Below are 54,703 nucleotides of genomic sequence, written 5' to 3'. Positions count from 1 at the left end.
TCCTTCTTTGGGGAATACACTCCCATAAACACAAAATGTCAGTCAAGAAATCATAAGCCAAAATCGCCAGGATAATGAAGCCCAGACTAGGGGCAGAAATGACAAAGACTATAGGGATCGGCTATGACCTAGAGGCTACACTGGTATAGCCTGCACTCCTTCCAATCCCCGAGCCTTGACTTTACCTGTGGGAAGACCCGAGATCCTGATCAGAACATAGAGAGCTGTTAGCCCCGTGACGGGCGGGCGATTATCAATGCAAAGCATTGTCAATTTGAGAGCTGGCCACACAGTAGATGGATGCTGCACGGGAGGAGACACCACACCTGGGGAAACCTTCCCAGGGGAGGCCCCACCCAGACCCCTTCAGAGGTGATTCCCACACCTGGAAACCCCCAGGAAGAAGCGACAGCCACCAGGCAGAAGACATAGAGGAAGTAGCTGCCGGTAGCGTGGTGTAACCAACGCAAAATTATCGCGGTGACTCACCCGGATGGAAGCTCTTGTTGGTTGTAGGCGTAACCTCGCTGCCGTGGCGCTATCCGGCTGGTTATATATTATTCTGATGAAGAGGGAACTACAGGGATCCCGGGATCCCCACAATTAGAGGTCAACCCACATATCATGTTGGTAATTTAATATTTTATATCATACATAATGTCTGAGGGGGAAAGCGATTAGAATCAACGTGAATACCACGCCACAGTAGTCGTAAGTCTAGCTGTAGAATCGTGGTGCTGACCAAATGGTGCTTTAAACAACCAACTATCAAGCTAGATTTCAAACCTGCAGGATATGGGTATGCTCATAATGAACATTGGTATGGCGATGGCTTACAAAAGACCTCCTAGTAAAACAAGGGATACTACCTGAAAATGTTATGAAGGCAAATATAGGATAGCTAATGATTGCCATGATGGTCGATTAGGCGTTAATAAATGCCCTAGCATTTTCCTCGGGAGTAATTTCCTTCGAACTACGACTCACAGTCTGGCTACAAACCTGGGAAGAAAGGAAACAACACAACCTCAGCTTTTGAGAAATTACAGGCGGCACCCCTAATATCCAGGTGATCACTAAAAATAGAAAACAGAATAATATAGCTACTCATCTCTTTAAGCAGCGCGAGGTAACACAAACAATATAATACTGGAAGTCAGTCCGTTGGGACCCCAACTGTTGGGGAAGCAACGTTATCAATATATTCGCTTGATCCAGCGAGGTGGATAAGTAGCTGCACACATATGGATAAAACACTTTAGCAGGCTGTTGTACGACCAATCGGGCACACAGAGAAAAGACCCGCTTTCTATGAACGGTGCACTTCATGGCTTCAATAATGAGCTGATTGTGTGAGATCCCACGGGAGGATTGCCAAGGTGTGGGTAGGCGGCTATACTGGTGGCCTTACGCCCAAGGAAGGTGATAATATCCTAAAATTCGGTAAACTACAAGAACCAAAATCTCTGTGCCTTGAGTATCTGCTGCTCACCGACTTTGAAGTTTTCCTTGGTCGAACCTGTTGATGCGCCGGCGAGGTTGTTGGGGGTACTCCACAGGTGAAAGCTAACACAGAACACACATACGCAAGCCTGTAATGTTTGGATCGTGGTCGTCCCGATGGTGGAAACAAAAGCTCCCAGTGATGTACAGGGGTCGGTATGCCGCTGAAAGGTTTCTAAAGTGTTTGCAGGAGGAAGAAAAAAATTATCAGGAATGCGCCAACATACAGTGCAGCTCCTCGTGCTATGAATCAAAGCCGAACCCGGCTAGCTCACTCCCTGTAGCACTAACTGCCGCGTGTGTGACTCCACCACCGTGGTGATTCCATGAGAGATCACTGCCGCGTCGCCGGTAAGTACCGGCGCCCGCTCACAACCGTTAACCTCAAGCTTAGAATCATCCTAAGACAATACAAGCATCCCGTGCGTGTCTTTCAAGCAACTTGAGAGCGTAAATGACTTCTTACTTAATCAGCGCAGGCTGTCGAAATCGATGGCACATATATGTCATCCCCAGCAACATGGAGAGATGCATCTTCCTTCAACAGCGGCCTTAAGTTCATTGACTCGGTTCGGGTTCCTACAATGTCGTCACTCGACAGTCTGGTCAAGGCCAACGATACCTTCCCTCTATTACTGATTGGATACACAGACACCGGTATCAGGACCCTGCTGATGAGGAAGGGTGTGTACCCTCATCGAAAGTATTGATGGCTGGGCCAAGTCTTCACGAGATCAGACTACCCCCATCAGAGAACACCCCTACAGCAATCTGACAGACCGGCAATATCCTGCCACGACACGCCATTAATGTAGGGAATAAACTGGGTTGTAAGAATCTGCACTACCACTACCCGTAAATTTCTGAGGAGATGTACCGCTGTTACTTCATCGTTTGAGACGCTTAGATGGACATGTTTCAAGTTGTGCATAAACTCAACCCTGATGGTACACCAGCCCAGGTCTGTCGTGGATGCCTTGCTTAAAAAGACCGGGTTGTTGGAATTCGTTTCACCACACGACATGCACTTCATTCATTGGCGTTAGCTTCATGCAGGCTGGATCTCCATGGCAACCAAACCATAATGTACAAATAATCAATACATGAAGGGCTACTGCAACTGCCAAGCCAACCAATCACATTCTCTACCGACGCCAACAACAACCTGTACCGGCTGGGCCATGAGCCAGTATCTACCCACAGGGGATTCGAATAAACGCGACGAGTATCGATGTTATGAGCATCGCATCGAGATTCTTCAACAAAGGTTATATCCTCGAGGTTGACTTGGAATGATTCTGGCATTACACACATCACACAACAGCTACCCTGGCCCCCTGAACGCATAGAGGGTTAACCCAGACTGATAATCTGAGTACCCACATAACTTGTTAGGTGGGCGGTTGGCAGACGCTGGAAAACTCGTACCAACTTAATCGAATAAGACCAAGTACATCGCCCACTATCGCAACCTACAGCTGTACATGTCGCTAAAGGCTGACCAGTAATACACAGGGTGCTCGTTCAACCAGAGCCCCTGGATGGAGCCTACATCAGAATGAACACAGACCCAAAGCTGGCCACCAGTGACTTTGAGAAAAATCTCTACAAGCTCATGAACAACTCGGTTCGTAAGACGATGGAGAACCTTAGGAAACGCGGACCGCAGTTGGTTCGGCCGAATATAAGACAAGCTCAGGAGACTGATAGCCAGCCTGGCATCATCCAAACTGAAAGCAAAATATTCACCGATGACCTAGCGTCTGATGAAGAAAGTCACATAAAATTCAACCGCCTGGTTTACTGGGATGAGTATCCTCGATTATCCAACGATCGATTTGATTGACTGACTGATTGATTGATTGACCCAGCGACCACCCCAAGGCCCATGCCATACCAGCACGGTAAATAAAAAGGTCCCAGGTAAGATGAAGTCGGACGCATGCGCTGGTACTTTTTCCATAGCCGGCACATAGGTTTGAGGCCTAAGATACCCATCCCGAAGGTCGGCCAAATGGTGAGATCCATGGCGGTGTTGATAGCACGTGGTGAAACAACACATCAAACACGCTAGATTCAAGGAAGCCCTGTTCAAAACTGCACCTTCAGGCATGTCGAACACGCTTTAGAAGTGATGGGCATAGATATAATGGACTGACGATAAAACAAGACGTCCTCTGTCACGATGGACACTAAACGCTGGATAGCTAGCTGATTGGGATAAACACGCACGCCGCATCGGCATGAGAAAATTGAACCAAGAACATAGATATATATAAACAGGGATAATTCTGTCTAGGTGGACATGTCACCGAACCAGAGAAAGTTTGATATTATTTACCACAGCCCGCGGGTACCTCGAAAGGAGCTAGCTACCGCACATAAGCTGGCTAAAATGACGCTGAAAATCGAGGAGGCCACAAAGCTGCTATTGGAAAACAGGCCCCCTGTGGCAGATCTATTTGATCGCACCAATCATCGCCTAGAAGGAAATCTGCATTAACATACCCAATAGCGCTCCCTCTCAGGCTGACCTCCCATTCCCACCCCAACGGCCAAGAGGTACAAGTATGCCTTTAACTCAGAAAGTGGACGAAGCCAGTCGCTACAGCCAACCCTGACTGGCGTAAAAAGCAGCCCAGGTAGCCAGAGGATTCAACGACATACAGCTGCAAAGAACCGCTGGATGTGGCCAACAGAGCTGCAAGTTGACCCCGGGCGGGTGTTCATGGGTGCTGTATCACACCTGCTGGGACAAACACGATACAGCCGTCAGGCGGGTAACGGCAGGAGTCTACCGCAGCCGCTTGCCAGTTGAGATTCAATAGGGACTTTGGCTGAGCCGCTTATTCAAGTATCACTATGCGAGGGAGATGGCCAACCCGGGAAGCATCGACTGAATGGGTCGCCAGGTTACCTAAGGTGGTGTCGGCAATCAACCATGAAGCCCGCCTCACCGGGTAAGAAACCGGGTAGACGCTATCAAACTAAAAATCACAGTGGCAGAGTCGGCTGCTCCATTATGCAGAAACAGATACCAGATAGGCCCTCAGGAGGTATCTATACCAGCCGGGGAACACGAGGGTGATAGGCCGTATGAAGCCACCGATCCTATATGGTCAGTCAAACTTACAAACATGATAAGTGACCTGGAGTCAATGCAGCCTAACTTGTACCACTTGAGGGATGGGCCAGGTAGAGGCTCAAGTAGACAGGATTATTGATCGTGTCTGCACGGGCACAGTGTTACCTCCAGTCAACAATGCATAGCTGCACGTGGAGCCGAAGGGATGCAATCTCAGGATAGACCCAAGTAAACCGGCCATTAATTTCAGCCATGTCCCCGCATGGTTGTGAGGTGTACATGGAGTTCGTATCCCGGGCTAGCTGCCTCAAACTTTTTATAGTAGGGGGAATGGGGGGTTTTAAAAAAGCCCATTTGGTAAATAAGGTTTGTAGAGGCTTCTTTTGTTGGACCTGATCCAAAACCCCATTGTATATACTACTAAGCCAGGACCAGACAATCCAGTGACTTTAACCGGATCATCCATCAGTGAAATTGATGATGACGCTTGACCAATCTGGATCTGTTTGCTAATAAGTATCAGTTGCTTAAGACCTGATCTTGACAGGTCGGTCTCATCCATGTGTGGATAACAGGCTACAGGGAAGAAACTACAGAACATGTGTATCATCTGAATACTTTATAGTCATAAGCATAATGAAAATATACTTTTAGGCATATTGCAAAAATTGTACCCGCAAAAGGATTGCAGCCAGGTGAAAAATTAATATTACAAAAGTAAACATGTGAATATGAGGAAAACGAATCTGCATGATATAGTGCACAATATTAATACCATAATATATACAGAGAAGATTATAAGTTACAAGGGGATAACACTCACTGTATGGTTAACATTGAATTATACAAAATACATTTTGAATGTATATCTGATTACATCTGCAGTTAGTTCTATTTTGATTTGAAAACTAACATCTAATTGCATACTCATCGCATAAAGAGTTAAATCATCTGTATACCGTACACTTAATATTACAAACTGCCAGCCCTAGCTATGGTTGTTAATCAGCCATGGTTTTTGTTCGCACTTGACAGAGTCAAGGTGGGATGTAAAGGTGACCAGTCTGGTTACCTCTCAGAGCAGGTCTGGGACACCAAGGCATCTGTTGCCAAATGGGTTTTTCTCCTTACAAAGACACTACAAATGTAGGACCATATGTTACATTAGAAATAAGGCCAGGTATCCAAGTATCTAGATCTATCTGCTACTACCTGTGAGATACATTTATAACACAACCCGAGGTTTGTTTCGAACTCATGAGACCAGTACTGTTACAAAATAAATACAGCGCGGTAATATGTGCCAGTGGACCTAGATCGAATGCTATAACCTCCTCCTCATCTACACGGAGCTGTTCTCCTCCCTCCACCCTCACCGCTTAAGCTCCCCATGTCATGATAGTACCTACTTTAGCAATGGTAACCCTTAAGCCCATAAGCTATTTCACCAAAGGCATCATCCCTTAAAGTGGGCACCTACACGCTTTTGAAGCAAATGTTACAAATATCTGAAACACATCTGACCAAATGTCCAGCACAGTGAATATTGTGGTTATCGGTATCCCTGTGGTAATGACCAGGTGCTGACACAACACAAGAAGTTGGCCCACGGGCCCATCAGTCCTGGGCAGCTGACAGACAATCACAGTCATCCACAGGTAACACAAGGTTGGCCTGCAGCACTTATAATGTGGAGCAAGCTGAGCATATCATTCACTTCATCAAAAGGTAAAGCAAATGAATGAACAAATTCAAGCCAAATCGAATGTCATATATATATATGTATATATATATAGGTACATAAAACATAAATGTTTAATAATAATTGTACAAGCATAAATAGTGTAAATCAAAAATATAACAATAAAATACAACAGGAATGGTCAGACATTTGTCCTAACATTTCTCTCTCTCCCTGCCTTAGTCTTGCATAGACAGGCAGAGCTGTGGGGAAACAACTGCACCTCTTTGAGTAGAAACAATACATAGGACTGCATAAACATAGGAGTCTCCTTGACCCTGCATATAAACACATATGGAGCATGATCGGTGAGCAAGTTTCATCACAATGTGCTGATGTACATCGGAATGATGACTCTCCAGCACAATACATCTGAGGGCCTCCGGAGGCTGGGCGTGGCAGCTAGTGAGCAAGCCTGTATCCAGCAGTATTGCCATCTGCTGGACCTATCTCATGTGGCAAATGTGGTGTACTTGTTGGTTGCGGTGATGGCTGTCGGGTGGTGCGGCCTCTACCGTCAGCTCGGGTCTGTTCATGGTGGTCAGCATCAAACTGATGTAGGAGGTGGCGTAGGTCAGTCCATCTTGGTAGCCCTGCAACATCATTACACAGTATTTACTGGCAGACTCATGCAGGAGTGGAGGTGACTTGCCACATGAGTAGTTAGTTCTACATTATGCGTCATTGTAGTAGTACATCACAAGTTTTTCTAGCTAAGTAAAACCAGATGGTGGACGGAGGGAGTAATGCCCACCCTTGTGAGGTGTGGGCAGTCACAGCTGTCGCCAGTCATCAACATCATGTTAGTCACCCACATACTGTTGGGTCCAGGTACAAACCTAGTACAGCTTTTCTGACACCTTCACAACCTGTTACATTCTGCTTTCATAAATTCTGACAATTTGTTCCTGGTGGGGCAAACCTTGTATGTGTACAGCTCTCTTGACACCTTCATAAAACTGTTACATTCTCTGCTTTCATAAATTCTGACAATTTGTTCCGGGTGGTATGCAAACCTTGAATGTGTACAGCTTTCCGACACCTTCACAAACTGTTACATTCTTGCTTCGCATACTCTGACAATTTGCTAGGTTGGTGCAAACCTTGTATGTGTACCGCTTCTTTACACCTCACAACCTGTTACATCTCTTGCTTTCATAAATTCTGCACAATTTGTTAGGTTTGTGCAAACCTTTGTATGTGTACAGCTTTCCCACACCTTACAACCTGATACTTCACAAAATCTGGACAATGTTGGTGCACCTTGTATGTGTACAGCTGCTTGACACCTACAACCTGATACATTCTTGCTGTTTCATATTTGCCAGGGTGGTGCAAACCTTGTATGTGTACAGCTTCTCTTTACACCCTTCAATAAACTGTTATATTCTGCTTCATAAATTCTGACAATTTGTTAGTGGTGCAAACCTTGTATGTGTGTGCAGCTTCTGACACCTTCACAAGCTGATACATTCTTGCTTTCATAAATTCCACAATTTGTTAGGGTGGTGCAAACCCCTTGTATGTGTACAGCCAGCTTTTACATCTTCAGCAAACCGTTACATTCTGCTTTCATAAATTTTGACAATTTGTTAGGGTGGTGCAAACCTTGTATGTGTACAGCTTTTCCCCACACCTTTCACAAACTGATACTACTAATTAATCACACAGGATGCCAACACAGCAGTTACCACAGTCAAAGTCAGCAAAGAATGCCAATGACTCACCAGTGATGTCTCACACAACAGCTTGTTGCCACTTAATCTGTGTCGCTGCCGATGGTCATGTGGAAGTAGAAAATTACCACTGCTCCAGCTGGAGATCTTGTGAAAGGGATGGGTGGCGTAGGATCTCTAAAGGAAAATGACAAACATCCGTAGGTCAGTAATGTCTTGTCTGTTGTGTGGTAATGTCTGCGGGATACCAAGATCTATGGAATGTGGCAATTCCCTAAGTCCAGTGTACACACTCTTGATTATTCATGGTCATCTTCATTAACACCAGGGTACTTGGTAGCATTGACCTGCTACTTAATTGAGATGAAGCCATTTTGAAAGTACGTGGGCTGAAAATTGTTTTTCATTGTGGTGGAAATAGGGATACCAATTTTTTTTCTATCAATAAAATAAGGTGCAATTAAAATGAAATATGTGTTTGCAGACATTGTTAAATGTGGGAGATTTCATTAAATCAACTGTATGAAAGGTAGATTCCTTGAAGTATGAATAATTTTGAGTGGGCTATGGCCTGGACCAGTATACTGTCCTGCATTCATGAATTGTGGTCAGCTTACATCACTCTTCCACTGCTGAAGGAATTATACCAATCTGCTGATGTAAGTCCTCCAGTGTGTTCATGAATAGTGGCACGTGACTCCTTGCTAAGGGGTGGATGAGGTTCACACCACCTTTGCTGATGCATGACAAGCAGGATCCTCAGGGTAATTGGGCTCCTTGTTGTTTGCTGTGCAGGAAATAATCATTGGCCCTTTATCAAGCATCTCACATTTCTAATATGAAACTCTGCCCAAAATACATGGGATTAACTTGGGTCTGTCAAAGTTTGAGTAATTGGTGACCTCAGCATTAGATTTTTAAGGGCTACATGACATGAATATGGCTGCTCTGAGTGGCATTTAGAAGTTGGAAGTCAGATAATATGGATGATAACGTGCCTTTTATCTCTAGAGTTAATACTAGTTGATATTATGGTTCTTGTATTGTTTTCATAATTTGAAAACGATACAAAGAACCTGCATTGAAATGTCATGATCTAGAATAAAAGAAGTTGTCATCCAGATATATATACTTGTTCTATCTATATGAATATGGCTGGGTACTGAGGGGAGAACATTTCAAAGAACATTATTAGTGCCCTTCTTGATGAAAGTCCATATTGTCAACCTGATCATGCAATCAAGAACAACGCTTGATAAATTTAGTTATTCAAGCAGACATGTTAATTAATTTTGTTTGCACCATGAAATATTCACATCAAATTTCTCACTTGGCATGCAGGAACCAATGCTGTGTCTGGTAAATCTCGACACATAAGTGGTAAGTCATTGATAACAGGTATCACAACACATCCATTGCCTAGGCATCTAAAACCTGAATATTCTGGAGCTTCACCTTGACTTCAAAGAATGCTGATCCAAATGTTGGCCACTCTAAAGATGATCTTGAGGGAACTCCACCTTGGCATCTTCCTGCAGCATCTCTGTTTTGCCAGCATCTCTTGTCATTGGTCACAAACAGTGGGCTCTAACTGCAGCCACCATCTTAACTACAGAGATGCAGCAGTCACGCATTGTCATAAGCATGGTCACAAACAGTGGGCTCTAACTACAGAGAATGGTGAATAGGGAACCATGGTCACAAACAGTGGGCTCTCTAACCACAGAGATTGGTGAATAGGGAACCATGGTCACAAACAGTGGGCTCTTGGGTGAACCACAGAGAGATTGGTGAATAGGGAACCATGGTCACAAAACAGTGGCACAGTTGGGCTCTAACTCAGAGATTGGTGAACAGAGATTAGTGAATAGGAGACCATGGTCATAATGAACTCTCTATTTCAAAGCAAAGCCACATGAAACCACAGAAACCACTTCTACCCCTTCCAGTCTCAGGTGACTGAGCTTTAAACCATATCTTGTGGTAGGAATTCACTTAATGCCTCCTGCAAAATAGGGTACATATACCAAATGATTGTCTATGTGAAAACACATCCTGTAAACAACACAACAATCTAAGAGTAACCATGAATACTCACACCAACGCTTCTTTGTTCCTTCTTGTTCTCTCCATACTCTGACCCCAGTGATATGAGAGCAATCCAGGATTGTTAAGCCCCTCCCTTGCTTAATTGGTGGTAGTCACAAGAAAGAAGCCTCAAGCAGCCCTACAACACAGAACAGGGCTAGATGCAGGAAACAGGGCTAGATACAGGGACCTGGGGTAGATGCAGAAAACAGGGTTAGAGTCATGGTGATATACAGAGAGAACCAAAAGCAACAAATGATACAGGAGAGCAGGGTTAGTGGCACACTAAACAAAGGAGAGATCTGCTAGATACAGGGCAAATGTACAGGAGAGAGCCTGAGACATGGCAACATACAGGCCAGAGGGCTCAGAGGCACATGACATATATGAGAGAGGGCTAGAGGCATGGCTGACATACTATGAGAGAGGGCTAGAGACACACATGACACAGGAGAGAGGGCTAGAGGCATGGCTGCATTGACACAGGAGAGAGGGCCAGGAGGCACATGGACATACAGAGAGAGGGCTAGGAGGCATGGCTGATACAGGAGAGAGAGTGGGCCTGAGGCATGCATGGCTATACAGGAGAGAGGGGCTTGAGGCACATGACATACAGGAGGGCATTTGAGGCATGGCGATACACAGGAGAGATAGCTTGAGGCATGGCACATACAGAAGAGAGGGCTAGAGGCATGGTGTGATATACAGGAGAGAGAGAGCTTGAGGCATGGCTGACATACAGGAGAGATAGCTTGAGGCGTAACAATATACAGAGAGAGGGCTAGAGGCAAGGCCAAAAACAGGAGAGAGGGCTTGAGGCACATGCTACATTCAGGAGAGAGGGCTTGAGGCATGGTGATATACAGGAGAGAGGGCTCTGAGGCATGACATACAGGAGAGATAGCTTGAGGCATGGCAATATACAGAAGAGAGGGCTAGAGGCATGGCGATATACAGGAGAGAGAGCTTGAGGCATGGCGATATACAGGAGAGAGGGCTTGAGGCATGGATGAGAGAGAAAAAATACAGGAGAGATAGCTTGAGGCATGGCAATATACAGAAGAGAGGGCTAGGAGGCATGGCTGGCTATATACAGGAGAGAGAGGCTTGAGGCATGAAGGAGATACAGGATGGAGATATGGTAGCTTGAGGCTGGAGGCATAACATATACAGAGGGGGCTATAGGCAAGGCCAAAAAAGGAAACAGGGAGAGAGCTTGGAGGCATGGCGATATATACAGGAGAGGGCTTGAGGCATGGGTAACATACAGGAGAGGGGCTAGGAGGCATGGCTGGGGACATACAGGTGGATATGGAGAGGGCTAGGAAGACATGGTAGATATACAGGAGAGAGGAGCTGGAGGCATGGATGACATACAGGAGAGGAGGGAACTTGAGGCATGGCTGGAGGAACTACAGGAGAGAGGCTGGAGACACTGATGCACGATACACAGGAGACTTGAGGCAATGGCTACAGAGGAATCAGAGACACAGGAGGCATGGCACACAGGAGGAGGAGAGGACTGGAGGCATGGAGACACAGGAGAGAGTGCAGGAGACATACAGGAGAGAGGGCTAGGAGGCATGGACACAGGAGAGAGACACACAGAGAGAGACATGGTGACATGACAGGAGAGATAGCTTGAGGCATGGCAATATACAGGAGAGAGGGCTAGAGACATGGTGGACATACAGGAGAGACGGGCTTGAGACATGGCTATACAGGAGAGAGAGGGCTTGGAGGCATGGCGACATACAGGAGAGAGGGCTGAGAGCATGGCGAGACACACAGGAGAGAGGAGGCTTGAGGAGGACATGACGATACAGCAGGGAGAGAGGCTAGAGACATGGCAGGAGACACAGGAGAGAGGGCTAGAGACATGACATATACAGGAGAGAGGACTAGAGGCATGGCCACAGAGACACACGACAGTTTGAGAGGTGACAGGACAGAGAGACTACAGAGACACACAGGAGAGATACACTGAGACAGACAGATACACAGGAGAGACAGCATGAGGGAGACACACACAGATACACAGGAGAGAGGGGACACAGAGGCATGGTGATATACAGGAGAGAGGGCTTTATGGAGACATGGACAGATATACAGGAGAGGGGCATTATGAGGCACGGCAATATACAGGAGAGAGGCTTGAGGAGACATGGGAGACATGGCACAGGAGAGAGGGCATGGCTAAGGCATGGACACAGAGAGAGGAAAATAGGAGAAGGAATATAGGCAGAGAGAATGGAGGTAGGAAGACATGGCAGGAGAGAGGGTGAGACATGGTGGATATACAGGAGAAAAGAGAGAAAATAGAGACATGAAGGGATAATACAGGAGAGAGGGAGGGGTAGAGACATGGAGGAGGGAGACATGGAGAGGAGGTATGGGAGAGAGGGGATGAGGTACAGAGAGAGGGTATGGTGATAGGAGGGAGACAGGAGGGCAGGAGAGAGATGGTGATATACAGGAGTGAGAAGATATATGGAAGGAGGTGGATAAACAGGCTAGAGACATGTATGGTGACATATACAGGTGGACAGGCAGGGAGAGAGACATGGTGGGTGGCATATGGCAGGGAGTGTGACATGGTGGAGGAGGGGTATGGTGGAGGGAGAGGGGAGATTGAGGCATGGCGAAAATGGAGAGAGGGCTAGAGGCATGGCGATATACAGGAGTGAGGGCTAGAGACATGGTGATATACAGGAGAGAGGGCTTGAGGCATGGCGATATACAGGAGAGAGGGCTAGAGACATGGCGATATACAGGAGAGAGGGCTAGAGACATGGCGATATACAGGAGAGAGGGCTAGAGAGGTGCTAGGAGGAGGGCATGGCATGGTGATAAACAGGAGAGGGGCTAGAGACATGGCTATATATTATGGAGAGAGGGCTAGAGACATGTCGATATACAGGAGAGAGGGCTAGAGACATGGTGATATACAGGAGTGAGGGCTAGAGACATGGTGATATACAGGAGTGAGGGCTAGAGGCATGGTGATATACAGGAGTGAGGGCTAGAGACATGGTGATAAACAGGAGAGAGGGAAACACAGAAAACAGGGCTAGATACATGGCTAAACACAGAAAACAGGGCTAGATACATGGCTAAACACAGAAAACAGGGCTAGATACACGGCTAAACACAGAAAACAGGGCTAGATACATGGCTAAACACAGAAAACAGGGCTAGATACATGGCTAAACACAGAAAACAGGGCTAGATACATAGCTTAACACAGAAAACAGGGCTAGATACATGGCTTAACACAGAAAACAGGGCTAGATAAATGGCTAAACACAGAAAACAGGGCTAGATACAGGGCTAGATACATGGCTAAAGACGGATAACAGGGCTAGATACATGGCTAAACACAGAAAACAGGGCTAGATACATGGCTAAACACAGAAAACAGGACTAGATACATGGCTAAATACTGGAAACTGGGAGAAATACAGAAAGGAGGGCGAGATGCAAAGTTGTCCAAGAAAACAGGGCTCTATATACATGACTACATACAGCATGCAGGGCTAAATACAGGAATCAGTCCCACTGACGAGTAGGGACCACAAATGTCGTAAGGACATCTTTTCATCCTACCTGGTGGTAGTGGAAGATCAAGTCAGCGTTGATGTCTTTGCCGGGCACTGTGTTGGTCCACAGCTTCTTCATAAAGAACACCTGGTATGTAAACTGTGGGACAGCACCTGTAGCAGGCAACAACTGGGCAACTCAGGCTTCTCTCCTTGGGTATATACTCACAGGAGCTCTCACACACTAAACACTAACATCTGTCTAAACAAGCTGGATTACTCTAACATTATGTGTGTAACGCATTACTTCTGTGCAACACAATCAGAAACCACAAAAACATAAGAATAACAACATACTTTACCAAACATTGTAACAGAAAAATAGATGTTCATTTCAGACAGGCAATCTTATTTATTAAACATTCATTTTTTTGGAAGAAAATGTTTATTGCTATTGTTTGGATATTTTTAGCAGTTTTGTTTGAATGAATATTCTAACAAAGTTGGTAATGTACTACTTTTGCCAGTTAGAATGCCCAACCGTAATCACCCTCATCACTTGTGGTGAGGTGAAGTTGACACTCAGGATGGAGTGAGTTTATTGTAATGAGACAAAACAGCAACTTAGTGCTGTCATTACAGGCCTTCCCATGGTGTCTTAAGGCAGGGAGTGCTTGTTTACTTCCAGTCTTATGAGTGAGTGAGTATGGTTCTATGCCACTTTTAGCAATATTCCAGCAACATCAAGGCAGGGGACACCCGAAATGGGCTTCACACATTGTACCCATGTGGCGAATCGGACACAGGTCTTCGGCGTGACAAGCGAACGCTTTAACCAGTAGGCTAAACCACCGCCCCTCAGTCTTATGAGCATAACTTACATCAACTATCAAGTCAGAGAATACATATAAACAACAGGTGATGTTTCCTTTCCCTAAGTTCCTTACCAAACATCAAACTTTAAATAAAGATACTTGACACCTTAGTTCAAGTTGGTTTTAATATTGCCAGAATAAGGAATGCAGGACATATATCAGACACTTAACTGAGTGAGTGAGTTTAGTTTAGTTTTATGCGTCACTGAGCAATCTTCCAGCTATATGGCGGCGGTTTGTAAATTATCAAGTCTGGACCCAACAATTCAGCGATCAATAGCATGAGCATCGATCTACACAACTGGGATACAATGACATGTGTCAACCAAGTCAGCGAGCCTGATCACCTGATCCTGTTAGTCGCCTCTTACGACAAGAATGGGTTACTGAAGATCAATTCTTTCCCGGATCTTCACAAGTCCACAGTTAACTGAAATATCCCCGAATGTTAATGTGTGGTCAATAACAAGCTGGTATATCCTGGAGCCTGATGGTCAGTGAGGAGCAGGACCTACTCACCATCCCTGGATGGCCGTGCCTTTCTGATCCAGTCAGTCAGATGACGCACAAAGTCAAAGAAGAAATCTCCCTCAGGAACACTAATAACTGCAATGTTGAATTGTAAATATGAACATTTATCACACAAATGGAATTTTTCCAGTAAAATTAATATTTTTATACTTATCCTGACTCATGATTTTTTGCTTATCTCCCTTTCCCTTGCGAATGGTAGTGGAACACTTGAATCCCTTGGAGTTTCCGAAGCGGACGTAAAAATACACTCACCCACGAGTTACCTCCCTTTTCCCACGTAAACAGTCATGTGACCAGCCTTACTTGTCACTCTCTCCTGATTTTACTGCCCAAGCACTTGGATCTACTGTGCAATCCGAAGTGTTTCCAGTGGGGAGGTCGGGAAGGCTTGACCTCATGAGTCAGGATAAGTATAAAAATATCAATTTTACTTGAAAAATGACATATTTTTACTTATCCTGACTCATGATCTTTTGCTTATAGAATCCGACGGATTGGTGGTGGGTCAGGCCACTTCCTGGATTCATCAGCTGTCCTTTAGATACGTCATGGATCTTAGTCCTAGATGACTTCGACCAAAGTCCAGCCTATGTATCTCTGATATCCGAGCTGCCGTGGCTAGCGCAAGCAGGAACAGAGTCTTCTGTGTCAGCAGCTCGAGTGTAGTCTGGTCTAGAGGTTGGTAGACATCACTGGTAAGAAGACACAGAATTACATTCAGATCCCAGGCTGGAGCTCTGAACTTCTTTTGCTGGTCTTCCAGTTTAAAAGATCTCAGCAGAGCAAGTAATTCTGGTACTTTCGTCAACTTGATGCCTGTTTTCATGGCAATCACTGTACTGATGGCAGCGAGGTATGTAGATAATGTCGAACCTTTCAGATGTCTAGTCTGTCTAAGATGACACAGGTATTCCGCCACTTGAGGATGAGTAGCTTTCATAGCAATGAAGTCTTTCCGCCTTGCATAAGTCTCAAACTTCAGCCACTTGTCATCTCACAGGTTACAAGTAGATCTGCGTAACGCTAGCGTTACTGCCTTGGCTACCCTGGCGGAGTATCCTCTTTTCTTATAACATGTTTCAATATCGTCCACACGTGTAGCTGGAACAGTGTTGGGTTCCCATGGACTTGCTTGGTGTGCGGATGTATGAGTAGGTTCGGCCAATCTGGTAACTTGATTGTTGGACTTCCGAGATCTTCTATTAGGTCTAGGAACCATACTCCTGCTGGCCAGTATGGCGCGACCAAGGTCAGTTGTAGCGCCTGTGTCTGTTTGATCTTCAACAGTACTTTCGGTAGTAAGATCAGTGGTGGAAACGCATGAGCGTTTAGTCCTTCCCATGATATGTTCAGTGCGTCTGTTGCCCAGGCTTGAGGATCTGGAACTGGTGATACAAACGTCTCTAGTTGTTTGTTGAACCTCGTGGCAAACAGGTCTATGCATGGGATCCTATTTCCCTTATGATGAGCCGAAATGCTTCTGGATGGAGCATCCATTCCATAGGTGACGGGTGCAGTGGTCGGGAGAGAGCGTCGGCAAGCACGTTCTTGGCTCCGGGTATGTGACACGCCTTTATCAAGATGTTTGCCTCCTCCGTGATGTCAAACAACTGGAATGTGAGCTGTAGTAAGCTTGGTGATCTTGTAGATACTTGCCGATATATGGAGAATGCCACTGTAAAGCTGTCCGTGTAGACCATCAGCATTCTGTTGATCAGCGAGCTCGACCATAGTTGTGAGGCGTTGATCACAGCTTTCATCTCCAGCAGATTGATGTGAAAATGCTGCTCTGTTTTGGACCACTTCCTTGATGCAACTTGATTGTTGAGATGTGCACCCCCAACCTTGTATCGAAGCGTCTATGTAGAGATGTGTGTCAAAGGCCAGTTCTTGTAAGTAGGTCCCTCCGCAGACATTTGACCTGTGGGTCCACCAAAGTAGGTACCTCTTAAGAGTGTCTGGCAGCAAGATAGGGTCGACGCTGTCCAGATGTTTTGTCAGGAACCATAGCAGCGGCCTTAGTAGTAACCTTCCTGTGCGAGTCAAGTCCTGCGCCGAGGTTAGTAGACCGAGTAGACATTGCCATGTTTGTAGTGTTAACGGAGAGATGACTGCTTGTGAAATCATGGCTTGTATCTTGACCCAATGTTGTGATAATTCTTATTCCCAGCAATTGAAGATCTTGTTTGATTCTTACTCCAACTTCATCAGCTTCACTAGCCATCCTAGTTGCATGAGCAAATTAATTGTCAAGTTCAGCTGCTGTCTGAGTTGATTGGCACTTTGAAGAACCTGTATGCCGTCATCCAAATAACCGGCACTGCATAGACCTCGATGCTGCATATAGGTGCCAATAGGCTTGGTTATTCGTATGAATAATCATAGCGCCGACGATATTCCAAACGGTAGGACGTTCCATTGGAAGTGCTAAACTCTGATTGCAGTGATGATACATCATTCTTCCCCTTATATACGCAGGCGATCTGTGTTGGTCAGCATACATCGAAGCGCTGTCTATTTATAGCAAGGCTGGCTCCAGTGTAGCATCGCAGGGGACAGGTACTCATACCGACTTTTATCAGAGACAACTTCCAAAATAAACATCGTTTATCCTGCTGTCAAGGCTCGACATCTATAAGATTCCCATGATGACAACAGGCCGTAGTTGAATGCCTTTCCAAGGCTGCCGATGAAGTATTCCCCCGTACCACGGGTTTGTTTACAAATCAGAAAACATGCTGGAGCCTGCCCTGTCAGTAGGAGGCGTTGTCTAACATGGACCAATCAGCTTCCAAGCATGACGTCACCGGTGTTGTAGCAAGTTGGCCTCCATAAAATCTGATGCAATTAGTTGGTTGAGTAAAAGCGCGCGTAATTCTACGCCGCTCATATAAATCTCTTGAATACCGTATATGACCGACTATAAGTCGGATCCGACTATAAGTCGGGCCCCTTTCTCAACCCTCTAAATTCTTGCCAAAACCATGTAACTCAAGTATAAGTCGGACCCTTTCCCTGTACGAATCGGTATCGCCGCCTCAATCTTCACGCTCGGACACGATGTTTAATGCGAAAATATATGCATGAATCATTTTTGTCACAGGTCATAACCTAGCACGGTACGTCAAATAAATCCCATAATTTATGTATAGGTAGCGATTTCTTGCTTAATATGTTCAGAATAGCATTATTTTACCCAAAACTTTCGTCTACATCCAAAGTTTTCGTTTACGAGGAAGGTATCCATTGCCGTAATATGATTGGCTGCCTTAGGTCACGTGTCTGGTTTTGACCAATCACGACCCTTATAGCAGACTGTGGCGAAAAAGCGTCATTAGAAACCAATTTTTATCCAATAAAATTGCTTCTTACAAGTGTGAAAAATACTCTCGGCAAGGGTACAGTGATATTGTTGATGTTCAGAGCCTTCGAACGATGCCCGACATCAAACGATTCGCCTCGCATGTTATTCATATGAAGCTTCGAAAACGGAGGTATTTTTCGCTGTTGTGTCATGTTACCGAGCGAAAAGCCACTGATATCGGGAAATAGGCGACCATACATATTTTTTAAGAAATCTTTTTATAATAATTTTCTGATCACGTGAAATGAAAATATAAAAGAAGAGGTTACGGGCATTTTATGACATGTCACAAATGGAAAAAAATCGCTATAGTTTTTGCTTCTTTTTATCTGGATATAAATGTAAACTTGCATTTTCATCATTAACAGTATTTTTCAAAACCACCACACAAAACTGCCACAGAATAAAAATAAGTTGACTTTACGGGAAAAAAGTCGTGTCACGTGGCCCAACTTTATCGCGCGATAACAAAGTATCGGTAAGTGCATAGCTGTGATAAAAATATCTGATTAAATATGTAATTTTTTGAGTAAAATTGATATTTTATACTTATCCTGACTCATGCTCTTTTGCTTGTCTCCTTCCTCTTGCGAACATAGTGGAACACTTGTATCTCCCTAATTGAAGTTCCCTTCAATGTAAAATCACTAATTAGTACACCACGAGTTACCTCCCTTCCACAAGCGCGGGAACGAGGGCGCCACCTCTACCCATGTGCCTCACTCTCTCCTCATATACTGAGCCCAACATTTGAATTTACAGGGAAATCCAAAGTGTTATTTGGGGAGGATGGGAGGGCTGACCTCATGAGTCAGGATAAGTATAAAATATCAATTTTACTCAAAAATTACATATTTTCCTTATCCTGACTCATGCTCTTTTGCTTGTAGAATCCAACAGAGCGAGGTGGGAATATATAATACTTTTGGATTTTAATAATTAGTGATTTGAACTGTGATGATTGTAATAACCCTATGAGAACTTCATAAAGGCATTGAACTGATGAATTCCTGCTGCCAGCTTATCAGCTGCCATATAGAGGTTATTACAATGTACTTATTATGATAAGTATATATAATATTAATACAATGCTTAAGACTAATAGACTTAAGCTTGTTAATATGCTAGTATAAACTCCTTAGAGTTTGTTAGCTAAAATACTTTTAAGATATAAACATAGCACTAAGCTTAAAATATGATTAATTTTAAGCTAATTATATAATAACAAACCTCTTTAGGGTTTGTTAGTTAAAATATTTATATGATATAGACAGTGCTGAGCTTAAGATATGAATAAGCTTAGCTATATATATAACAGCAAACTTTGTAGAGTTTGTTAGCTTATACATTTTTACAATATGATATAGTATTGTGCTTAAGATATAATTATCTTAAGCTACATATATAATAGCCAAACTTAGTAGAGTTTGTTAGCTAATATATTTTTTTACAATATGAGTATAATACTGTGCTTAAGATATAATTAACTTAAGCTACATATATAATAGCCAAACTTAGTATAGTTTGTTAGCTAATATATTTTACAATATGAGTATAATTGTACTGTGCTTAAGATATAATTAACTTAAGCTACATATATAATAGCCAAACTTAGTAAAGTTTGTTAGCTAATATATTTTTACAATATGAGTATAGTACTGTGCTTAAGATATAATTAACTTAAGCTACATATATAATAAGCCAAACTTAGTAAAGTTTGTTAGCTAATATATTTTTACAATATGAGTATAGTACTGTGCTTAAGATATAATTAACTTAAGCTACATATACAATAGCCAAAAACTCTGTAGAGCTTATTAGCTAATAGATTTATAATGTAACCATAGTACTAAGCTTAAGATATGATTAGACTTAAGCTAAATGTATATAGCAAAAACTCCCTAGAGTTTATTAACTAATATACTTTTATGTTATAAACATAGTACTGAGCTTAAGATATGATTAAACTTAAGCTATATATATAAATAGTAAAACTCCTGTAGAGTTTGATAGCTAATACATTTTATTATGTTGATTTAGACCTAGTATTGAGCTTAAGATATGAAGTAAACCTTAAGCTAAATATATAATAGCAAAAAACCTTTTAGAGTTTTAATAGCTAATATACTTATATGGTATCAACATAGTATTGAGCTTAAGATATGAAGAAACCTTAAGCTATATATGTATAGCAAAAACTCCGTAGAGTTTGTTAGCTAATACATGACATAATGTAACCATAAAGCTTAAAATATGATGAAAACTTAAGCCCAATATATAATAGCAAAAACTCTTTAGAGTTTTGATAGCTAATATACCTATATGCTATAAACATAGTACTTGCTTTAAGATATGAATAAGCAAAGTTACATATATAATAGCAAAAACTCCATAGAGTTTGTTAGCTAATACATGTTATAATGTAACCATATTGCTTAAGATATGATGAAACTTAAGCCAAATAGCAAAAGCTCTTTAGAGTTTGTTAGCTAATATAGTTATATGATATAAACATAGTACTGAGCTTAAGATATGAATGAGCTTAAGCTACCTATATAATAGCAAAACTCCGTAGAGTTTGTTAGCTAATGTATTTTTTACAATATGAGTATAGTACTATGCTTAAAATATACTTGACTTAAGCTAATTATATAATAGCCAAAAACTCTGTAGAGTTTGTTAGCTAATGCATTTATCATGTAACCACTGTGATGATAAAAAGCGAGCTTAAGCAAATTATATATAGCATGAAGCTATTTAGTACTGTTATAAGATAAGTAAAATCTGTAAGATTGACTTATCTTCTCCGAGGAACTGTCAACTGTTGTGCAAGGACCATGGGATCGAATTGGTGGATACCTGAGATGTCCTCGGTGGTGATATCTCTCAGATAATGGTTGGCAACCACCATATCGGATCTACAGTAATAAACCCTCCATTATTTCAAATAACATTTGTGTAGATGAAATTGTAGAAGTTAGGGCTCTAATATCAAGAGTATTAAAGCTCATGGAGGGTCGGATTAGGTCCATCTGTCTTGTATGCACGTAGTATGACAGTTCTGATCCAAACGGAGATATAGTACGATGAGACTACACTCATGAAGTTGATGATAGAGGAAAAAAAATCTGTTGTATTTTTCTTCCTGTTTGGTTTGGTGGAGATAAATTTACAGTGCTCTTGCTGGCCAGCGTGATAGCATCATCGTATCATGGAGTCCAAGTATGTCATCCAGGCATGTTCATAAACCTCACTTGTGAGGTGTTGTAGCACTATATTCATATCCCCAAGTTGGTAATGCGTGAAACTTCCGTTTATTCTCCAAACAGAAACTTAGTAGGTTTACTAACCATCTAGTTGTGTTAGTAGCTTGATGATGAAATTCAGGTGTAGTCTGAAACGCTGTGGATTTCGATCCACTTGTATCACGTCGTCTAGGTAAATCGCTATGATGTCCTTGACGATGTATGCACAACCGGGAGTTTGTGTCCTCGATGAACTTTATGTAAAATCGCCTGACTGCTGTGCCCTTGTCTAAACTTGACAGGGAGGTCTCTAACCTGAAGAAAGCAGCCTAATCATGAAGGTTCAGGTTAACTGGGCTGTAAGGAGGCTTTGCTCGTTCATTGATATAAAGTTGTCACTTACAACCTATGTCTTGAACTGTGAACTATGCTCGACCTCTGTGTAGGAGTTGTTCATCGGGAGTCCAATCAGAATAAGGCATTTTGATTCTGTAGAGTACCCGGCTGTGATGTCACCGGTGTAGCAGGAAAAGGAACCTTGTATAATATAGTGCCAATCCGTTGATATTAGAACAATCATCGGTCTTCATCGTGAACTTCCGGTTACCCTAGAAAGTGACCACGTGTTTGAGGATTAATGGTAAACGCTGGCTTGAAGCTTTCAAAATAATACCTTGCTCTGTAATATTAATGCTGGTAGGTTATTTTCCTGGCTGTCGTGAAAGTACTTCAGTTTTGAATATAATTCCGACTTCTTTATATATAAAGGTACAATAACTTGTAAGTTGTCAGCTTGTAGACTGTATACATGAATGTATCGTCATAATTGTAGAATTAAAGCTGAATTTGTTGTACATATTTCTCTCAGAAATGTTGACGACATTATGAGTTATACTACGCTGTAACAAGGCTGCTGTTCAATTTCGATATTGAATTGTCTGCAGATATCGTAATGGTCACGCATGTAGATAATCGTGTCGTCCGGGATTGCATATACTAGCAATTTATAATGAATAGTTGATTTCTCGCGAAGATCTATGAAACGTCAGTTGACAAATTAATACAGCGACGTTCTGTGTTGTAAATAGCCTGTGCAATTGTCTTGGCTTGGAGGCTTATAGCATAGCGCATCTGGCATACAGTTGATAGACAACTTATGCGTGTCTTGAACGGACTGAGGAGTAGCTATATATGACGAGTGGCTAGTATATGGAGACCTTGGAGGAGACTTCCTCGGTGAACGCCGGAGACTTCACGAAGCTCTCGAAGTATCCCTTCTAGATCTACTGGTGAAGTAGACTTGAGCCACTTAGCCTTCTCGCGACCTTCGCGAAGGTATCGAAATCAAAGTCCGATTAGAATATATATATATATATATATATATATATATATAAGAGCTTGCTTCATGAATGGCCTCTGTGTTTAACAGGATGTGGGGTCGGCGAAAGCCTTCTCCTCCGGCTGACGTCCTTGTAGCTGGTGAGGCTCTAGCTCCTTCGCGGGCGACCTGGGACTTGCTGGTTCTGCATAAGTAGGGGCCGAGTGGATCATCTTATCATTTTCAGAAGTCGTGTTACGAAATCTGGTGATAAGTGTCTCAATGATCGTTCTAGATCTATTTAGGCCAACTTAACATCGTCTCGTCATGGATTCAACTGAACCAATTCACGATTGTAGTTCTTATTGTTGATATCGATGATCAACTTGTAGTTTTCATCGATGTCTTAAGCCTTGAAGAAGGGGTCCATGTTGTGCGTGGAAAACTTCTAGGCGTGAAAGTTCGGCAATTATGGTGTCTGAACTTTGTGGCTTTATGGGATGCTATGTCTAGATTCTGTGCTACCGCGGCAGCAATTAGGTCGATCGGAGAGGTAGGTGATAGCATCTGCGCCGTCTTCCTTCATCAGGTATGTCTGCTGCGTACTGCCACTCTAGGAAGGTGATGTAGACTTGTGTGCAGACTTGTGTGGTAACCTGTGAAGCGCGTCGATGTGGTGATGTGCGAGGATCGGAGACTATTGACAGCTTCGCTCGAAGCTCTTGAGTAGTCCCTTGACTCTGTTAAATGACGATCTATATTCGGGTGTCCTTCCCGAAGTGCCTTCGCGAATGCCTTGAGCTGAACGCCTTCCACCGAACGCCACCGCGGAACGCCTTGACAGCTTCCTCTGCTTGGTCGCTGGGGAAACGGCGATTTGAGCTTCGAAGCTTCCGTGAGGTCTGGTGGCTGAGTCTGCATCTAAGGATGAAGCCGAGGAATGTGATGATCTATCCCGCGCTTCGAAGGCCTTCGCGAAGGCTGTACATCTGGGTCCTTCGTCAAGGTGGTCTGCGACTTCCTTCAGCGAAGGCTGCATCATCTTTGGCTGCTCACGTTGACTGGAGGTGCCTCTAGAGTGTTGTCTAAGTTGGAGCCTTCGCCGGGCTCGGTACTCTAGGCTGGCTGCTTCTCCAGTCTGTAGTGACCCTCCATCACGACCATGATTTGCCGTGAGTAGCTTTCGTCTGGGATGGTCTGCGACGGTAAGTCGGTGCCATCTCTGCGCTGTTAGTGGTGGGGCCCCTCAGGTAAGTCGTCTGACATCAGTGTAGAGACATCAGGCTGCATGACGATCTCTGCTGATGTGTCATTGTAAGCTGTCACCGGTCGCCACTTGTCTCATATCGTCGAGGATGATGATCGGCTGATCATCGTGAGAGGCCAAGTTCGGCTGGAACAATCTCGGTTGAGAAAGTCCTAGTAGACTTCCGTTGAATTCCCCTCAGAGGTCGACGCTGCCCTGGGGTGCGAGGGTCTGCGTTGAGTGTTGGTAGCGGCGGGACCCTCAGGAAGATCATCGAATGTTGATCTCGCTGGCAACATCACTGTTGCCGACATCAGTCATTCTTTGATGTACATCAGAAATTTAATTTATTGTTTATACTATGAAATATATTTTACAAAAGACAAACAACAAAGTTTTATATTTTATGTTTTATTTGTCCCACGATGTCATTTACCTTTGGAAACGTTGCCAGTACGTATATGCGTCCTGCTTCCGGTGTAAACATTGCCAGTTGAGTTCGCTGATTCACACACCTGACCTCGTTTTTTGGGGTAGATTAATGAACTCAAGTATAAGTCGGGTCTGATTTTTTACCTTCATTTTCTGGTATCAAATTTCCGACTTATAGTCGGTCATATACGGTAAGGGTTGCTCCAAGTGTAAAATCTTGTTCAGTGATGAAAATCACGTATTCCCATTGTGGATAATATAAGCCAGCATGATTCTTGCAGGCGTTGTTAACCTAAAGCCCTTTACAAAGGTCACCTTGAGGTTCTTTGGTACTTGAGATATCGGCTTCATAGGTGATATAATATTGGAGTCAAAGTTATCAGCATATATGCAGTACGTCTCTGTTGGGTTGGAGTGAGTGAGTGAACTACAATATCCACAGGCCATCTGCCACCCGGTGTAAGACCTCAGCATCCGTATAGATGAAGGGATTCCTTTCATCAAGTAGGTTGTCATCCGAAACTGAACCTATACAGGTATAAGGTTTGTGCAGGTTGTAGAGTTGTGCAGGCTGTAAACTGTAGAGATCGCACATGTTGTAGATCTTTTTGTCGAGACAAAACCATCTGTTTTCCCCATTGCTTCGTTTTATTCAGCCGTATGGTAATAGACGTCAACATCCTGCCTGTTGATGTAAGGTTTTGTTAACCCTAGGGTTTGCGAACCCTGTAGATGTCCGCATTGATGTTATCTGCCTGTAGATCTAAGAGTTCTCGAACCTTGTAGATGTCTGCAGCTTTCTCAAAACTGTGCGTAGGTTAGAAGGTACCTTGGATATAGGTTCAATTGGAATAGTCACCGAGTCAAAGTCATCATTACACATCTTATAAGTGTAGACTTCATCAATATCTTTAGAAGGAGACTCCAAGTTCAACCACTGGCAATCCAAGCTGTAACCTCTGAGTCTGGGAAGACGAAGTCTGGTTATTCATCAGTTACCTCCTGATCGGTAGAGCTATGCCTCCGCGAATCATCCTTCTGCGAACCTGTATCCCTTCTCGAACTTCCATCATCCTTTCGCGAACTGAAGATTCCTCCCTTCGCGAACGTCTACCTTGAGAGTCCTCTCTTCATGAACCTCTATCTGTGGATTCATCTCTTCGCGAACCTCTGTGACGTGAGCCTCCTCTTCGCGAACCTCTGTCGCTAGATGTATCCCTTCGCGAACCTCTGTGATGTGACCCTTCTCTTCGCGAACGTCTGTGAGAGATATGAGATCCTTCGATGTTTTCGAACGTTGATGGTTCGCAGATGTAGAACGGTGAGTAGGCATCTCATGTCTTCTATCCTCCTCCAAGATGACAGAGTCGTCAGACTGTGGAGACCTTCGCAAAGGTGTACGTTCGCCAACCTAGTCTTGAGATGTAGTTCTATGAGGCGAAGGTTCGCACAGGTCCGTAGGTTTGCGCGACGATGTCAGTAGATGAGAGGCTTCGCCGAGCCTTTGCTTCTTCCTCGAACCTAAGTTACATCATGGCCATCATCTGGTTGGTGAACTGTCTTAAATTTCACACAGATCAAGTTCTGCGTTGATTGAAGCTGCTGCGGTGTAGAAGAAGCGTTTGCGAACGCTGATGAGTTGTGTGTCTCACCCGATCCATGGCACGTCTATAGATATAAGACAAATATTGATTAAATTGTAGATTTGATAAATCAACACAATAAGTACAGCGCAAGCTGGAAGAACATGGTTTTATGTACGAAAGGCATTGGGGTGAGGATCAGTCACAGATAACCTGTGCCTGCAAACAAAGATTTCATGAAATGTAAACAAAGTTACATAACGATGATATTATGACACAAATACAATTAATTTTTACAAAATGTTTACATACAATACAAAGTAGTTATTGCCAAATCCATACACAGCGTAATTTTGAAGAATAGGACCTAAACAAAAAGGATACAATGCCATATATGAGACTCCAGTGCTCGCCCAACCATCCACTTGGGAGAGAGTGACAAGTAAGGCTGGTCACATGACTGTTTACGCGGGAAAAGGGAGGTAACTCGTGGGTGAGTGTATTTTTACGTCCTCTTCGGGAATTTCAAGGTATTCAAGTGTTTCCACTACCATTCGCAACGGAAAGGGAGATAAGCAAAAGATCATGAGTCAGGATAAGAAAAAATATATAATTTCATTAAGCAATGTTTGGAACATTAGACATTAAAATGAATATCAGGTATGTATAGAAACAACAAACTTATCTCTTATTTGTATATGAGAGGAGTTTATCACCCTTACATCAATCCATCCTAAATCATTTCTTCACACATACACATGAAATAACTGAGGACAATAAAATTCATTGATTTTCATGACAAAGGGACTTCATGGTAACCCAGGGATTCTGGAGCAGAATATGTGCTTCATACTGTCTTCTCACAGCAGACTGCTATGTTTGATGAGGGTAAGTGTGTCCCAACCAAATAACTGGCATATACAGATGCATTCAATTCCAACCTGAACAAGAACAGATACCCTTCCCTTTATGACACAGGTTTACACACAAACCTTTATCAGCTATCTTGACAAACAAGCTGAAGCCTTCTGCAGACCGCAGGGCCAGTTTGTTGGCAATATTCTGGCAGAAATCCTTGGCTCTAGTACTGGACTCGACCTCAAATGCCTGATGTGACAAAAATCATCCACATTAAACAGTTCTTATTATGGTCCATTAGGAGAGACATGTTAACATGAAAGCATACGACTTGGACTCACGGTAAAAATACAACAGATCTACACAGGAATTATTACATATGTCTCTGTTAAGTGTGGGAGTTGAGTGTTACTGAGCACTGTGGCATATCCCCACCTCGTCTGTGTCATCAGGGAAGTAGACTTTGTGCAGGATCTGCGTTGTCTTGTGCTGGATGGCCTCCACCTCCACTTGATGTGGAGGGTACTTTCTGGTGCCATTCCTGCAACACACAGCACTCATGCTCAAACAACAGAAACACAGTCTCAGTGTCGAAATCATCAAAGAGAAAATTGTCCCCATACAAAAGTACTCAAATGGCAGCCCCAGTTTATGGGAATGGAAGCAAGGCTACGTTTCTAGGTGTTTCATACCTAAGTGTCTTCTTGAGTCTGTTCATGCAGTCTGGGGCAATAGAGTTCTTCCTTGTCCTGAGAAACTGCATCAGTTCCTTCAGAAGGTTTGTGCTTGGGGCGAAGCAGCCTGTAGCAAGCCACATCAGCTCATACCCTCGCTCCTCACTGGATCTGTAAGGAAATACCACATGCTGACTCTCGGCAGGCATAGCAATGTAATGTCTATAGCTGCTTGTCAGGTACTGCTGTTGTTACATTAACACCCAGCCCCCCTCTGCCATTAGGAGACTCTACCCTACCTGACTTGTAACACCCAGCCCCCCTCTGCCATTAGCAGACTCTAGCCTACCTGACTTGTAACACCCAGGCCCTTTCTGCCATCAGGAGACTTTAGCCTACCTGACTTGTAACACACACACCCCCTCCCTTCTGCCATCAGGAGACTCTAGCCTACCTGACTTGGAATACCCAAGCCCCCTCTCCCATGAGGAGACCCTGGCCTACCTGACTTGTAATACCAAAGCCCCCTCTGCCATGAGGAGACCCTGTCCTACCTGCCTTGTAACACCCAGCCCCCTCTGCCATGAGGAGACCTGGCCTACCTGACTTGTAATACCCAAGCCCCCTCTGCCATGAGGAGATCCTGGCCTACCTGACTTGTAACACCCAGCCCCCTCTGCCATGAGGAGACCCTGGCCTACCTGACTTGTAACACCCAGCCCCCCTCTGCCATGAGGAGACCCTGGCCTACCTGACTTGTAACACCCAGCCCCCTCTGCCATGAGGGAGACCCTGGCCTACCTGCCTTGTAACACCCAGCCCCCTCTGCCATGAGGGAGACCCTGGCCTACCTGACTTGTAACACCCAGCCCCCTCTGCCATGAGGAGACCTGGCCTACCTGACTTGTAACACCCAGCCCCCCTCTGCCATGAGGAGACCTGGCCTACCTGACTTGTAACACCCAGCCCCCCTCTGCCATGAGGAGATCCTGGCCTACCTGACTTGTAACACCCAGCCCCCCTCTGCCATGAGGAGACCTGGCCTACCTGACTTGTAACACCCAGCCCCCCTTTGCCATGAGGAGACCTGGCCTAGCTGCTTGTCAGGTACTGCTGTTGTTACATTAACAGGTTACAATATTTGACCAGAACAAACGAGATATGATTGTGAATGGACTGTGGATAAGTCTCCACAAGCAATGAGTCACTGATGTACTACTATCAGTGCCAGCCACCCCACTTAGGGTGTACAACATGACCTGTGTCACTGCCTGGGGTTCCTAATGGGTATATTGTTTAGCATATATCACAAACTAAAAACAGCTTATTTATGACAGGATATAACATGAAAACAGGTATTCTCTCTGCCATACAGAGACTCTAGCCTACCTGATTTGTAACACACAGCCCCACACTGCCATCAGGAGACTCTGGCCTACCTGACTTGTAACACCCAGGCCATTTCTGCCATCAGGAGACTCTACCCTACCTGACTTGTAACACCCAGCCCCCCTCTGCCATCAGGAGACTCTAGCCTACCTGACTTGTAATACCCAGGCCCTTTCTGCCATCAGGAGACTCTACCCTACCTGACTTGTAACACCCAGCCCCCCTCTGCCATGAGGAGACCTGGCCTACCTGACTTGTAACACCCAGCCCCCCTCTGCCATGAGGAGATCCTGGCCTACCTGACTTGTAACACCCAGCCCCCCTCTGCCATGAGGAGACCTGGCCTACCTGACTTGTAACACCCAGGCCCTTTCTGCCATCAGGAGACTCTACCCTACCTGACTTGTAACACCCAGGCCCTTTCTGCCATCAGGAGACTTTAGCCTACCTGACTTGTAACACACACACCCCCTCCCTTCTGCCATCAGGAGACTCTAGCCTACCTGACTTGGAATACCCAAGCCCCCTCTCCCATGAGGAGACCCTGGCCTACCTGACTTGTAATACCCAAGCCCCCTCTGCCATGAGGAGACCCTGTCCTACCTGCCTTGTAACACCCAGCCCCCCTCTGCCATGAGGAGACCTGGCCTACCTGACTTGTAATACCCAAGCCCCCTCTGCCAATGAGGAGATCCTGGCCTACCTGACTTGTAACACCCAGCCCCCTCTGCCATGAGGAGACCCTGGCCTACCTGACTTGTAACACCCAGCCCCCCTCTGCCATGAGGAGACCCTGGCCTACCTGCCTTGTAACACCCAGCCCCCTGCCATGAGGGAGACCTGGCCTACCTGACTTGTAACACCCAGCCCCCCTCTGCCATGAGGAGACCCTGGCCTACCTGCCTTGTAACACCCAGCCCCCCTCTGCCATGAGGAGACCTGGCCTACCTGACTTGTAACACCCAGCCCCCCTCTGCCATGAGGAGACCTGGCCTACCTGACTTGTAACACCCAGCCCCCCTCTGCCATGAGGAGATCCTGGCCTACCTGACTTGTAACACCCAGCCCCCCTCTGCCATGAGGAGACCTGGCCTACCTGACTTGTAACACCCAGCCCCCCTTTGCCATGAGGAGATCCTGGCCTACCTGACTTGTAACACCCAGCCCCCCTCTGCCATGAGGAGACCTGGCCTACCTGACTTGTAACACCCAGCCCCCCTTTGCCATGAGGAGACCTGGCCTACCTGACTTGTAACACCCAGCCCCCCTCTGCCATGAGACCCTGGCCTACCTGACTCGGTTCTCTGTGAGCTGCTTCATGATCTGGCAATACACCTCATCTCGGAGGATTTCCTGCAACAAATCGGCATAGCTCTGTAGAATAATACCTCAAACTTTCAGACATCACCAGCTGTATTTGATGTTATAAATTCATTTTCAGTTTTTTTAGAAACATTTATAAAAAAATATTTTGAGATATATATGTCATAAGTACTTTCCAGATATCATAAGTGTCATTTACTGTTACTGTCATGGTCAGGTAATTATAAGTTGTGAGAGCCATTAAAAAGACACCAGTAAATATGTTATCATATAAAGCTGAATTTGGGATATTAACAGATGTTTTTAGATTAATTAACGATATATAAGAACAAATCAATATATTGTATATTTTCAAGTAAACAAGAGTTTAAAATTGTATAAATTGTTTATAAATCGTATATTTATACGTAAACAAGAGTTTTATGAATAATTACTTTATTGAACTTGATCACTTACGTTTCTGAGTGGAGGTTCAAATATGGCATCAGTGATTTCATTGGAGTTCCTACTTCTCTTGGATGGATGGTCACCCATGTACTTCAGGATAGGTGCTGGGGTTAAGGAAAAACATGCACACCATACACTTCATAATCTACAGTTCACTGTTATTTTGTCGAGGCAACTGTAAATTGAGAAATATGCACATCTTTAAGGATTGAGGACCCCAGGACTCCCCGGACTGAGCTCTCTGAATAACATAACAGAAGTCTGTGAGTTGCCTAATGTGTTACTGAGGATGGTGTTGAATGATGTGTGACAGAGGAGTGTGTGTTGCCTAATATGTCACTGAGGATTGTGTTGAATGATGTGTGACAGAGGTCTGTGTGTTGCCTGATGTGTTACTGAGGATTGTGTTGAATGATGTGTAACAGAGGACTGTTGAATGATGTGTGACAGGAGTGTGTGTTGCCTGATGTGTTACTGCAGATTGTGTTGAATGATGTGTGACAGAGAAGTGTGTTGCCTGTGTTACTGAGGATTGTGTTAAATGATGTGTGACAGAGGAGCGGTGTGTTGCCTGATGTGTTACTGTGGATTGTGTTGAATGATGTGTGACAGAGGAGTGTGTGTTGCCTGATGTGTTACTGAGGATTGTGTTAAATGATGTGTGACAGAGAAGTGTGTTGCCTGATGTGTTACTGAGGATTGTTTTGAATGATGTGTGACAGAGAAGTGTGTTGCCTGATGTGTTACTGCAGATTGTGTTGAATGATGTGTGACAGAGAAGTGTGTTGCCTGATGTGTTACTGCAGATTGTGTTGAATGATGTGTGACAGAGAAGTGTGTTGCCTGATGTGTTACTGAGGATTGTGTTGAATGATGTGTGACAGAGGAGTGTGTGTTGCCTGATGTATTACTGGGGATTGTGTTGAATGATGTGTGACAGAGAAGTGTGTTGCCTGATGTGTTACTGAGGATTGTGTTGAATGATGTGTGACAGGAGTGTGTGTTGCCTGATGTGTTACTGCAGATTGTGTTGAATGATGTGTGACAGAGAAGTGTGTTGCCTGTGTTACTGAGGATTGTGTTAAATGATGTGTGACAGAGGAGCGTGTGTTGCCTGATGTATTACTGGGGATTGTGTTGAATGATGTGTGACAGAGAAGTGTGTTGCCTGATGTGTTACTGAGGATTGTGTTGAATGATGTGTGACAGGAGTGTGTGTTGCCTGATGTGTTACTGCAGATTGTGTTGAATGATGTGTGACAGAGAAGTGTGTTGCCTGTGTTACTGAGGATTGTGTTAAATGATGTGTGACAGAGGAGCGTGTGTTGCCTGATGTGTTACTGTGGATTGTGTTGAATGATGTGTGACAGAGGAGTGTGTGTTGCCTGATGTGTTACTGAGGATTGTGTTAAATGATGTGTGACAGAGAAGTGTGTTGCCTGATGTGTTACTGAGGATTGTTTTGAATGATGTGTGACAGAGAAGTGTGTTGCCTGATGTGTTACTGCAGATTGTGTTGAATGATGTGTGACAGAGAAGTGTGTTGCCTGATGTGTTACTGCAGATTGTGTTGAATGATGTGTGACAGAGAAGTGTGTTGCCTGATGTGTTACTGAGGATTGTGTTGAATGATGTGTGACAGAGGAGTGTGTGTTGCCTGATGTGTTACTGCAGATTGTGTTGAATGATGTGTGACAGAGAAGTGTGTTGCCTGTGTTACTGAGGATTGTGTTAAATGATGTGTGACAGAGGAGCGTGTGTTGCCTGATGTGTTACTGTGGATTGTGTTGAATGATGTGTGACAGAGGAGTGTGTGTTGCCTGATGTGTTACTGAGGATTGTGTTAAATGATGTGTGACAGAGAAGTGTGTTGCCTGATGTGTTACTGAGGATTGTTTTGAATGATGTGTGACAGAGAAGTGTGTTGCCTGATGTGTTACTGCAGATTGTGTTGAATGATGTGTGACAGAGAAGTGTGTTGCCTGATGTGTTACTGCAGATTGTGTTGAATGATGTGTGACAGAGAAGTGTGTTGCCTGATGTGTTACTGAGGATTGTGTTGAATGATGTGTGACAGAGGAGTGTGTGTTGCCTGATGTGTTACTGCGGATTGTGTTGAATGATGTGTGAGTAAGGACTGTGTCTTGTCTGACACGTGACTGAGGACCGTGTGTTGCGTGACAAAGGACTGTGTTTCCTGTTACAGAGACAGACATTTGTGACTGAGGACTGTTTTGTGTCCCCTAATGTAAGGCTGCACAGTGCTGTCCAACATGAGTGTGAGGAAGGATATCAAGGAAGCTCATGCAGGCCTCAGCGGCCTGATCCTCCTTGCCCTGCAGTTTCTTCAGCAGTGGCTGCTTGATTGGGTCCTTGGAGTACCGCCACAAATCATCCATGCTCTTACGACCTGCAGACTTTATCGACTTGCTCAGAGTGCGCTTCGGGGGCATTCTGTAACATACATCATGCAAGCCATTTCAAAATATTTTCATTCCTTGTCGGTACTAACAACTTCATAGTGTGTGAGTGAATAATCACTGGCAATCACTTTTCTGGCAAGCCCTGCATGTATCTTGGACATGGTATGTAAGTAGACTGGTCCAGGGAGCATTGATCCACTGTGGGAGAGGGGGGTGATACATACCTGACTGACTGACTGACTGAGTTTGGTTTTACGCCGCTTTTAGCAATATTCCAGCAACATCACGGCGGGGGACACCAGAAATGGGCTTCACACATTGTGCCCATGTGGGGATTCGAACCCGGGTCTTTGGCGTGACGAACCAACGCTTTAACCATTAGGCTACCCCACCGCCCGATACATACCTGAAGTGGTCCAGGGAGTACTGCTCCAGTGTGTGAGGTTTCTCTCCTGGCTCAACCATCTCATTGTCATCTTGCACGGGGGCGAGCAGCTTCTCTGTCTGCTCCCCAGACTGGACAAACAGGTTCTGAAACACATCACAATGCTACATGACCAACGAAACCCATTATTCAGTAGAAGAGTATTTAATGAACACAGGTCATACTACAGATGGAAATGTTTTCCTAGTGATGACAACTGTAAGAGAGTTAATGTCAAAACATACTGACCAGTATTTCTGTTGGTGGACGAGTGATGGTAGGCAGAACATAGACACACTCAGCAGGGAAGTCTCCCTTCTTGTTGGTCTTGACGTTTTCCCCATAGCACCAGCCGGAGTTCATCACCGTCTCCCCACTCTGTTGGTCCAGCACTATCAGGTCCCCCTTACTGAATGTCAGGAATGTAGAACCCTCGCCTGGAAGGGGAGACAGGTGAGGGGACACTGCATTTTCTCACAGGAAGGAATATCAGAAAACCACACTTGTGGAGATCCCAGAATTCATAACAGGGAAAGTTCTATTGATATACAACTTCTTTATAATTAATGTAAGCAATATTTCGGTGTAGATGTTAAGACTGCTATCTAGCAAGATAATTGTGTTAGCATCTACACCGAAATATTGCTTACATTAATAATAATGTAATTTTTCAAGTAAAATTGAAATGTTTATACTTATCCTGACTCATGATCTATTGCTTATCTCCCTTTTCTTTGCGAATGGTAGTGGAACACTTGAATCCCTTGAAGTTCCTGAAGCGGACGTAAAAATACACTCATCCACGAGTTACCTCCCTTTTCTCACGTAAACAGTCATATGACTAGCCTTACTTGTCACTCTCTCCTGATTTTACTGCCCAAGCACTTGGATCTGCTGTGAATCTGAATTGTTTCCAGTGGGGAGGTCGGGAGGGCTTGACCTCATGAGTCAGGATAAGTATAAAAATATCAATTTTACTTAAAAAATTACATATCTTTACTTATCCTGACTCATGATCTTTTGCTTATAGAATCCGACAGATTGGTGGTGGGTCAAGCCACTTTGTGGATTCAACAGCTGTCCTTAGATACGTCCTGTATCCCCCCCCCATGGGAACTGCGAAACGGCATTTCCGAGATCCTATTCTTCCAACTTCCGTTATAACTCGGGGGGACCACTTTCTTGTCTTACTTCAATCTCAGACAAGTTGAACCAGGTTGATTCATGTGGTTACAGATAAACTAGTATCTTCCTATTATTAGATATCTTATAACAACCCATAGATTATGATAAGATCTTTATCATTAATGAGTTGCGACCCCTTCACGTACAGGTAAGATCTTTACCCGTACAGGATCTTTAATCACCCATGCTAGCCTGTGCTAGCCTGTGCGCATGGACTTTCAAACTAGTACTTTCCTTTTAGTAAAAGTTATCATCTATTCCGTAGGTGACGGGTGCAGTGGTCGGGAGAGAGCCAGTACGTTCTTGGCTCCCGGGTATGTGACACGGCTTTATCCAGGTGTTTGTTTCCTGTGTGATCTGGAACAACTGGAATGTGAGCTGCAATAGGCTTGGAGACCTTGTGGATCCTTCCCAGTTTATGGAGAATGCCACTGTAGAGTTGTCCGTGTGGATCATCAGCATTTTGTTGTTCAGCAAGCTCAACCATAGTTGTAAGGCGTTGATCACGGCTTTCATCTCTAGCAGATTGATGTGAGTGAAGCTGCTGTTCTATTTTGGACCACTTTCCCGACGCCATTTGATCGTTGAGATGTGCACCCCATCCCTGCATCGAGGCGCCTGCGTAGAGACGTGTGTCGAAGGCCAACTCTTGTAAATAGATCCCTCCGCAAACGTTCAACCTGTGTGTCCACCACAGTAGATACCTCTTAAGATTGTCTGGCAGGAAGATAGGGTTGACGCTGTCTAGATGTTTTGTCCGGAACCGTTGCAGCAGCCTTAGTTGTAATCTTCCTGTGCGAGTCAAGTCCTGCGTCGAGGTTAGTAGACCAAGTAGACATTGCCATGTTTGTAGTGAGATGACTGCTTGAGGAATCATGGCTTGTATCTTGATTCAATGATCTTCTGGGACCACAATTCGATTCTGTGTTGTGACAATTCTTATTCCCAGCAATTGAAGATCTTGTTTGATTCTAACTCCAAACTTCATCAGGTTCGCTAGCCATCCTAGTTGCATGAGCAACTTAATTGTCAAGTTCAGCTGCTGTCTGAGTTGACTGGCACTTTGAAGAACCTGTATGCCGTCGTCCAGATAACCGGCACTGCATAGACCTCGATGCTGCAGATAGGTGCCAATGGGTTTGGTTATTAGTATGAATAATCATAGAGCCGATGATATTCCAAACGGTAGAACCTTCCATTGGAAGTGCTAACCTATGATTGCAGTGATGATACATCATTCTTCCCCTTATATACGCAGGCGATCCGTGTTGACATCGAAGTGTTGTCTATTTATAGCAAGGCTGGCTCCAGTGTAGTATCGCAGGGGACAGGTACTCATACCGACTTTTATCAGAGACAACTTCCAAAATAAACATCGTTTATCCTGCTGTCAAGGCTAGACATCTATTAGATTCCCATGATGATAGCCGTAGTTGTATACTGTTTCCAAGGCTGCCGATGAAGTATTCCCCCGTACCGCGGGTTTGTTTACAAATCAGAAAACATGCTGGAGCCTGCTCTGTCAGTGGGAGGCGTTGTCTGACGTGGACCAATCAGCTTTAAGCATGACGTCACCGGTGTTGTAGCAAGTTGGCCTCCATAAAATCTGATGCAATTAGTTGGTTGAGTAAAAGCACGCGTAATTCTACGCCGCTCATATAACCCTCTTGAATAAGGGTTGCTCCAAGTGTAAATTCTTGTTCAGTGATATTAAATCACTTATTCCCAGCATGACGAAGGAGGCTGTCGAGATGTATGTCTGTATGGATCTTGAAGAAATACCGATGTTGAATCTAGTTGATAGGATATAAAATCCTAATGCCCACGCTGAGTGACGAGTGTTAATAATATCATCTGTAACGTCCGTTCAAGGATGCTTGAAGGCGTTGTTAACCTTAAGCCCTTTATAAAGGTCGCCTTGAGGTTCTCCAGTACTTGAGATATCGGCTTCATAGGTGATATAATATTGGAGTCGAAGTCATCAGCGTATATGCAGTACGTCTCTGTTGGGTTGGAGTGAGTGAGTGAACGACAATATCCACAGGCCATCTGCCACCCGGTGTAAGACCTCAGCATCCGTATAGATAAAGGTATTCCTTTCATCAAGTAGGTTGTCGTCCGAAACTGAATTTATACAGGTATAAGGTTTGTGCTGGTTGTAGAGTTGTGCAGGCTGTAACTGTAGAGATCGCACATGTAGATCTTTTTTGTAGAGTTTTACTCTCTGACAAAACCATCTGTTTTGATCATTGCTTCGTTTTATTCAGCCATATAGTAATAGAGTCGACGTCAACATCCTGCCTGTTGATGTAAAGGTTTGTTAACCCTAGGGTTCGCGAACCCTGTAGATGTCTGCGTTGCTGTTATCTGCCTGTAGATCTGAGAGTTCTTGAACCTTGTAGATGTCTGTAGCTTTCTCAAAGGTGTGTGTAGGTTAGAAGGTACCTTGGATATAGGTTCAATTGGAGGAATAGTCACCGAGTGAAAGTCGTTGATGCGCATCATATAAGTGTAGACTTCATCTTTATCCTTAGAAGGAGACTCCAAGTTCAACCCGTTGGCAATCCACGCTGTAACCTCTGAGTCTGGGAAGACGAAGTCTGTTTGCAAGTCCAAAGTCTCCTGATTATTAGTGCTAGGTCTCAACGACTCATCCATCTGCGAACATGTATCCCTTCTCGAACCTTCATCATCCTTTCGCGAACCTCTGTCTGAAGATTCCTCCCTATGCGAACGTCTATCTTGGAAGTGCTCTCTTCGAGAACCTCTATCTGTAGATACATCTCTTCGCGAACCTCTGTGAGGTGAGCTATCTCTTCGCAAACGTCTATCGTAGGGTGAACTCCTGTGTTGTGAGTCTTCTCTTCACGAACCTCTGGCTTGAGGTGAGTAACTTCGCGAAAGTCTGTGAGAGATATGAGATCTCGAGCTAGAGCGGCTAGGTGTAGGAGCTGGATCCTTTGATGTTCTCGAACGTTGAGTGTTCGCAGAAGTAGATTTGAGAGTAGGTATGTCATCTCTTCTATCCACCAAGGTGACAGAGTCGTCCCACTGTGGAGACCTTCGCAAAGATGTACGTTCGCCAACGTAGCCTTGAGGTGTAGTCCCAAGAGGAGTAGATTTGCACAGGTCCGTAGGTTTGCGCACGGTGTCGGTAAATGAGAGGCTTTTCCTTGCCTTCGCTTCCTCCTGGAATCTGCATTCCATCATGGCCATCATCTGGTTGGTGAATTGTTTCATAAATTCCCCTGGGTCAAAGTTCTGCATAGGTTGAAGCTGCTGCGGTGTAGATGAAGCATTCACGAACGCTGATGAGTTATGTGCCTCAGCTTCACTCCGAGAAGTAAGAGGTAGTTCGTCAAACAGCTGTCCTGCTGTGACTGTAGTAGGGGATGATCTCCTAGTAGTAGAGGTCTATTGAGTCACTGATCTCATAGATACTTCAGGCAGAAGTAATGGGGATTCGTCAAAAACGTCTAATTCGTGAGGAGGTACAATCTCGTCGTTGAAGGATTTCTGGTGCATAGATGAGCTAGCTCGCATAGATTTGCCCTCCTATCTGGTAACAGCTGACTTCTTCTGCGTTGTAGAAGAGGATGACGTCTTTTTCTTGGCCTGAGACAGAGTCGACTGAGATGTAGACGATCTCTTCTTGGCCCCCTTACAAGCAGACTGCCCCTGCACTAAACATAGCACCAGTATTATGAACATCGGCAGTAGCAAGCAACATACGGTTTGAAGGCTGATCTGCAGTTTTATCAACCGTGACTTGAGCTGACTTTCTCACCCGATCCATGGCACGTCTATAAATATAAGACAAATATTGATTAAATTGAAGATTTGATAAATCAATACAATAAGTACAGCGCAAGCTGGAAGAACATGGTTTTATGCACGAAGGGCATTGGGGGTGAGGATCAGCCACGGATAACCTGTGCCTGCAAACACTGCAGGATTTCATGAAATGTAAACAAAGTTACATAACGATGAAAACACAACCCATAAGTATATATTTTTTATTTTTTTCCACATACTACACAGTAGTTATAGCCAAATCCATATACAGCGTAATTTTGAAGAATAGGACCTAAATAAAAAGGATATAATGCCGTATACTAGACTCCAGTGCTCGCCCAACCATCCGCTTGGGCGAAAAGGGAGAGAGTGACAAGTAAGGCAGGTCACCTGACTGTTTTGCGCGGGAAAGGGCAAAAGGGAGGTTACTCGTGGGTGAGTGCATTTATACGTCCGCCTCGGGAACTTCAACGGATTCAAGTGTTCCACTACCATTCGAAAGGGAAAGGGAGATAAGCAAAAGATCATGAGTCTGGATAAGTAAAAATAATAAGTTGAATATCCATAGAACTTTCCCTGTATTTCATCACACCAACTTCCAAATACAAAGAAAGAATAAAGTGAGTGAGTTAGGTTTTACGCTGCATTTAGCAATATTGCAGCAATATCACGGTGGGGGACACCAGAAATGGGCTTTGTACCCATGTGGGGAATTGAACCTGGGTCTTGCGTGACGAGTGAACACTTAACCTCTAGGCTACCCCACCGCCCGGAAAGATTGAAGAGATATTCTCATGTGTCATGTCACACAAGATTCAAATTACATGTATAAAGCGCAGTTTCCCACAACACATTCATCACTCATTGCATATGTTATTTAGTGCAAAGCTGACAGCAACTTGACCCATGAAGGTCCGGGTTAGAATTTATCTTCAGAAATGCATGCTTGTCATAATGGGTCATTAACGGGATTGGGTGGTCATGCTCGCTGACTTGGTTGACACATGTCATCGTATCCCAATTGCGTAGATCGATGTTCATGCTGTTGATCACTGGATTGTCTGGTCCAGACTCGATTATTTACAGACCACCGCCATATAGATGGAATACTGCTGAGTGTGGCGTAAAATTTAACTCACTCACTGACAGCAACCTTCTCATTGATAAGTGTACATGGAGCAGTAGGGTGGTGTAACAGAATGTGAGACCCTATGAGAGGATGAGGTGCGAACCTGGTGAAGTGTAGTCCTGGATGGCGATGACGTATTTGGACCTCTTCTTCAGACCCTCCAAGAAGGTGACCACCAGGTCCTTGATGTCCTCAGCATTCAAGCGAGGTGAAGGTGTACTCATCATCACCTTTACTGTTGCCAGCGTGAAGCTCTGGCCATGCATCTTGCCTGTTCTGAAACATGGAACACAAAAAGTCACAGAAATTTAAACAATCAATTAAACCCTAGAACCCCATCTATTTTTGTATGCTTGTAAAAAAACATGTAGTCCTATATGGAATTTGGTTAATTATATCAGGTATTTCCACATTGTTTCCATGGAAATGTCTACAAATCACCGAAGAGAGGTAAAACATCATGCATATGCAATAATTCATGCATTCTGAGAATTTAACATAAAAAAGGAATAGAAATTGTTTTTCAAACAATGTGCTGTCAGTTTCAAATACAAGGCCACCTCTGACAAACTGAAACTTAATTTACTATAGAACTTCAGGGAAACTCACCGGCTGCTGGAGACGGCAGTAATTTCAGGGAAAGACAACTCCAGCAGGACTTGTTCTTGGTCATCCACCACATACACCCCTGTCCAGTTCACAGCAATAATCACATCATTCTTAGGTAAACTCGGGCCAGCAAACTTATATGCCTCATAGAATCTAGAGAAAAGTAATGGCCATTTATATTTTGCATAGCTGACAATGTCCTCTTTGACTTTCGGTGCTCGAATCCTTTCATTTGTGAAGTACGGACTTCTGAGTTTACTGACAACAGATGACATCCATCCCTGCATGGCGTTGGGCTTCTGTAGGTAGGAGTCTGGGACGAAGGATGGAAGCAGGGCCTGGAGGCGCTCGGGGATCAGGTTCGTGCCATGTTCCACAAAGTACTGCTGGGCAGCGATCATTGCTAGGTCCTCATCCTGCAACACACACTCGTGTAACTCACAGTGCAAGCATCAATGAACATAAATAAAACAATAACTAAAGCTCAATTTCTGGCACTTTTGATCGCATACAAATAATGACAGTGTCTAGTTTTGACGTCATACTTGTTTGACTGATGACAGTTTGTCAGGCATGTACTCTGTATGTTGGCAGCAATATTATGACTTCATTTTATCAGTTGTTCATGGTATTACTGTGATCAGTCTCATAGCACTCGCATTAGAACAAATAAAGCAAATAATAAGACCCAGTTGAGTATTCTGTATGAGGTCCTGATATCCTGTATGTTAAACTATTGTTTGGAAGTGGACACTGCTTTGAACCTGACACTCCAGTTATGCTTAAGTCTGTTCTGCAGCTATAGTTTCACCACCTTATATAGTATGACCAGAAATTATTGAGAATTTTAGGAATATGTTTAATTGGATTTCTAGTATAAACGCTGATACCAAAAAGACGCGAAAATATGGTACTTGTTGGTCCCTGCCTGGCGTTCGGCATTAATGGGTACAACAAGGACTGGTCGGCTCGGAGTCAGTATAATTTGTCTGAGTGGGGTATTCATGCTTCACTGAGGCGTGGTACCTCTGTGAGCTAGCACTATAAAACCAGCTTAAATCTGGGCTAGTACAAGCAGCCGCACATACACATACACACGCATGCACGTCGTCATATGAGCGAAATATTCTCAAGCACGACGTTAAACCCAATTTCACCTCACCTCACCTCTAGTATAAACAACCTTGACCAGCTATCAAGTGTTTGGGTTCATTCAAGAGAGACAACTCCGTGAATCCTTTTTCATTAGTTTGTGAAGAGTTATCCCCCTTTGTTTACTTGCTAGCAGAAGACATTTTCAGTGATCCTCAGTATGGATGATTTAGAGAAGAGGAAGTTGATTTTAGAGTATTATAACAAGGACATCAGATCAGCTTAAGTGATTTCAAGTAGAACAGGCACCCCTTTGTCCACTGTTTGTTGTGTTTTGAAAAATATTGCAAATGGATATGGCATTGAGCATCAGGGAGGCGCAGGTAGGCCCAGAAAATTGACTGTCGCTGACAGGAGGCTGTTTCCAAAAATAAAGGAAGGAGTTTAGAAAACTTAAGGCTGGATATCATTGATAGAGGAACTGTGGCTGTCTGTAAGGAGACAATTAGAACTGAGCTGCATGCAATGGGTTGGCAGAAAAGTCGAGGAATTCCATCACCGATCATGAAACCTGAACAAAAGGAGCGACGGTTGAACTGGTGCTTACAGCATAGAAAATGTAACTGGGACAATGTGATTTTCTCAGATGAAAGTTCTGTGTGGCTGTTTCCTAATACATTGAAATTCTGGACCAAACAAACTGAAAAACCTTTGTATCAGCATCCAAAGTACAGTCCGAAATTTAACGTGTGGGGTGGCATATCTGTGTTAGTGGCAACGCCCCTCTGTGTATTTGAAGGGAATATGAACAGTGAGCGGTTCACAGATGTTCTCGAGGGACATTTACTTCCATCTGCTCACATGTTCTATGGAAATTTTGGATTTTCCAGCAAGACAACGACCCAAAACATTGTTCAAAGCATTCACAGGCCTGGTTTCGGACCCAAAATATGACATTATTAGATTGGCCAAGCTATAGCCCCGACCTAAATCCAATAGAAAATGTTTGGGGACTTATGAAGGAAAGTTCCAATAAGAAAAATCTGACAAATATTGCTGAAATGAAAGAAGAGGTGGTCTGATATTGGGATAGCATGGACCACGACTTTCTAACTTCTTTGATCAGTAGTATGCCCCGCAGCATTGAAGCCTGCATTGCTGCCCATGGTGACTTGACAAAATTCTAACTGTTCACCTGTCTTTGAATCTGGAGTTATGCTCTGCTAATATTCACATTTAATACGTGAGTAATGAGTGAAAAAAATATAAAAAAATTCAATGTTTCAATTCTCAATAATTTCTGGTTGTACTGTAAGAGGAGAAAATGTGCTGTAATTTGACGAAGTAAACATTCATGTATCCAAGTATTAGCTAGAGAACATGATGGAGGTTACCTTGTCACATCGGTACTCTCCAAACTTGATGCCCCGGACCACCTGCTGGTAGATTAGGTTGGTGGCCACCAGGTCCTCGCTGGGATCATGCCACGGGGCAAAAATCTCTTTCCTGAAGAACAATCTCCATGGGGCATTCCTCTCCTGTGCCCCCTGCTCCTTAGCGTACTGCTCACATTGGGAGATGGCATCCATCACATGGTCACCACCACTGCCCAGGGAAGACACCTGCGCACACAACACCCTCACTTTACATTACATCCTTCCTGTCCCTACCATATCAGGGCTCGTGGCTCAGCTTCCTGTCTTCACAAAGATTTAAATTGAGAAACAAAGCATCAGCTACTGACCTTGTCAAACAATGCAATGTAGAGAGAGAAGCCAAACTGATCCCTCAGCTCAATCTTCTCAGAGAGCTGCTGGCACAGCTCGCGGGCGGTGGTGGCAGAGTCGGCTAGGAGCGTCTTCGTGTTGCCATCCATGAATGTGATGGGCAGCATCAATGGCTTCTTTGATTTGGTGGCCTGGAAACAGTATCAGGGAACATTCATGGGCCTGTGATAGGGTGTTAGCTTGTGGATCACATAAACATTTACATGTAAGTATTGTAAATATCTTGTCAGCAACATCAACTTGATCCCACCGTACTGGGTTGCCATGACTACCTACCTGCAGCTCTAGCCAGCTGGGGGGCTGATTCCTAGGGCCATTAGAGTAGGTACGACGGAGGCGCTCTTCACAGTAGGGAGCATAGCCTGGGGGGCCATCTTGGATGAAGTTGCGCAGATACTTCACCATCTTGTAAAGACAATGAAAATATTTATGTTTAGAGCTACATGCAGGTAATGAAAACAAAACAAAATCCCTTCTCATCCTTGCATGCATCTTAACCCCATGACAGTAACTGTTTAACCTTCCCTCATGTCACAGAATCACTACTGCAGTCTGAGAGATTCATATGTCACAACAGGGAGTTTAGAGTTAAGAATAATCTGTTTGCCAGAGAAGGCCTTACTTTCACAATGGCTTCATGGTAATGGTTGCCTGAACTGATGTCTTACATTTTCTGATGGCGGGAAGCAACCCACACACAGACACAGGAGGATCCAGCCGCGGGCATGGCTGGCCTTGGAAGGGTTCTGATTCAGCTGCTTGCAGATCTGACTGTAGATCTCATCTCTGTCGAAGAACATTTGTTATATGTAACTCATGGTGGCGACATCTTCCCAAACTAACAGTTCCTCAACAACAGCCTTCTTTCACACAAATAACATAACACACTGTATGACCACTCATTACTTCCACCAACAGTATCTCAAACAATATATGAATCAGTCTTGGATGACAACCATATCTCAACCAGTTTTCTTAATTTGCCCACAGCTACACTTCCATCCATATTATCATATTACCAACTGGAATGATATTCATCATTTTAAACCAGGACCCACTATTATGCTTTGCTCTAGAGAAGTAAATTCCATGATATCTACAGTTTGTGTAGACACAGAAGAAACAGTATGAAATTTTTAGAGTAAAATTAATATTTTATACTTATCCTGACTCATGCTTATTGCTTGTCTTCTTCTTCTTGCGAACCTAGTGGAACACGTGTATCTCCCAATTGAAGTTCCCTTCAATTAAAAATCACTCATTAGTACTCACCCCGAGTTACCTCCCTTCCACAAGCGCGGGAACGAGGGCGCCACCTGAACCCATGTGCCTCACTCTCTCCATTTTTGTTTTGAGCCCGATACTTTATTTTTCCGAAGAAATCCAAAGTGTTTAGTGGGGAGGACGGGAGGGCTTACCTCATGAGTGAGGATAAGTATAAAATATTAATTTTACTCTAAAAATTTCATATTTTTCCTTATCCTGACTCATGCTTATTGCTTGTAGAATCCGACGGAACAGGAGGTGGGATTATATATACTTTGGATTTTAATAATTAGTGATTTGAACTGAGATGATTGTAATAACCCTATGGGAACTTCATAAAGGCACTGAACTGAAGAATTCCTGCTGTTAACTTATCAGCATCCATATAAAGGTTATTACAATTTAGTGAAGATAATAAAAGTATATACAACATTAATGTAAGCTGAAGCCATTAATGTGATAGTATAAACTTCTGAGAGTTTATAGTGAATACTTTTATATGAACCAAAGTATTAAGCTTACAATATGCATATATATAAGCTATAATAGTACTGTGCTTAAGATATAATATAACCTAAGCTGTATAATAGTAACCAACTACTTAGAGTTTGTTACTAATACATGTTATGAATTGAACATATGACTGAGCTTAAGGATTGATAACTTAAGCTGAATATATATATAATAGCAGAACTCCTAGGAGTTGAAAGCATATATATAGTATGATATAGAATCATAGTACTGAGCTTAAGATAATAAATTAAACTTAAGCAAAAATATATGGATAGCATGTAGCTATTAGTACTGTTATCAGATAAGTATAAAATCTGTAAGATAAACTTATCTTCTCCGTGGAACTGTCAACTGTTGAGCGAGGACCATGGGACCGAAATGGTGGATACCTGAGACATCCTTGGTGGTGATATCTCTCAGATAGTGGTTGGCAAACACCATATCGGACCTCCAAAAACATCCCTCCATAATGGTATTCAACAAGCAATTCCCATGTAGAGCGAGAGTTGAGGCTAGCTCTCTAATTTCGTGAGGATTAGAAGCTCTTGGAGGGTCGAGTCCTGCAGCCTTGTAGGCTCGTGAGTATGACAGTTCTGATCCAAATAGAAATCGTGAGTAGTACCTGACACTTCTGTCTCGTTCGCTGTGGATATAGGGATAAACAATCTTTTGAATTTCCCTCTACTTTTCTTGGATCGTTGGAGATATATTTTCAGTGCACGTACAGGGCAAAGTGATAGGTCCATCGTATCATGCGGTCCAAGTATGGATGAGAGAGCTGGGACATGGAACAACCTGTCTGGTTGACCTGGCAGTTGATTTTTCGCTATAAAATCCCAGCGAAGTCCAAGATGAGCGATGTTATGAGTATCATCAAAGCGTGTTCTCTCGTAATCCAAAGCGTGAATCTCAGACATCCTGGCGGCAGTAGCTAATGCTAACAGGAATAAGGTCTTGTGGGTCAGTGATTCAAACGAAGCAGATAACAATGGCTCATAAGCCTCACTCGTGAGGTGTTGGAGTACTATATTTAGATCCCAGGCTGGAGCTTGAAACTTCCGTTTCTGATCCTCCAATCGAACGCCGTAACAAAGCGAGTAACTCCGGTGTTTTAGTCAACTTGAGGCCCGTTCTCATAGTTATGACAGAACTTAAGGCTGCAAGATAAGTGGACAAGGTTGAGCCTTTTAGATTCTTAGTTTGACGTAGATAACATAAGAAATCTGCCACTTGAGGATGTGTAGCATATCTGGCTGTAAATCCTTTCTTAGCAGCATAATTGACAAAGCTGTGCCATTTGTCATCGTACAAGTTACGAGTTGAGCTACGTAGTGCAAGCGTGACCGCTTTAGACGCTCTGGCAGAATAACCTCTCTTATTCAAACATGCCTTGATACAATCCACACGTGAAGTTGGTATGCTTCTGGTGTCTTGTGCACTTGTTTGGTGTCTTGGATGTATCAATAGATTGGTGGTGCGCAGTGGGAGCTAACTGGTTTTCCGATTCCTAGCATGAGATCCAGTAAAACCACGCTCGCAGAGCCAGTATGGCGACCAAAATGAGATCGAGGCTCTTCGCTTGACTGATTTTCTGTAAGACTTGTGGGATTAACGCAGGAGGCGGGAAAGCGAACGCGTTGAGTCCCTCCCACGATATGCTTAGTGCGTCTGTTGCCCATGCTAGTGGGTCTGGCACTGGCGATACGAAGGTTGTCAGTTGTTTGTTGAATCGAGTGGCAAATAGGTCTATCAAGGGAGATCCTATTTCCATGATTATTTGATTGAATATCTCTGTGTGGAGCATCCATTCTGTCGGCGACGGTTGGTGTGGCCGAGAGAGAGCGTCTGCTAACACATTCTTTGCTCCTGGAATGTGGCAAGCTCTGACATGTATGTTTAGATTGTCAGCTAAATCGAACAGTCTGAAACAACGAGTGAGTAGATTCAGTGATCTTGTTGAACCTTGTTTGTTCACATAAAACGCCACTGTTGAATTGTCTGTGTGAACCATCAACTGAGCGTTCTGTAGTAGGTTGCTCCAGTGACTTATGGCGTTTATGACTGCTTGCATCTCTAGCAGATTTATGTGACATTTGCTCTCTTGATTGCTCCATAGGCCTGACGCTGTCCTGCCGGGCAAGGTGGGCTCCCCAACCTTTAGTGACGCTGCTCTGCGTGAGATGTGTTTTCGATTCCGGCTCTACTAAGGAGACGCCTACGCAAACATTCAATCTCTTGGTCCACCAGAGTAGATGTGGTTTGATGTAATCTGGTAGACTGAAAGGTAGAGGGTCCTCGAAATGAGCATTGATGAGGACTTGTAATGGACGTAATTGAAGCCTGCCTCTGAGTGTCAAGTCTTGAGCTGATGTGAGTAGTCCCAATAGGCTCTGCCATTGTCGTAGTGGTAATGGAGAGAGTAGGGCTTGGGGAATCAGTTGTTGGGTCTTGATCCATCTGTCCTCCGGGACTACTAAACGATTCTGAGCTGTAAGGAATCGTATACCTAGAAAATGCAGATCCTGCGTTGGTTCTAGGTCTGACTTGAGTAGATTTACTAACCAACCTAATTGAGTTAGTAACTTGATTATTAAGTTCAGCTGTAGTCTGAGACGCTGTGGATCTGGATCCACTTGTATACCGTCGTCTAGGTAAAATGCGCTTCCGCAGACCTTGAGGATGTAGGTATGAGACAATAGGCTTGGTTACTCTTGTGAATACCCAAGGGGCTGAAGTGATTCCGAAGGGAAGTACCTTCCATTGGTAATGTTTGCCGTCTAGGATAAATCTTAGATATTTCCTTGAGCTGGGATGAATCGGAATGTGTAGATATGCGTCTTGCAAATCTATGCTGGCCATGTAATCTAGTGGACGAATTAATTGCCGAAGTTGTGGTAAATGTATCATGCGAAACGTTGGTGGTTTGCATAGATATTCTCTGTTGAAGGTGCTCATGTTGTAAATGAGACGATACTTCTCCTTGGAATTCTTTTTCGGCACTAGGAAAACTGGGGAGTAGAAACCTGGTACGATGTTTCGTTGATCCAGAACTTCTAAGGCCTGTTTGTTTAGCAGAGACTGTACTGTTTCTCTTAACATAGGTAGTTGTGCCGGTTGAACGTTGAACCTTGGCGGGGTGACTGTTAACGCGGCTTGGTCTTGAGTTGTATGAGATATCCGTGCTGTAGGATGTTGGATACATAAGGATCTTGTAGTATTCCCCAGTTTTCCCAGTGTAGTTGAAGACGTCCACCCACTTGAGAAGGTTGTACTGGAACGACTGGGGGTGGAAGACTCCAGTCGTTCCGAACCTGCCTTTCATCGTTTAAATCCACGGCCACCTCTGGATGATCTGCCTCTCGCTGATCCTCCTCTAAATTTGCTGTATGGGCGATGAAAAGAATCCTTGGGATTATTAGCTGCAGCTAGTTTCTTGTCCCGTGCTCGCTGTAGCCCTGAGAACTTAGACTTGCCCGAGTATCTCTGTGCTGACTGTTTAAAGGCGTTCGCTAAGGTATCGAATAGATCATTCTGTCTTCCTCATCTGTAGAATTTTTGAACTTGGTGATGAGAGTCTCATTGATAGTCCTAGATCTATTTAATCCGAAGAACATCCTTCTGGAAATGGTATCTAATTGGGCCAGTTTGCGATCGTCTACTCTGTAACTTCTGGACTTGGTATCAGAGATAAGTTGAAAGTTGTCATCAATATCTTGGGCCTTGAAAAAGGGTTCCATATTATGTCCAGCAAATTTCTTGGCATTGAAGACCGGTAAATGAGTAGATTGGGCTTTAGTGGATTTGGAGCAGGCTGTATCTAGTTTAGCTGGTACGGCTGCGATTGGGTCAATAGGAGGTAAGGTGATATAATCTACATCATCATCCTTCATCAGGTAAGTCTGAGTTGCATCCTCGTTCTTTGATGGGGAGGCAAGTTGTAATTCATTCACCATCCAATATCTTATCTCAGCATCTGAGAAAATGATACCATCCTCCTCTTCTGACGTATGGTCATATGTCGGAGTCCTAGATCTATGGGAAGATCTATGTGAGGACTGTGGAGAACGGACTGACGAGTGGCTAGTGTACGGAGACCTTGGAGAAGACATCCTTCGCGAAGGCTGGCGGCTTCGCGAACGGTGAGGGCTTCGCAAACGCTGTGGGCTTCTCGAACACTGGGGGCTTCGCGAACGCTGGGGGCTTCGCGAACGCTGGGGGCTTCGCGAAGCTCTTCTAGGCGAGGTAGAAATGGAACTACTTAGCCTTCGCGTCCTTTTGCGAATGTCTCGAGTCAGTGTCCGAATCGACATGTGAGCGCTTGCTTCGCGAACGACCTCTGTGAATTACAAGGTGCGTGCTCGGCGAAGCGCTCCTTCTCCGCGAAGCCTCTCGCAATAGGTGAGGCTCTAGCTCCTTCGCGGAGGTGGCCTGGGACTTCCTATGCATAGAGCTCGCTCCGGGCTGGGATGCCCTTCGCGGAGGCGCGTCTGTGGGCTCTGGGGCCCTACACGAAGCCAAGGCGGGCTCTGGGGCCCTGTATGACTTAAAATGGGTTGGGCTCTGGGGCCTCTGTAAACCGTAACGGTCTTCCATCAGCCTCATGATTTGGTTGACCAGGTCGTCTGAGGCGGTCTGCGCTGATGATGAGGGTTGTCTCTCTGCTAAGGTGACGGGACCCTCAGTCAAAATTTCTGGTGACAGCGTAGGCATCTCCGGTTGTGTGTTAATCTGCACTGAGGTGACAGTCGCGGATACCGGACATTTCTTTTGACGAACCTCTGGAATGATAATCGGAATGTCATCATCATATAAGGCTAATTCTGCGACTGGTAAAATATCAGAGGCAAAATTATTAGATTTTGTAGACTTCCCTTTTGACGTAGTTGTAGACCTGGGTGTACGAAGCGTACGAGATGATATGGACGCTTTGCTAGTCTTAGACTGAGAAGACGACAGATCTTGAGACGCAGGTCGCTTCTTAGACATAGCGGACTGCGTCCCACGCTTATCCCCCGAGGGAAACTCAGGCATGCCACCAGCGGGTGGCGGGTCGTCAGTCAACAGTTGACAGGGAACATTAATATGTGATCTATTAGCCATGACTGAGATTTGTTTATTTAGATTTATCTGCCTTCCGCCTAAAAACGGAACATAAATATTTATCAAAGGCAGAAATGGGTAAATTAATACAAAATTTACAACGAGAAACAAATGAACATGGAGTAATGCAACTAGGGCATTTTAAATGTGGGTCTGTAGCAGAGTAACGTAGTTTACAATCTGTGCAGATTCTCATTAACGTAAACTACTGAACAAACACGGCGAACCGTGAATAAACAGCAGAAACACGATTAATAATCAATGCAAAATTGAATAAGGATACTAGTAACACCTCTATACTAAGTATAAGAGGTACTAAACTAAATATAAATAAAGGATATAGTGTGTTGGGAGACACAGGCGCTCTCACGTCCAGCTCACTGGGCGAAGAAGGAGAGAGTGAGGCACATGGGTTCAGGTGGCGCCCTCGTTCCCGCGCTTGTGGAAGGGAGGTAACTCGGGGTGAGTACTAATGAATGACTTTTTATTGAAGGGAACTTCAATTGGGAGATACACGTGTTTCCAATTGAAGACAAGCAATAAGCATGAGTCAGGATAAGGAAAAATAACAATTTTCAATTTTCAAGGAAGAACTGACTAGTGTGTAAACATAAACACATCAGCTTCCCACAGGAGATACACAGTAACAACATGCATTTCACCTGATAAAGGGGCAAGTATTAGCCAAGAAATGTCGTGTGTAAATAATAAAGAAGTTGCACATCCATATCAAATGTGTTGTATAACATGCAATCTAATTTCACAGCATTTCAAGGGCTACCCAGATTGTGGTGATATAGTGAGATTGGCACCTGAGTTCTGGCCTGAGGATTCCATGGCCTATGATGAAGTGCAGTTTCTCCAGGTTGGACATGGGTCGGTCCTCCAACAAGGCGTTGCCGCCTCCAGTAGTGTCATAGTCCTGCAGCTTCCGGGTCACTTCCTCTGTGATCTTGGACTTCTTCTTCAGTGTGAGGGACACTATCTTCTTCCGTGTGGACTTCTTGATGGTGTGGCGCTGGTAGCCTGGCGCCTCCTTCTCCTGTAAGTGTTAGAGGGCATTTCAAGTGAGAGGGGTTTACTTAAGGCAAGTACATATCATACTGCAGACAATTATTACAGGCAATTTCAAGGCTTCCTTCCAGAAGCAATTCATCTTATCCAACAGTTTCACCTCCTACTACAACTCAACAGTTAAATTGAATCATATATTTTAGTTGGTATTATTTCATTATTAAAGGTCACAGTCAGCAACATTCACGATGTACGATGGTGGCCTGTAACTCATGAGTCTGGACAAGACAAACCAGTGCTTGATGAGACTGGAAATATCCCACATCTCCAGGTCAGCAATTCTATTCCGTCGACTCCACACTTAAGGGGTGTCAATCTTAACACAGATTCTTCAGAATCAGGTATCAGTTACACTATATCCTGAATACCATTCTACTGTCTTTGGACATTCATGAAAGCCTAGACTCTGTCCACTTCCTTACTCCTACATTTGCTGAATATATAGTCTGCCAAGTGTCAAAAACATGCTAATCTCACATAACTCGATAATAGGAACGCCAGTTTCCATACCAACACACAGCACACAGGTTAATCACAAGGAGTAAACTACAGCCAGCTGGCCTCATTAGCAGAGACAAACCACACTTGTGTCAGTGTCCAGCTGACAGGTCACTTCTACCACTACCACTGGCTAGAGGTCACATATCACGGTACAGGTCTCCAGCTGACAGACAAGGTCCACTTCTACCACTACCACTGGCTAGAGGTCACATATCACGGTATAGGTCTCCAGCTGACAGACAAGGTCCACTTCTACCACTACCACTGGCTAGAGGTCACATATCTCGGTACAGGTCTCCAGCTGACAGACAAGGTCCACTTCTACCACTACCGCTGGCTAGAGGTCACATATCACGTACAGGTCTCCAGCCGAGGTCTCCACTACCACTGGTCACTATCTACTCACTGACAGACAAGGTCCACCTACCACTACCACTGGCTAGAGGGTCACATATCTCCAGCTGACACAGGTCTCCAGCTGACAGACAAGGTCCACTTCTACCACTACCACTGGCTAGAGGTCACATATCACGGTACAGGTCTCCAGCTGACAGACAAGGTCCACTTCTACCACTACCACTGGCTAGAGGTCACATATCACGGTACAGGTCTCCAGCTGACAGACAAGGTCCACTTCTACCACTACCACTGGCTAGAGGTCACATATCCACTGGCGGTACAGGTCTCCAGCTGACAGACAAGGTCCACTTCTACCACTACCACTGGCTAGAGGTCACATATCTCGGTACAGGTCTCCAGCTGACAGACAAGGTCCACTTCTACCACTACCACTGGCTAGAGGTCACATATCTCAGTACAGGTCTCCAGCTGACAGACAAGGTCCACTTCTACCACTACCACTGGCTAGAGGTCACATATCTCAGGGTCAGCTGACAGGGTCTCTACCAGCTGAGGTCACATATCTCGACAAGGTCTCCAGCTGACACTTCTTCTACCACTACCACTGGCTAGAGGTCACATATCACGGCACAGGTCTCCAGCTGACAGACAAGGTCCACTTCTACCACTACAACTGACTGGAGGTCACATATCACGGTACAGGTCTCCAGCTGACAGACAAGGTCCACTTCTACAACTACCACTGGCTAGAGGTCACATATCACGGTACAGGTCTCCAGCCGACAGGTCACTTCTACCACTACCACTGGCTAGAGGCTTGTAGATCTGCTACCTAGAGGGGGACAACTCTTGGGGTTTTATCAGAGAAACATCAGGCGCCCACAGAAATACTGTAGTACATTCACAAATGCAGAATGTGATAAACTTCTTCTAAGTGTGCAATGCATAGATGTACAGGTCTCCAGCTGACAGACAAGGTCCACTTCTACCACTACCACTGGCTAGAGGTCACATATGTCGGTACAGGTCTCCAGCTGACAGACAAGGTCCACTTCTACCACTACCACTGGCTAGAGGTCACATATCACGGTACAGGTCTCCAGCTGACAGACAAGGTCCACTTCTACCACTACCACTGGCTAGAGGTCACATATGTCGGTACAGGTCTCCAGCTGACAGACAAGGTCCACTTCTACCACTACCACTGGCTAGAGGTCACATATGTCGGTACAGGTCTCCAGCTGACAGACACTTCACTCACTATGCCTGGTTAGGAAAGTTATATGCCACAGCAAACTGTGTCAGCTCTAGCACTGTAGGAAAGGCAGGGCAGGGGGTGGCAAGAGCCAGATCATTGTGTAGTGTATGGTGCTTTAACAATTTGATATTGCCCTAACTCTGAGAACAACATGCTAGAGCCTGTCCCTTTGCCCATGTTTAAGTAAGTGAGCATGGTTTTACGCTGCTTTTAGCAATATTGCAGCAATATTACAGAGGGTTTGAAAATGGGCTTCAAACATTGTACCCATGTTGGGAATCGAACCCAGGCCTTCAGCGTGACGAGCAAACGCTTTAACCGCTAGGCTACACCACCCCCATGTTTAAGACTACTGTCCATTTTAAAGGGAACATACTAAGGTCATGATAACTGTGCTTATACAATGACTCAAACCTGTGCACTGAAAACACCGTATGTCAAATCCTATTTTCTGTGTCACAATTTGTTCCGTACAATGACTGAGTTCCAACACCATACACTGTGCAGAGAGAGGCAGGGCCACAGTTCTCTCATGGACCAATTGGAGCCGAATACTTTAACAGGGAAGATATCATAAGACAAGTATGTCTTAATACTAGATTTCCATAACACTAGACAATCTTCACAGGGTTCATGAGGCCTGTGGCAGGTGAGGTAGGGTTAAAAAGAAGAGTAGTAAGCTTGTATTTACCATACTCACCAACTCTTCTCCCATTTTCATTGCCTCCTCAAGGTCTTTCTTATTGAACTTACGACCTAATGTAGAGTAGATCTTTGACATCACTGGGGTTGTGTCCTTAAACAATAATTCAAAAGTCAACCATAAATATGTAGGAATACTGCATAACAAGTTTAAGTCAACATGATAAACAAACAACACTCTGACTATATGTTGCACGGCTGAGTACCGGTACAATCACAGCTGTCTTGAGGTTTTATCTGTCTGTGGACACTTACCCTTGATTCAGCCATGGCTGTGTGGTACTTAGGTTCAGGCAAGTCCCCCATGAAGCGCAGGATGACAATCCATACTGCCATGGCAGCCTACAACATACAGATGCATGAGGAAACAGGCCTCTTGATACCTTGGAGGAACATCGCACAATAGAAGACTGATGTATCACTGTCAGCATGGTCCACGTAGCAGCAGTATTGACTGGGATAGTATTCACCAGTATTCCTTAGACAATACACTTAACACTAAGTCATATACACACACATGTGAGATGAAGGGAGGCCATCCAAAACAGTACACCTGTCTCAAAAA

The 54,703-nt window shown here is 44.3% G+C and overlaps 1 protein-coding gene and 1 long non-coding RNA gene across 3 annotated transcripts; one reads left to right on the top strand and one right to left on the bottom strand.

Moving 5' to 3' along the window:
* Window positions 1-13,675: 13,675 nt before the first annotated feature.
* LOC124266020 (myosin-VIIa-like) lies at window positions 13,676-54,502 on the bottom strand. 2 transcript variants are annotated; one of them, XM_046700828.1, is made up of 19 exons: window positions 54,394-54,502; window positions 54,128-54,232; window positions 51,056-51,285; window positions 44,033-44,150; window positions 43,641-43,769; window positions 43,322-43,495; window positions 42,972-43,199; window positions 40,486-40,901; window positions 39,980-40,152; window positions 34,017-34,204; window positions 33,750-33,874; window positions 33,214-33,374; window positions 30,930-31,021; window positions 30,442-30,503; window positions 27,780-27,932; window positions 27,523-27,628; window positions 27,222-27,336; window positions 15,027-15,113; window positions 13,676-13,806 (listed from the first exon to the last, which is right to left on the bottom strand). In XM_046700828.1, the coding sequence occupies exons 1-19, from the start codon at window positions 54,472-54,474 to the stop codon at window positions 13,691-13,693; spliced, it is 2,859 nt and encodes a 952-aa protein (XP_046556784.1). In that variant the 5' UTR covers window positions 54,475-54,502; the 3' UTR covers window positions 13,676-13,690. The 2 variants fall into 2 exon arrangements, with proteins under 2 accessions (XP_046556784.1, XP_046556786.1); XM_046700830.1 differs by having other exon boundaries at window positions 54,137-54,232.
* Window positions 52,503-53,697, top strand: LOC124266022. The gene is made up of 3 exons (XR_006895618.1): window positions 52,503-52,688; window positions 52,862-52,949; window positions 53,136-53,697. It is a non-coding gene; the product is annotated as an uncharacterized LOC124266022 (long non-coding RNA).
* Window positions 54,503-54,703: the final 201 nt, after the last annotated feature.

This window comes from Haliotis rubra, unplaced genomic scaffold (assembly GCF_003918875.1).
Source record: "Haliotis rubra isolate DU_JTF1 unplaced genomic scaffold, ASM391887v1 Scf1228, whole genome shotgun sequence".
Taxonomy (NCBI): Eukaryota; Metazoa; Mollusca; class Gastropoda; order Lepetellida; family Haliotidae; genus Haliotis; species Haliotis rubra.
Note: the sequence above shows the minus strand (reverse complement) of the source record. Positions and strands in the feature narration are given on the sequence as shown.

Bases quoted from the DNA above. Each gene is read 5' to 3' on its own strand.
- LOC124266020 (XM_046700828.1), bottom strand. From the start codon at position 54,474: ATGGCAGTATGGATTGTCATCCTGCGCTTCATGGGGGACTTGCCTGAA. The intron at 54,233-54,393 runs GTAAGTGTCCAC...TTATTGTTTAAG, and splicing joins CAGCCATGGCTGAATCAAGG to GACACAACCCCAGTGATGTC. The intron at 27,629-27,779 runs GTATGAAACACC...TGTGTGTTGCAG, and splicing joins AGACTCAAGAAGACACTTAG to GAATGGCACCAGAAAGTACC.